The 72,089-nt window shown below is 33.6% G+C and overlaps 8 protein-coding genes across 10 annotated transcripts; 4 read left to right on the top strand and 4 right to left on the bottom strand.

Moving 5' to 3' along the window:
- The first annotated feature begins 7,014 nt into the window (after positions 1–7,014).
- LOC11423016 (uncharacterized) lies at positions 7,015–8,618 on the top strand. The gene has a single exon (XM_003598378.4). It carries the CDS (start codon positions 7,164–7,166, stop codon positions 8,346–8,348), a length of 1,185 nt encoding a protein of 394 aa, XP_003598426.1. The 5' UTR covers positions 7,015–7,163; the 3' UTR covers positions 8,349–8,618.
- Positions 8,619–23,148: 14,530 nt separating this feature from the next.
- Positions 23,149–24,550, top strand: LOC11433819 (cytosolic sulfotransferase 15). Its single transcript, XM_003598376.4, has one exon. The coding sequence runs from the start codon at positions 23,235–23,237 to the stop codon at positions 24,255–24,257; it is 1,023 nt and encodes a 340-aa protein (XP_003598424.2). The 5' UTR covers positions 23,149–23,234; the 3' UTR covers positions 24,258–24,550.
- A 10,146-nt stretch (positions 24,551–34,696) lies between these two features.
- LOC11413332 (uncharacterized) lies at positions 34,697–45,789 on the bottom strand. The gene is made up of 12 exons (XM_024777926.2): positions 45,645–45,789; positions 44,704–44,802; positions 44,066–44,209; positions 42,457–43,470; positions 41,862–41,949; positions 41,693–41,775; positions 39,963–41,136; positions 39,576–39,871; positions 38,595–38,701; positions 37,665–37,815; positions 35,497–35,649; positions 34,697–34,980 (listed from the first exon to the last, which is right to left on the bottom strand). The coding sequence occupies exons 1-12, from the start codon at positions 45,681–45,683 to the stop codon at positions 34,846–34,848; spliced, it is 3,483 nt and encodes a 1,160-aa protein (XP_024633694.1). The 5' UTR covers positions 45,684–45,789; the 3' UTR covers positions 34,697–34,845.
- Positions 45,790–47,032: 1,243 nt separating this feature from the next.
- Positions 47,033–52,788, top strand: LOC112419897 (nuclear intron maturase 4, mitochondrial). Of its 3 annotated transcripts, none has more exons than XM_024778012.1 (4): positions 47,033–47,208; positions 47,288–49,744; positions 50,144–50,278; positions 52,373–52,788. In XM_024778012.1, exons 1-2 carry the CDS (start codon positions 47,121–47,123, stop codon positions 49,591–49,593), a joined length of 2,394 nt encoding a protein of 797 aa, XP_024633780.1. In that variant the 5' UTR covers positions 47,033–47,120; the 3' UTR covers positions 49,594–49,744; positions 50,144–50,278; positions 52,373–52,788. The 3 variants fall into 3 exon arrangements, with proteins under 3 accessions (XP_024633780.1, XP_024633781.1, XP_024633779.1); XM_024778013.1 differs by having other exon boundaries at positions 47,288–49,752; positions 52,376–52,788; XM_024778011.1 differs by having other exon boundaries at positions 47,288–49,752.
- Positions 50,641–51,857, bottom strand: LOC11417419 (F-box/kelch-repeat protein At3g23880). The gene is given in 2 exon segments (XM_024778014.2): positions 50,641–51,462; positions 51,465–51,857. Coding segments are annotated over 2 exon segments (1,215 nt in total).
- A 609-nt stretch (positions 52,789–53,397) lies between the features above and the next one.
- Positions 53,398–56,043, bottom strand: LOC11417418 (protein MAINTENANCE OF PSII UNDER HIGH LIGHT 1). The gene is made up of 3 exons (XM_003598373.4): positions 55,686–56,043; positions 54,815–54,952; positions 53,398–54,143 (listed from the first exon to the last, which is right to left on the bottom strand). Exons 1-3 carry the CDS (start codon positions 55,851–55,853, stop codon positions 53,640–53,642), a joined length of 810 nt encoding a protein of 269 aa, XP_003598421.1. The 5' UTR covers positions 55,854–56,043; the 3' UTR covers positions 53,398–53,639.
- Positions 56,044–57,263: 1,220 nt separating this feature from the next.
- Positions 57,264–61,235, top strand: LOC11417851 (uncharacterized). The gene is made up of 3 exons (XM_024778168.2): positions 57,264–57,429; positions 60,541–60,738; positions 60,832–61,235. The coding sequence occupies exons 2-3, from the start codon at positions 60,559–60,561 to the stop codon at positions 60,925–60,927; spliced, it is 276 nt and encodes a 91-aa protein (XP_024633936.1). The 5' UTR covers positions 57,264–57,429; positions 60,541–60,558; the 3' UTR covers positions 60,928–61,235.
- A 3,835-nt stretch (positions 61,236–65,070) lies between these two features.
- Positions 65,071–66,777, bottom strand: LOC11418436 (transcription factor RADIALIS). Its single transcript, XM_003598370.3, has 2 exons — positions 66,153–66,777; positions 65,071–65,364 (listed from the first exon to the last, which is right to left on the bottom strand). The coding sequence occupies exons 1-2, from the start codon at positions 66,401–66,403 to the stop codon at positions 65,340–65,342; spliced, it is 276 nt and encodes a 91-aa protein (XP_003598418.1). The 5' UTR covers positions 66,404–66,777; the 3' UTR covers positions 65,071–65,339.
- Between the last annotated feature and the right edge of the window lie 5,312 nt (positions 66,778–72,089).

Here is a 72,089-nt window from a genome sequence, read left to right as displayed (position 1 = left end):
TTAGAAAAATGAGATGCTGGGGTGTGTGAGCAGTAAAGGAGGGTGCAGGAAATAAAATGAGGAGGATTGGGCCTTGGGGAACAAATCTCGGCCGTTGATTTGATCAACGGCCTTGATTGGATCTGTTGAAGAAGAGGGGTATAAATACCCATTCTTTCCTTTTTCTTCATTTTTTTCTTTCTTTCTCTCTCTCTTCTTCTCTCACTCTCACGTATTCTCTCTTCTCTCTCTTCCCTTTCTTCACCTTCTCCGGCCAGGTTGGGCCTTCCGGCGTGGCGGCCGGCGAGTCCTCGCGGCGGCGCCACCGCGCCGGAGTTAAAAACGTGTCCTTTTTTTTATTTTTTCGTCCTCTCTCCTTCTTTTCTCTCCTTCTTTCCGATTTTTAACTCAAAAATGCTCAAAACCAACGGTTTGACCTAGATCTAAAAGGAAAGAAATATTACTTTTTTGGTAGATCCGGTTTGAATTCGAAACCGGAAGTGGTATGGTTTGGATTTGATTGTTTGTTGTGCTAGAGTTATGTTTTATGACGGTTTGGTGATGGTTACTGAGTTTGATTTTGTTATTACGTGTTTGTGGGTTGATTGGTGTTGAGTTACGGCTGTTTTTGAGATTTGTTTGTGGCTTGTGTTGGTAACTGATGTTATAGCGCTGACAGTGTTTGGTATGGCGGTACGGTGTTGAACTATGGTTTTGGTGTTTGGAATTTTTGTGTTACTGGACTCTGTTGATTTCTTGCAGGTGAGAAATGTTGTGTCTGTGTGCTTAGCCGTGGAATGTTTCTCTTGTTGGGCCCCCTTTTTGTCTTGGCTGCATCTGTGTTTGTATATATAGAGCTTGAAATGAGCAAAATTTTTGTTGCTTGGAGAGGAGACATTACAGCCTGTTTTTAGTTGTTTGTGAGCTGTGTTTGGGACATTATCGGACCAAATTTTGATTTATTTTTGGACATTAAAAAAATGAAATTAAAGGACTAAGGATAAATAAAACAAAAATAAGATAAAATAAAGGTTAAAAAAAAAAATGAATTTAAAATTAATAAAAGATGGAAATTAAAATTAAATGAAAATTGAGAGAAGAGGGCCCGACTCGGAATCAACTATGAGGTATTTTAAAATACCTCCCTGCCGAATTTTTTGCTCGAAAGGCTGAGACCGGTCGGAGTTAAATGACACGTGTCAGTGCTGTCTTAGGTCAAAAATTGGGGTATGACATAGTCCCTTTAGCCGCCGTTCATAACTCGATAATACTCCAAATGGATGTGAAAGTTGCCTTCTTTATGGTGAACCAGAAGAAGAAGTCTATATTAAACAACCTGAAGGTTTTGTGATTCATGGACTAGAAAACAAGTTCTGTAAGTTAGATAATTCTTTGTGAGGTCTAAAATAAACTCTTAAGGAATGACATGAAAAAGTTGACATTCTAATGCTATCGAATGAGTATAAAGTGAATGAAAGTGACAAATAATATTTACACGATCATATGTCTCTATGAAGACAACTTGCTCATATTTGGTTTAAAAATTTATGTTATGAATTATATGAAATCATTGTTTATCAATAACATTGATAAGAAAGACCTAGACAAAGTTGAAGTAATTCTTGGTTTCAAGATTACTAGATCAGAAAAGAGAATTTTTCTGATGAATCTCACAAAGTTGAGAATATCTTAAGGAATGTAATTATTTGACTATAAACTTGCAAGTATAAAACCTTTCAAGAACACTTGAGATGGTACGCCATTGAATGTATTAGACTCGACGTTGGCCATGTCGTGAGATTTTTGTTCAAGTTTATTAGTAGACGGATAAGAAGCATTGACATGCTATTGAAAGAGTCATGAGGTGCCTTAAGAAGATTATGACTCTAGGATTACATTATGAGAAGTATCCTATTGTACTTAAATGGTACAAGATACAAATGAGAAGTATCATATTGTACATGAGTGGTACAAGATAAAAAATTGAACATCCTTCAGATGAGTCTCAAAGCGACCAGTGACTGCCCATTGAGCATCACTTGAGGAGTTATTTGTTGAAACAAATGATATTATGGAATGAATCTGAGATGAGAACACTAGAGAAAACTAGTGAAGAAGCAAGTTGATAAGATGCTTGCTAGCTAAGAACCCTCAGTAGGTGAAACCGTTGTCCGAAGTGTTAATTTATTGTGATAGTCTGCAACTATTACAAAATTGAGAATCGTTACCACAATGGTGAGAGACGATAATTAAGGCACGAACACAGAATGATTAGAGAGCTCTAAAAGGAACGGTTAAAGTATATCGTGCACGTATTGATAAAAGAATTAGTCAATCCTTTGACGAAAGGAATTACTAGAAAGAAAGTCCTAAACACATCCAACAGGATGGGACTAATGCCCAAAGGTCACAAGTGATGGTAACCCGACCTACATGATTGGAGATCCCAAGAAATAGGTTCAATGGGTAATAACAAGTCATGAGTGATAGAACATGCTATGAGAAAAGTAAGAAAGCATGATTCCTGCAGTGACAGAAGGATGAGATAATAGAAACTCTTAATGAGATCTATACTCTATGTGGAGTGGAGTACCTAGCTACAGGAGTACTCTTGATAGACTCACCTATACGAATGTGGAACTTAGGCCGATTCCTATGGTATTCGGGGCAAAATACCTAGAGCGTTCGTTAAAACCGGGATAGACGTGCAAGGCCATAAAACGCACGGGTTTTTAGAATACACCTTATGAAAAGGTTTGTGTGTGGGTTCTCTGTCTGAGATAGAGTTCAATGTTGTAAGCAACTCTTGTTAATCAGAATTTTACTCGCTATACAGAGGTTCAAGTTGTAGGCGACACCTTTGTTTACTAGCAAATCTTATGGAGACGTCTTTGACGTTATTTTTGAAACCATTTTTTAAATTCAAGTGGGTGATTGTTGGAACATGTGTGGAAATTGAGTTAAACAGACTAAACACAAATTCCCATGTTGGGTAGAACTAGTGTTGTGTGAATTGAAAAAGTGGAAGTCCCACATCGGATGGAACACACACATTAGTAGTGTTTATATAGTGGGGGTGTACCTCTAAGAGGTACATAGTTATGTGAACGAAGTAAGCACTGAGAAAAAAAAAATATACTGATATATATTTTATTATTTGGAAATGATAAATTAAATAATTAATTTAATCATTATTAGAAAGTGTTTTCTTAGTCCCCAAGTTTTGCTAAAATAATTTGGAACACAATCTGAAATATTTGGGAAGGCAATCTAATATATTTTAGTACATGATCTAAAATATATTTTGATACTCAGTAATATATTTATGTATTGAATAATATATTTTTTGTACTCAATATGATATATTTTGAGACTCAATTTGAGATATTTTTGTACTAGATCTAATATGAGAATTACTTGCTCCCAAAGTTTCTCACTTATTAGTTGTGAACTTTCTCTATAAATAGAGAGCTCACACAGTGCATTCCACACACTGAAATTCACAGTTGATGCTTCCTGTGTTTTTCCTCTCTTCTCCCTCCTTCGACTTGTGTTGACAAGTTCTTCTCCTTTTTCTACTCCTTCTTGTCCCTTCGGAATTAAGAGTGTTCTTAAGACCATAGTCCCTTTTCGGTTTAATGTCCCTTCGGAATTAAGAATGGTCTTAACAGCATAGTCCCTTTGATAATTCATTCTCTTCGGAATAAATAATGTTTTAAGATCATAGTCCCTTTTCGATATAATAAGAATGATCTTAAACATATATATTCTTCTTCAACTCATGGAGAAGTTAGATGTTAGAATGGTCGTAGCACCATATTTGAGTGGTTGAAATGCCTATTGATATTTGGAGAAGTTAAAAAATTAGAATGGTGGTAACACCATATTTGAGTGGTCTCAACATCATAATTGAGTGGTTACAATACCATATTGGTTTCAGTATTAAAAGATTGGTCTTAGTACCATATTGAAGGTGTAATTCTCGAACGGTTTTCTACAGTGCAGTAGTTAATCGAACAGTTGTAGCTGGGCTTGTTTTATCCTGGAGGCGGCGTGGTTGATAGTCTGCCTTGCACAATTTTGGGCAGTGCCATGAAACGTCTTAAAGAGAGCGACCTGGTCGTGACTCAACCTAGTAACAACTTCGGTAGATAATAGAATTTGGAAATCCAAATACAACAGTTTGGAAATCCAAAAACAACAAAACTAGAGTTACATAAAGCAAAATCATCATCATTCCAAAATGGCATGATTCAAGTGTGCACGCTAATTGAGAAAAATGCAACTTACAGACTTCAAATAAACTGTCTATATAATGGATATATGATTAGAACTCTACAATATATGCTTATTATTCATTAGTGAATTAGATTTTGAAGTTGAAACCTACCTTTTCTAATAAAAGCAACTCTCTCCATAAATATGAATTCAAACAAAAATATACTATATGCTAATAAATATGAATTCCAGGAACGTGTTAAGCTGCATAACTTTCAAACGGTAATGATAAAATTAAATAGAATAGATTGTGAACAAGGGGTTATTATTGAACATTTCCAACAATGTTATTTATATAATGTATTTGTATCTATTTGGAGCTAATTGCATTAAGCTACGACTAAATTAACTTAACTGTAATTGCAAGTATGGTGTGAAAAATCAGTATCAAAGGTTAGACAACATTTCCCATAAATTAAAAGGGACAAAATATTCATCAATGATGTTGTGGTACTGTCAAATTTCATTGATTGAAACTGTCATAAAAAAGTGATTTCAATGTGAATATAGTTACAGGAATATAGTATACATAAATTCCAAGAATGGGTTCTTGGCATGACAACTTGGTGTTGAAAGATATTACTGCATAAAGTGAATATAGTATACACACAAGTTTCTGCTAGCTTATTATCAGGAAAAATAGTTATTAGAAACACATTAATCTAAGAACTCTGCTAGCTTATTATCATTGATCAGCAAATGCTCTAGCAAATAATTCTAGTTATTACTAAACTACATATAACCCTTACTAAACTACTAAGGATCTAACTGATACTCCCTCCGTCCCAAATTGTATGTCACTTTAGAAAAAATATTTGTCCCAAATTGTATGTCACGTTACAATACCAATGAAACATTAATGTTACTTTTCCAATTATATCATTATGTATTTATTACTCTTTATTCCTTCAATTCTTTCATTTATATTTCCTATATCATTTAGTAAAGATAATTTTGTAAAACTACTTGTAATATCTCTTTCCCACACAATATTAATTACATTTCTTAATATGTGTGAAATGCCCAAAACATCATACAATTTTGGGACGGAGGGAGTATTAAGTATGCACAATTAGAGACCTAACTGATAGTAAGTAAGCACAATTAAGAACTTTAGTGAAATTTCGTGTTTACTGTTAGAGGTTTTAGATTCAATTTGGGGATATTGATTTTCGGTTCAGGGACCAAATTTTCTACTTTCACTTTAGTCCCCGTGACATGTCATACCCCTTGTCAGCATAAAACATGTGTCACATCATCACTTAACATAATTTTTTAACGGCAGGGATTAAAGTGATAACGGAAGTGGAGAGTCATAGACTTATTTGTATTTAATTCTGAGTCAGAGACCTTTGTGATAGAGAGGTGCAAAGTCAAGGATAAAGTGACTATATGCTCAAAATATAAAAAACAATAATCACCGGTTTGATTCATACTTCTATTTAAAAAAAATCAAATAGTTCAGCAAATAATCAATAAATTAAATAAATTATTTATTTATCAGTTTTTTTTTTAGAATTATCTATGTATCATTTAATTAAATTAATTTATTGTGGAATAATAATTTAATAATTGTACATTGTCTGTTATTTTCTTAAATATTAGATTGATAATTTAGACTAGATAATATTTAGGGTTAATTATGTTTAAGGTCCTTATAAATAGACGTGTTTCCAACATTGATCTCTACTTAAATTTTATTATATTTTTGGTCCTCAACGTTTTTGTCCGTTAGTGTATTTGGTCCCTACGGTTAGTTTTTGCTAACTGGGCTAACGGTGATGAATACTTAAACGCCACTTAGACTCATTCGAATGACATGGCATGCCACATGTGAATATTTTTTTTTTTATAAAAACTAATATTGTTTAATTTAAAAGATTAATATTTATTTTACTTGTTAATCAAAAATTAAAAAATGTTGTAAACACTACACCACCATGAATCTTCTTCTTCATCATCTCTTCAGCCAACATCATCATATCCTTATCTTTCTTCGATCTCCTCACTACGAACACCAGTCAAGTCGATAAACTAAAAACAAAAGAAAAAAAGACTCAATAACAACAACACTCAAATTTCAGCATGATGCATCAGTGTGAGTATTACGGACATGACTTGTAGAGCTTGATGTTGGTCTCAAGTTTTAGATCTCTTTCATTCAATTTTCACTTTAGCTTGCAAACGCAGAAATCAGGAAAAAATTTGAGAATCGACAGATATGGGTTTGATTCATGCGATCCGTTGCAAACCCGGACGGTGGAGAGAAAGGTTTGATGTTGATGAGTTTTATCGAGAGGGGGAAAAGGAGCATACAAGATTTTGTTTGGTTAAATATTGTGATTGGGGAGGATCAAAGAATCTGAGTTGAGTTTAATGAAAGAGGATTAGGTTTTTATTTATTAATTTTTAAAAGTTTCAATAAATATTACATTTTTAATTTAAATGTTAATGACATGTGGCATGCCATGTCATAAAATGTGTCCATACAACATCCAAGTGGCATGCTCCGTTTGCCTGGTCATCAATAATTTAACGGCTGCAAACGGCAAAAAACGTTAAGGACTAAAAATATAATAAAATTTAAGTAGGGATTCATAATGGAAGCACCCCTATTTACAGGGATCTTAAATATAATTAACCCTAATATTTATGACAGAAACCCTTTTGAAATCACATCGGAGCGTGTATGAGTAGCCGTTTCACATCCAACGGCCAGTAAGAGCGTAACTTTATTTCTTCCCTCTTCAATCTCCAACGGTCACATAATCTCTTCCAAATACAAATAATTCCCTCTTTCAACCTCACTCTTCATTTCTTCAACCCAAACCCAAAAAACTAATCAGATTCTTCTTAAATCTTGAAACCTTTCTCCCAAAAGCACTTAAATAAAAAAGCACTTAACCATGAATAACACAAACAACAACAACATTCTTCTTCATTCCACACAGGTTCAAGTGTGGAACAACGCAGCATTCGATGGTGAAGATTTCGCCATGAATTCATCTTCTGATTCCATCAAAGAGAATCTAAACCCATCCGCATTCAACATTGTTCCTTCTTCAAACAAAAGAACTATTGATGATGAAATTGCGGAAATTGAAAGTGAAATTAAGCGATTAACTTCGAAGCTGGAATTGCTTCGTGTTGAAAAAGCTGAAAGAAAAATCGCTTCTGAAAAGCGTGTTAGTGGAATTGGTACTGGAAGAATAGTAGCAGCGAAGTTTATGGAACCGAAGAAAAACGTTACACCGAAACGAAACGGTGTCGTTTTCAAGGAGGAGACACCGAAACGAAACGGTGTCGTTTCGGATACGCCGAAATCTAGGGTTAATTGGAGAAGAGGGATGAGTTTAGGTCCGATGGAGATTGCCGGGAAAGTGATGGCACCGCCGGCGATGACGATTACTCCGGCGACGGTGAATCGGAGGAAGTCTTGTTTCTGGAAACCGCAGGAAAGTTGTGAAGTAATGCCGTCGGGGATTACTCCGGCGACGGTGAATAGGAGGAAATCTTGTTTTTTGAAACCTCAAGAAAGTTGTGAAGAAAATCGAAGAAAAACGATTTGCAAACCGAATTTGAATTTGAATTCAAATTCAGTTAATTCTGCGGTTGGATCGATTAAGCGTGTGAAGAAGAAAGATGAAGAAATTGCTCAGGTTCAACCGAAGAAGCTGTTTGAAGGTGAAAAATCAGTGAAGAAATCGTTGAAACAAGGTAGAATTGTTGCAAGCCGGTATAATTCCGGTGGTGGTGGTGGTGATGCGAGGAAAAGATCGTTTTCGGAGAATAATAAGGGTTTAGGGAGTGAAATCAGGGCTAAGAAGAGATGGGAGATACCAATTGAAGAAGTGGATGTGAGTGGTTTTGTTATGTTACCGAAGATTTCGACAATGAGGTTTGTTGATGAGAGTCCTAGAGATTCTGGTGCTGTTAAAAGAGTTGCTGAATTGAATGGAAAAAGATCTTACTTTTGTGATGAAGATGAGGAGGAGAGAGTGATGGTGGAGGAAGAAGGTGGTTCTGTTTGTCAGGTTTTGAATTTTGCTGAAGATGATGATGATGATGATGATTATGGTGAACAAGGGTAATTGTGGAAATTGGAATTGATTTGTTTTTGTGGGGTTGTGTGGAACTGGCTATGTTCTGCTTGATTCTTTTGCATTTTGGTGTGAAACTAAAGATGAGGTGAAAAGTTTATGCTTGTTAAATTGGATTGGTTTATATGTTTTGAAATAATAACAACAAGCATGTGTCTTGCTTAATAATTGTATATTGTTTTGTTTGTTTTATAATGATATGGATTTAATTTGTATACACAATATAATATAGTATGCATTGAGAGAGTTTTTCGTTCAGTATTCATTCTGATTTTAGTGTTTATCTCATTCTAGAAGATTGTATTTTGTTGGTTTGGATATTTGCTGAATATGATGGTGGTGAACAATGGTAATCTTAGAATTGATGGTGTTTATTAGGTTGAAACTAAATGTTTATTAGGGTGAAACTAAATGAGGTGAAAAAACTTATGCTGGTTTAGATTTGGTTGTTTTTAGATGTTTTGAAATAATAGGATGAAGATGTATTTGTATATAGTTTTGTTTGTTCTATAACATTATATACATTGAGGATGAAGATGTCTCATTCTAGTCATTCTGATTCTTCTGTCTTAGAACATTGTGTTATGTTTTTTTTTTTGGCTATTTTGGATGTTTGCTGAAATTGATGGTGGTGAACAAGGGTAATTGATTAATCCAGGTTTTGAGAATTATTTTGGAATTGATGTTTTGGCTGTAGAACTTCCCAAGTTTTGCTTGATTATTTCTTATGGTGTGAAACTAAATGAGGTGAAAATATTTGGTGGTGGTTTAGATTTGCTTTTCTATGGAACAATGTTTTTTGATGATTAGGAATTGAACTTAGTACCCAAGAGTTTACAACATTTACACACTCTATGCACCAACCGTTTCTGCTAGACTCCATTGATTCTTATATGCAGTGAGACATTGCAGTCTATTCTATTATTCATCTTGTTTATCCTTTTTTAGAAGATTGTCTTTCAAAGCATCTGGGATTATGGTCTGTATTATCTACAGATGCTAACGGGTAAAGGCAACCCAATGCTTTTCTTGTTGTAGATGTTGTGATTGTGAGACTAGGCCAACATTGTAGCATCAATTATTGGTTGATGAAACATGGATAGGTTGTGTAAGTGTGAATCATAGTAAAATGGATAATTAGGAGTTCCTTAATTGGGGGTTCTGAGACGGTAAAAATAGATTATAAGGACGAACCGATAAAATTCAAGTCTCAGGTGTAGGAATTCTAATGATTTAGAATAGAATTCGGTACCAAAGAGAAATCATGTGAGAATAGTGTTGAATGAGAGTTTTAGGATTTTAGAGAGGAGAAGATAATTGTTGAAATATTGATTGATTCCCAAATGAGGTACAAGACAATGTTTAAATACAACCATAAAGGATAAAATGGTAAAATGACATAATGTAAAATAAGCTAATAACTACTAGTACTTAATTATTCCTGTGATAATACCCTCCCTTTCAAACATCCTTGTCCTCAAGGATGACAATCACAAGTGCCATGTTTAAAAGGCAAAGCTTTCCATTTGAGTAGAACTTTAGCATCTCGAACATTTCCCCTATTGATCATCTTCCTGTGAAAAATAGCTACAAAAGCAAACCAGTTAAGAACTAACCGAGATCACTTTGGTGATGAGTGGGCAGCAACATATAACAATGTTGTGAAAACTGAGTAAAGTCTATTTGATGTGGAGTGGGAAGTAGTAGAGTTTGGCTCTTGGCAATGTTTCAGGTTTAGTGTACCAGAAGTGAGCAAAGCAATGACCATACCTTTACCCTCTAGAATAAGAAGCCAATTTTGCTGGTAATCATCTCTTAGAGAAACCAAATAACCCAGTAAGGTAGTAATAGGCTGGACAGCCAGAAAAATAGACAAAATATCTCTGGTGACAAAAACACAGAATTTTAAGGTACTCCATTTCCTATGAACAGCAACATGAACACAAATAATATGGAGCCATGCAAGTAGCGCAGTAATCAAATGCAAACCCTTTCTTGACAAATCACCAATGATCTAAGCAGTGTAGATGGACATATTTTGAAGCACCTTTGCACTTACAATGAGCTATAAAATCCCTACCTTTTCCATTGTACATGTTAGCTTCATCATCAAGGACTGCTGAAGCGTATATATTTGACAATAGAACACAAACTAATGGCTTGGTATATGTCTTTTCCAAAAGAAGGTTAGCAGCTATACTTCCATGTATGAAATAACCATAAGTTGCATATGATATAGACTATGACCCACACTTTGGACTGTGTTCTTAGTCGTACACCATAAATTACTTGGTTTTCCTCAGAATAGGCAGCCTGGTCTGGTGTGATTCCAAGGGAGATTGGCAGTGCCATAAAACAGTTCAGAACCTTAAAACAGTGCAGTCTAAAATAAGCAAACAGTAGAGTCCTCCAATTATTTTGTTTAACCATCTGCTGAATCATTGTCAAAGACCAACAGAAATATCCATAATTTGCATACATTAACACGAGTGATATTTCCACAAAAACCTTTGAATTAGAAGGTTCTAAAGGCATCTGCACTAATGGATTTACTCATAAGCCTCTTGTTTGTATGGTGGCGTTGAATACAAACACATCCTCAAGTCCTCCTAACTAAACATTTCTTGAATTTTTCATACAAGAATGCAGAAATAGATGCTAGGATATGAGGACTCATGTTAAGAAAGGGAAATTGAATGTGTGTTTTTGGTCAAGAAAGGGAAATTGAATGTGTGTTTTTGGTCAAGAAAGGATACAATAACTACTTTAAGGCATGGCTCAATCCCAACCATCTGAGAATTTTTTCTTCAATGGGTTAATTATTGACTGTATCAAATTCCCTTTTCCCAACACCATAGGTACACACCAAAACACTGCCTCTCCACAATAAGTAGCTTCTACATCAATGAATCATCTCATGCTTAATGTTGCATGGGAGGATAAAGTTTGATCTTTCATCTTATCAAAATTTTCTCATGTGTTTTTCTCTCATTTTAAATGGTGTGATACCACTTTACTTTAAATATATTTAGTTTTATTTTTTATGAGATGATCCATCTTTTAGTTTTTTTTTAGTATAACTTGATCCTTTCAGACGGATGAAGTTTGGGTGAAATAAATATATTTTATTCTTGACACAATTTGTTGTCATTAATCTAAATCTAGTTTTGTTGCATGATTTGTGCTTCTCTTTACTTTACCATCATTTCATTTTCAATCACTTTCGTTGGATTTGTTTTTTGAACCATAGATTGTGCAAAATAATAATATTACTCACAAAATTTCCAGAGAATAAAATTGGTGGTAGCATAATAATAGTCTAAGAAACTAGTGGGAAAAGCATTCTTCATTTATATATAATTATAATGATCAAAATTAACAAAAAAGTAATATTTGATCAAAACACAATGTGAATTTTGGTATAAATCATAATTCATTTTCATCTCTATTTATGATATCAACAAAAATATCATTAAAAAACTCAACAAATTTTGTCTAATATTCACTAATTAAATCTCTTATCTCTCACTACCATCATCCATAAAAAAATGACATGTAAGCTCGATTTATCAAGATAGTAGTTCAAATTCTAATGTCATCTTGAATTGAATGATGTAAATCTCCATCAAATTCTCACAAGCTTGAATCATTTTTTTTTTTTTATGACCATCATCTTTCTAGGATACACATTTGTGTGTATCCCTGAAGAATTATCTAATAATCAAGTAAAATATTTTTAAAAAGAGAAGTGTTAACTAGTGTCTTCGGGGCACTAATTAAGAAAAATTAATACAGAAACTTTACATTGGGAAGTGGTGAAAAGTAGAATGTTCAACTTTATATGAAAGTCAAAAGTTGTCGCTTTTTATGAAAAATTTCTATTTTTACTTCCTTGACTAGTGCCTCGGGGGCACTAGTTATCGGTTAACAAGACCCTTTAAAAAAACAATTGTGATATTTTTAGGGCACCTATTTGCGGAGTATTAATATATGATACATATCTGCGTGCGAACTTCTATGCTGAGAATTTGCAAGGGTGGGTACATATGAACCTTTATCAGAAGCTTGGAAAGGATGGGGCATATAGTTGGGGTTGTGTGTAGGCAACCTAGTTGTCATTTTCTGTGGATGATGTAATAGAGAAGTGCATGGTGATGCTCGAGTTTGCCCCAACCATCCTTGGCGTGGTATTATGGGTTGGGTGCAACAATATAAGCAAGCGGATAATAATGTTGTGGGAGTTGATGTTATGTGGAAGAAACCAGAGGATGGTTGGATTCGGTTGAATACTAGTAAAGGATATATTTCAGCTCGTAGTGGAGGGATTTTTCGAAATGCTGAAGGGAAGTGGATTAGTGGCTTTTCCCGTAACTTAGGTAGAGGTAATGCGTATTAGTAGAGCTTTGGGGAGCCTTTGATGGTCTCCAAATTGATAGAGAGAGGTTTTGCGAGGGTTGAATTGCACGTTGATTGTGATGGTACGGACCCTGCAAACAACTAAAGATGGAAGTGTTGTTGGTTGGCGTCTCATTCAAGAAATTCGCCGATTGCTTGCTTTGGAGTGGGAAGTGAAAATTTGTCATTCTTTTCGTGAGGCAAATTTGTGTGCAGACGCTCTTGCAAACATGGATTGTGAGCATGCGCCTGATTTGTGTGTGTATGAGCAGTGTCCAGATATAGTTTAAGTTCTCTGATGTTAGTTGATGTTGTGGGGATAGCAACCCCTAAAATTATATCTGTTTAATTTTCTCTTTGCTTAGGCCCCTTTGTTTAAAAATAAATAAATCAAATATTACTTCAAAAGTAAATACATCAATATTTTTTGAAAATATCGGGAATCTAGATGGGGGACAACAAAATTATTTGACAAATAGTATACTAACATTAAAGAAGTAGGAACATCTGCTCCCAATATTCACTACTTACATCCGTCTCTAATGTGAGTATGTTCAAATATTGTGTCTAAACTTTTGTGATCATACATCAATTTTTCTTGATTCTTTAACTTTTTTTTTTTTTTTAAAAGAATAAAATGATATTTATTCAATTAAATTGATATAGTAGAATTCATCTCCCGAAAAACTATGTCCTCCGAGTTTGTCTTCTCCGCTCAAGGTGAACCAAGCTTCGAAAAACCACCCGACCCCCCCAAAGCCAAACTTTCTTTTCGAGATAAACTGTTAGGAACCCAAAATGCCATACCATCACGTGAAAAAGAGAACTTGATCGAAAAAAATCTTGTCCGCATTGAATTGGAAAACGGAAACCGTCTACTACCAAAGGTCTTCTTGGAACCGAAGACATTCCAGGAACTCTGCACCCCATGGAAGGATGCGTTGGTGGTCAAATTGCTAGGGAAGAGCCTCGGCTACAATACCATGAAGGAGCGGCTACAAAGAACTTGGAAGCTTCAAAGTGGTTTTGAAATCATGGATAATGACAATGGCTTTTATATGGTCAAATTCGATCAAGAAGCAGATAAGGAGAAAGTCATCACCGGAGGACCTTGGATGATTTTCGACCATTGTTTGGCTGTCACCCACTGGTCACCAGAATTTGCATCACCAGAAGCCAAAGTTGAACGGACAGTTGTTTGGGTACGTTTTCCTGGCCTAAATTTAGTCTATTATGATGAAAGCTTCTTACTGGCAATGGCCTCTGCTATTGGCCGCCCGATAAAGGTAGACACTAATACACTAAAAGTTGAAAGAGGAAAATTCGCCCGTGTATGTGTAGAAGTGGATCTTACAGTGCCAGTAGTGGGAAAAATTTGGATTAACGGACATTGGTATAAGATTCAGTATGAAGGATTACACTTAATCTGTACTAATTGTGGTTGCTACGGTCATCTGGGAAGAAGCTGCAGCGTCAAGCCAACCAAAACTGCCACATCCAACCCTCACCACCACCCAACCGCCGCCACTCAACAAGAAAACAGCCACCATTCTCAGCGTGAGCCAGCCACCATTTCCAACAATTCAATGTCGCAAAACAGTAACGGAAATGAAATAAATGCCATTAACGAGGTTGAACCAATTCTTAATGGAGGCGTTATTACTATTAATGAAGGGACACAAGAGCTACATGGGGATTGGCTCCTAGTTTCTAGGAGGAAAAAAACAGCCAACATCCAACAGTCAACCCATTCTAAAAACGCTAGCCAAAACAAAGCCAACAGATTCTCTGTCCTGACTAACACGGCCCACCAATCGAAACCGAACAGCTACCCCTCAAGGACTAGCCTCCAAGTGATTCCACAAAATACAAAAAACTCAACTGACCTAAAACGGCGCAGGCATAACAATGATAATGATGACTTAATCATTCAAAACCTAAATATCACTCCTAAAGCCATTCTTAAAAGCCTTCACAAAAGTCTTCATAAACCTGTCCTTGATAAGGTCATACCTGACGTCACTAACCCCACACAAGTAAACCATAAGAAAACAACTATGGACCCACCCCACTTGAGCCAACCAGACTCGGCTACCCCCCCACATAACAACAACCCCATAACTCCTACCCCTCAAATTAATACTCCTAGGCAGCATGCAAATTGCAGTGCCACTAATGAACTTGATGTGCAGGATTTGGAAGACGAAGCCATGGCTAGCCAAGACAATCTTCAATCTATGCAAGCTCACGAAACATCAGAAGGAAAACATGAGCCCTCCAGCGACACCAAGGAGGACATGATTACCTAATATCTCTTGAACCAGTGTCCTATCTTCCTTCATTATTTTTATGGAAGCTCTACTAGATGTTTCAATCCTCTCTTGGAATATCAGAGGGGCACAAAACAATAATGCTCGAAGACAGCTTAAAGATTTATTGAGAAAGTTCAATCCCACTTTCCTAGCTATTTATGAAACCCATACACTTTATGCTAACCTTGCATCCTTTTGGAACAATAATAACTACAGACCTGTCCACATTGTTGATGCAAATGGTCACTCCGGCGGAATATGGCTGATGACACACACCGCTACTAACTTTACCTCTACCGTCCTTGATTATAACCAATATTCTATCACTTTCAACATAAGCCGAGGCATCGCAACCACCACTTGCACTTGCGTTTATGCTAGTCCTAACGCTTCCATGCGCACTAATTTCTGGAACTACCTTTCATCCATCAGCAACACCATCACCAATCCTTGGATGCTCATTGGTGACTTCAATGAAACTCTTCTTCCGAGTGATCAAAGAGGGGGCATCTTCCACCATAATAGAGCAGCAATGTTCTCGAATCTTATGGATAATTGCAACCTGCTTGACATCACCACAACTGGAGCCCGCTATACTTGGCATCGAAATTTCAATGGGCTTAGAATTCTTTCCAAAAAACTTGATCGCGGTATGGCAAATGTAGATTGGCGCATGCACTTCCCTGAAGCTTTTGTCGAAGTTCTTTGTAGGCTTCACTCTGATCACAATCCACTTCTCCTCCGTTTTGGTGGCCTCCCACTGGTTAGAGGACCCAGACCGTTTCGCTTTGAAGCCGCTTGGATTGATCACAAAGACTATGAGAGCCTGGTAAGAGACTCTTGGAACTCTGCCAACCATGATACCATTTCAGCTTTAAATATTGTCAAAGACAATTCTATCATTTTTAACCATGAAATCTTTGGCAATATTTTTAAAAGAAAAAGACATGTGGAGAACAGGCTGAAAGGGGTTCAAAACTATCTTGAAAGAGTGGATTCTCTTAGACACACTCTTTTAGAAAAAGAACTTCAACAAGAATACAATCACATTCTTTATCAAGAAGAGATGCTTTGGTATCAAAAATCCAGAGATATGTGGGTTAAATTTGGTGATAAAAACACTTCCTTCTACCATACCCAAACCATTATCCGCAGAAAGAAAAACAAAATCCACACCCTCCAACTCCCAAATGGATTTTGGTCCACAGATTGTGACACCCTCCAAGATGAAGCACATAAATATTTCAAAGATTTTTTTACTAAAAGCCAACCTCATCATAACCGCACCTTTAACATTGGCACACATCCAACTGTCGATGAACTAGGCGCTTCTTCCCTCACCAAGCCCGTCACCAAGATTGAGGTTCTAGCCGCCCTCAATACAATGAAACCCTACAAAGCCCCTGGACCAGATGGCTTCCAATGCATATTTTTTAAGCAATATTGGCACATTATTGGAGATGACATTTTTCATATGGTCCAATCTGCTTTCCAAACTGGTACCTTTGATCCAAACATCTCTGATACCCTCATTTCCCTCATTCCCAAGACCGACCCCCCCAGCACTTTTAAAGACTTTAGACCCATTAGCCTCTGCAATATTGCTTACAAACTCATCACTAAAGTCTTGGTTCACCGCCTCAGACCAATTCTTAATGTTATCATTGGCCCCTATCAAAGTAGTTTTCTACCTGGTAGGGGCACCACTGACAATTCGATTGTTTTGCAGGAAATAGTACACTTCATGAGGAAAACCAAAAAGAAGAAAGGGTATGTGGCTTTCAAACTGGATCTTGAAAAAGCCTTTGATAATGTTAATTGGAAGTTTCTCCATAACTGTCTGCATGATTTCGGTTTCCCTGACATTACCATCAAGCTCATCATGCATTGTGTCTCATCCTCCACCTTCTCTGTTTTGTGGAATGGCAATAAGCTTCCTAATTTTAAGCCTACTCATGGTCTTCGTCAAGGTGATCCGCTCTCTCCCTACCTGTTCATCCTGTGTATGGAAAAACTCTCCATTGCCATAAATGATGCAGTCAACCAAAGGAGATGGGAGCCAATCCGTATTAACAACACCGGGCCGTTTTTATCTCATCTTTTATTTGCGGATGATGTGCTTCTATTCACCAAGGCAAAAAGCTCCCAATTTAAAGTGGTATCAGAATTGTTTGAAGAATTCAGCATCGCGTCTGGTTTAAAAATCAATTTAACAAAGTCTCGTGCTTTTTTCTCTAAGGGAGTCCCCCAAGCCAAGATCCACAAGCTCACTACTATCTCCGGAATCCGTAGCACCACATCTCTTGATAAATACCTAGGTTTTCCTATACTCAAGGGGCGTCCAAAGAGAAGTGATTTCGCTTTCATCATTGAAAAAATGCAAAATAGGTTGGCTTCTTGGAAAGGTAAGCTCCTCAACAAAGCAGGCAGATTGACCCTCGCTTCATCTATACTTTCTTCCATCCCAACTTATTATATGCAGATTAATTGGCTTCCACAAAACATTTGCGACAACATCGATCAAGTCACTCGTAATTTTATTTGGAAAGGCAACAATAACAAGGGCGTACACCTCGTTAATTGGAAAAAAATTGCCGCTCCAAAACAATTTGGGGGTCTAGGGATTCGAACAGCAAGGGAAGCAAATACCAGTCTTCTTGGTAAACTTGTTTGGAATTTGGTTCAAAAAAATGATAAACTTTGGGTGAATCTTCTTTCCAATATTTATTCTAGTGGTCCGGATTTCCTTTTCAATGCATCAGCTAAACATAACAGCTCTCCCAACTGGTTTTCCATAATCCGTGCTAAAAATGTACTCAAAAATGGATATGTCTGGAGAGCAGGATCAGGCAGCACCTCTTTTTGGTACAGTAATTGGAGCGCGCTTGGCACTCTTGGTTCTCATGTTCCGTATGTTGATATACATGATATTCAACTCACTGTTCAAGATGTTATCACCAATAATGGTAACCACACACAATCCATCTACACCATTTTCCCACCTAACCTAGCAGAAGTTATTAACAACATCCGTTTAAACTTCAACCCCTCAATTGAAGACGCTTTCATTTGGCCCCAAAACAAAAATGGAACCTATTCAACTAGCAGTGGTTATAGTTGGTTAATCTCACGCCAATCTGCGGAAGTTCAGAACAGTAAACCTTGGAGCTGGATTTGGAGGTTGAAAGTGCCGGAAAAATTCAAATTCTTGGTTTGGTTAGCATGTCACGAAGCTGTACCCACCTTACAATTGTTATATCACAGAAACATGGTTACTTCACCTTTGTGCACCAGATGCGGTGAAAATGATGAAACTTTGTTTCATTGCTTGCGGGACTGTCGCTTTTCTAAGGTTGTCTGGGAAAAAATCGGATTCTTCAACCATAATTTCTTCTCAACCAATGTGGTGCACATATGGTTACACGACGGTGCGTCTTCTTCTTGTTCAACCCTCTTTCTATCCGCCCTATGGTGGATTTGGAGACAACGCAATCTCATGTGTCTAGGTAATGAAACTCTACCATTACCCCAACTCTGCAGCAACATTGACAGTCTGAAGGTATCCATTAAAACTGCCTACAACAGCACACCTTCTGCACCTACGCTGGACTGGTTCATTCGATGGAATAACAACAACTTCCAATGCATAATCCTAAACGTAGATGGCAGCTGCAGTGGCGACCCTATCAGAACAGGTTACAGCGGTGTTATCCGGAACAACACTGGAGGCTTCATTTCGGCTTTCTCGGGTCATATTAATCACTCTCAGGACATTCTTTATGCAGAGCTTTCAGCACTCTATCACGGCATCACCTTAGCTATTGGCCTAAATTATGATGAAGTGGCTTGCTATTCGGATTCCCTTCTCACTGTCAATCTGGTCAAGGAAGAGTTAAATCAGTTCCATGTTTACGCTGTCCTTATTCAGAATATCAAAGATCTCCTCTATCCGAGAAACTACTCCCTTCACCACTCTTTACGCGAAGGAAATCAGTGCGCCGATTGCTTGGCCAAGCTTGGAGCTTCGAATAATGAGGCTTTTACAATTCACAACAGCCCTCTAGAGACCCTTCTCCCTTTTCTACAAGCGGATGAAGTAGGGACGCTTTTCCTAAGGCGCTAGTTCTGTTTTTTTCTGTCAGTTTTTCTGTTTCTTTTTGTTTTTGTTTAGCATTGTAACCAAAAAAAAATTGATATAGTACATTAGATATAATAATATGTTGTGTTTGGATTTTCAAACTGTTGTATTTGAATTTCTAAATTCTATTATCTACCGAAGTTGTTACTATGTTGAGTCACGATTAGATCGCTCTCTTTAAGACGTTTCGTGGCACTGTTCAAAATTGTGCAAGACAGACTATCAACCATGCCACCTCCAAGATAAAACAAGTCCAGCTACAACTGTTAGATTAACTACTGCACTGTAGAAAATCGTTCGAGAATTACACCCTTAAATATGGTACTAAGACCACTCTTTAATGCTGAAACCACTTTAATATGATATTGTTACCACTCTGTTACGGTGCTGAGACCAATCAAATATGATGTTACCACCATTCTAACTTTAATTTCTCCAAAATATCAATATGGCACTACGACCACTCAAATATGGATACCACCATTTCCACTTTTTAATTTCTCCTCAATTAGAAAAATATTCAAATAATATTTATATACCTTTAAGATCGTTCTTAATTCCGACGGGACATTATTATTCCAAAAAGGGATTATGATCTTAACAGTACTCTTTATTACGAAGGGACTTATATTATCGAAGGGACTATGTTAGACCATTCTGAATTTCGAAGGGACATTAAACCGAAAAAGGGACTATGGTCTTAAGAACACTCTTAATTCCGAAGGGACAAAAAAAGGAGATGAAGAGAAGAAAGACCCATCAACACAAGTCCAGAAAGGGAGAAGAGAGAAAGAGTTTCCGATAACTGAATGAAACTCTTTGGTCTATTTTTTGAACTAGGTGAGCTCTCCTTTTATAGGGAGAGTTTGTAACTAATTTGGTGAAACTTAAGAATTAAGCAACCCACAGATCAGCTCAAGTAACAAACTAATCGGATAAATTCAAAAAGAAACAAACCCACAAGATTAGCTGAAACAAACTAATGAAAAAAAGATAGGAAATTCAGTTGATTATCAATCTTATCACAACAAACATAACATAAAATTATGAGAAGTGATATCCATGAATAAAGAATAATAATAATAATTATTATTTTCATCATTATCAGGTATTTAAAATTAAATACCACTATTTAAACACTACTAATGTCCGTGTTCTATTTTATGTGGGACCCCTACATTCTATTTTTTCAATTCACACAACACTAAATCAAAGTTTAATTACTTGGTGTTTAATCTTCCAACCTTCCATTTTCTTTCCATCTTCACACCAATGTTCCAACATAATATATTCAACATCGTAAAAAACGTAAATGGCGACTATGCAAACAAACTCACAACACCCAAGTTTAAACATACAACATTAAAATACCTGTAAATAATATGATAAGATCTAAGTCACCGAAATACCTATGTTTCAGGATCAACAATCTTTACATCCAAATTATTGATTGAATTTGTAATCGACTTAAACCAATTTTTCAATAGCAACAAAACTAACACCGCAACGAGACATAAAATCAAACAATGTCACACACAACAACGAACAACACACCCACACTTAAACAACGAAATCACAAAAAAACATACAAAAGAAAACTTGATATATTTGAAACCATTTATTTATATTAAAAGAAATTAAAAGAAGAAGCACATGGATGGATGATACTATGTCAAAAAATAACCTAGAACCATCATTCTCAATGAATGAGGAGAAAAAAATAGTTTTGTTACTCTTATTTTATTTTCTTGTCGGTAAAGCTCTTCCGATCGCCGTTTTATTTTGTCCTTATCTTGTTGTCGACAAATTAATGGATAATAGGGAACCTGCATAGCTTATGAGTAGTAGCATCAACAATTTGCATGGAGCCGTCACTCATTTTCAGGCTATAGAATATCGATCGCCGTTTTTTGTTTGTTGCAGCATGTACGCTGTGTGTTTGACGGCAAATTATTGCAATGGATAAGTTTATCAACTTATGATGCTTTTCCTTCCTCATATTTTTTTTGATAAATAAAAAATGTAGAGTTTGAGATTTAGATCTTCGATCAAGATCCAAGAGTAGAGTTTGAGATTTAGATTGTTTGCTCAAGATCCAATTAGGAAAATTTTATGGTGAAGTCATAAAAATGACTTTTTTGATAAAGTTAACACTATAACATAAAAAATGTAATGAGTAACACCCCACCGTTTGTACAATGACATCAAAAGTTCAGTCCTCATAGTATCATCAATTCATCAGATTAACAAGAATACACTTAATCTAATTTTATCCTACCTTGTTAGAAGCGTAACACACCACAAAATGTAACACTTAAAACTATCACATGATATCATCAGCTCTGTTTGCATGTTAAAGATTCCATCGATAAAATAACACATATAAGTCCAAGATGTTGCAAGCATTACTAGATATGAATTACTATTGATTATTAATCAGTAATCAACAATTTAAAAATAAAATCAAACATTAAAATCAAAATTAACATTTTCAAAAAAATCAGTTTTCTCCGTAGAAGCTCCCTTAAATATATACCAACCATACGAATGCATCAAAATTGATAACTACAAGCAACCTGTAAGTTTGGACAGATACATATGAGATTGGATCACGTTGCCATGGCTTACTTGAATCAAGCAAAAAAAATCGTTCTATATTTGGAACAATTTTCGCATGGCTATTTTATTTTAATTTTTAGTTTTGACTTTTCTATTTTTAAATGGAGTCGTGATAATATAGGGTTGGGTTGTGAGATAAATAAATTAAATATGCTAATAATTATTTCAATCACTGTTTGAACTCAAGTCTTTTCAAACAAATTCTTATGTGTATATGTTACCTAAATATAAAATACAATAAATTAAAAATTGATTGAAATCCATGTCTATCTTCATACACGAGGTACTTCTATGTTCGAAATAGACAAAACAACAAGGACGTAACCTTTGCTTGAAGATTTACTCTTTGTAACGAATTTATGAAAAACAAAGAAAAAATGCCACTGCCACATGCTACTTTGTCTAGGTTGACTTGTCAACAAAAGTAATTGATATTTTAAGCCACATGCTTAAGAATTAGCTGACCTTGATTTCTTCGTGTGAGTGTAACTCAGTTGGTAAGAAAAATGGTAAAAACAATGTATAATATATGTACTGTTCAGGGTTCGAACCTCGGACACAAAAAAAAGTAGATTGTTAAAAAGAATTAAGGATGATAACATGAAATTGAATCAACTCTAAACGCAAGAGTGAATATTTAAGTTGGGCTCGAATCTCATATTAAAAAAGTTGTGCTTGAATCCCACCCAAAATGTTTAGACACTTTTGTGAATAAGATCCAAATGAATTTGTTATAAACATCATTAAATTTTATTGCACTATTCATTAATAATTCTCACATTTCTATTCGTGAATAAAGAAAGTACATAATATTTTTACCACATAAAAAAGATTATGAAACATGATGTTTGAACCTCTAATGCACGTCACTCGTGTAGCACACGGGTAGATAACGTAGTGCTTCAATGTGCATCATTTGTGCATTTTTTTCACGTGTACTAAGGATGGAATAGGTGAGCGGGTCAACGGGGCCTACGACCTAGCCTACAATAGGTCAGATCAGATCAAACTTTTTTTCTTAAATAGAGAATGTCTAGATTTTTTTTAAGTCTATTTAGTTTAATAGGTCATGCCACAAACCAATCAAAAAACTCCTTAAACCTATTAGGCCGATCTATTAGGCCAGACTTATGCTTTAAAAATGTTTGGCATGACAGATTTAGGCCTTGCAAAGCCTAGTTCGGTTTAGCCCATTCTCATCTGTATGTACAAGCTAGCTAGCCACGTATAATAAATAATTGATACTACAAGAAAAATCAATATTTTCTAGAAAACAAGTTGAAAAAATCCTCAAATTTTTGCTATATATACTTATGGGTCGTGGGCTAAAGTTTCATATGCCAATAACTTCTAGCTAGTTAGAGCTACAATATTATATCATAGCTATTGGTGTTAATATATCATCCTATTTCAATGTCTTCAACAAAATTTGCCAAAATCCACACAATGGATATAGATGAATCCATTGAAGAACAAGGTCAACTTAGCCAAGAAAACAAGAAACTAATTCTTTCTCTTCCAAGAGAGAAAGGTTGGAGAACACCTTATATTTATCTATTCCAAGGATTTTGGTGCCAACCAGCTGAAATCCAAGCCATAACCACTTTCCAAAAGCATTTCCAAGCTAAAGAAAGTGATGTTTTTGTTGCAACCGTACCAAAATCAGGCACAACTTGGTTAAAAGCTCTTACCTATGCCATTATGAATCGCCAAAACCATTTCATTTCATCCAAAAACCATCCTTTGCTTAGTTTCAATCCACATGATCTTGTTCCTTTCATTGAGTATACAGTTTATGGTAAGCATGACACAATTCCTGATTTGTCTAAAATTCATGAGCCTAGACTTTTTGGTACACATATTCCTTTTGACTCATTGTCCAATTCAATCAAAGGTTCCAATTGCAAAATAGTTTATATTTGTAGGAACCCTTTTGATACTTTCATCTCTTCTTGGACTTTTGCCAACAAAATTAAGCCACCTTCTTTGCCTACATTGAATTTAGAGGAAGCTTTTGAAATGTATTGTAATGGTTTAGTTGGGTTTGGCCCATTTTGGAATCACATGTTAGGTTATTGGAATGAGAGCAAAGAGAGACCAAAAAATGTTCTTTTTTTGAAGTATGAGGACATGAAAGAAGATTTAAAATTTCACTTGAAAAAAATGGCTGAGTTTTTGGATCGTCCTTTTACATTGGAGGAGGAAAGTGAGGGTGTGATTGAAAATATAATAAAGTTGTGTAGTTTTGAGAAAATGAAGGGGTTGGAGATAAATAATACAGGAACATTTGGAAGGAACTTTGAGAATAAGTTCTTGTTTAGAAAAGGTGAAGTTGGTGATTGGAGTAATTATCTTTCACCTTCAATGGTTGAAAAATTGTCCAAGGTCATTGAAGAGAAGTTAGGTGGATCTGATCTCAATTTTAGAGTGAAATAGGGTTGCTACAACTCCTATGTTTCTCTCCTAAACTATGAAGTCAACTTATCACTCTATGAAATAATGTTGATTAATAGTTAATCAAGAATCAAAATATATATACAATTGTGTTTGTGTTATGTGTAACTCAATGCTATACAACTAATTGTATAGTGGTGAGCCTCATTATATACTATGCTATGTTGCATTTAGCTATTTTATTTCTATGCATGAATTTCATAAATGGTGTTGCAAATGTTGTTATGGTATTTCCTTTTCATAATAAATAATAAAAAGGTTTTATTTGTACCCTACTACTCTTGGACCACATGTTTAGGTTAATATATACACCTCAATTCAATTATTTCCAGCAAGAATCAGCTGTGTTTCTATATGAAGTTTCTCTAAAATATAAGGTATGCTTTTTGTTTTGGCTAGAAGTGGCTAGCCATCTCTTGTTATGTGGTCCCATGATAATTTGCAAAAAAAAAAAAAAAAAACCATTAATGTTTTTGCGTTATTAATGTATACATGGGATCATACCAATAAAGATTTGGAGATTTGATTGCAGAAGTGGTTAGACTCCCACAATATAATAAATCAAAGTTTCTTTTTTATCTTTGTAGCACGAAGTTTCTTTTTTCAAAAGGTAACATAATATATAATAAAAAGACATAAGAGAAAACCATGGGAAAATAAACAATACAACAAACGTTAATCAGAACCGGTCAAAATAAAAGTAACTATTAAAATAAAATTTCAAATCTCCTATCTCGTATTAGGGAGGGGGAATCAAAGTTTAAATTCCGACTAAAAGAGGTGTCCACATTTTAGTATTCAACCATGACTTACATAGGATTAACTTGGATGGAAGGAACTTAAACAAATGAATACTAGTGGCCATTCAATTTTGGTTGTTGCTTAAATAAAATTGTTTATTTTTTCTTATACATCCTTGTTTAAGAAAAAATATAAAAAAAAAAATCCTTAAAAGTTTGATGCGGATATGATAGAATTAGTAGGTGAAATAGAGCTCATATGAAATTTAATTAGTCTTAAGAAAAATGTTTAACATTTCTTCTTTGTGGCATTGTTGTTTCTTCTAGAACCCCTAAACATATCAAAATCGATTGCCACTTTTCTGTTTTAAGATACACATGCAACTCTTTCACTTTATTTTCAATTACTATAATTAATTAGCTTCATGATATTCTTACCAACCCCATTGACGTTTTTGACATCCACTTGCGTGTTAGTTTTATTTCGGTTTCATTTCTAACTCACATTTGTTACACAACAATCTTAAAAAAAATCGACATAAAAAAAACAAAGGAACACAATCATAATGTAAGAATATAATGTAGAAATTCCAAAATCGTAGATAAAATCATAATCGTTGTCTAATGACAACCAGCAAAAAGTATATAACATTAAAACTACTCTCACAATATACCCACCCACATCATCAAAAGCAAATCCATAACTATATCTCACAACATTCTAAGACAAGAGTACAAGAGAAAAGAAGAAAGTCATATCCAAGCTTAAAGTGTTTTTGACTGGTGCATCTTGTAAAGAAGAACTAAAGTCTACATATATATAGTCTTAGTCTGCCTCTTCCTTTACAATTATAAGTAATGTGAGACATTTTCAACATGTATATTTTCAATCTCCACCTTGATAGAAAATGATACATTTGCTCAGTGGCGGAGCCAGAAAAAAAAAAGTTTGGATGTGCCGCTAAATTATGAAACTTTTTTTATAATACAAATGTTAATTGGAACAATTTTTAGTTGACAAACAATATGAGGGAGGTTTGAAACCCCCAGAAATTAGAAGGTTTGTAAACCTCCGCTAACCAGCCAAGCATAGACATGACAACAATCACATAAACCACTTTTGGAACCGCCGAAATCTAAAACTGTTGAAAAATCTCACAAAATAGACCTATACTTTTTACCTTTTTTTTTCTTTCTATGTGGGCCACACACCATTTTACGGGGATTTGGATGTGCCGAAAATAAAAATTGTCACAAAATTGTTTAAAATCTTACAAATTAGACCTATAATTATTAATTTATTAATTTTTTTGGATGGGCCACGCATGAAGGGCTCCGCCACTGCATTTGTTTTTGTTGTCGTCACTAACAATCATGTTTAAAAGAACACAAAAAAAATAGTATAATCACTTAAAGCTAAGAGATGACAAGAATTTATATAGGGTTTTTAGTCATCTTTTAGGGTTAATTTAGAGAAGAAGTAGCTAATTTTATTTCATTTTAGTTGAGAATTCAGAAGAAAGGTCATTAAATGCAAGGACACGAAAATATATTTGAAGAGTACAAAATCCAAGAGAAAAATGCAAAGATTCAGCATCGAACTACATCGTGACACTATGAAGAAATTACTAGGTTAAATCTCGCATTGAATTGCGTCGCAGGCCATCAAAGTCGCGTCGCAAATTTCGTATGGAAAAACGACAGAGTTAGCCTTGTGAAGGTTTACCTCGCGATGTGAGAAAATATCTCACGAGAAGATTCTTGTATGATTGAAGGTAAGATTGTTCATTATATCTAAAGAAGATTCGTATTTGTGGTTCTAAAGTTTTAATTTTTGGTGAGAATATTTGAATGGACATCGTAGGAACTGATGCGGTTTCTTGTATGATTGCGATGCGATCGTAGACGTGATTGAAAATCACACAACTATTGTGGTACAATATTTTTGTGGAGGCTACCACAACAACAATATATTGTGGCCACAACTATATATGATGTTGACTACAATTTGAGACCATGTTTAATTTATAGCCATCATAATAAATTGAACATGAAACCGATAATTGACTTGGTCAACTAACACACTCAAACTTATCATTGTCTGCAAAGTGTTTCGTCATTGGGTCAAGTGGTTAATAAGATCGAATTAAAAATGAATCGTTTGAAAAAACGCGAGTTTAAATTTTGGTTGTAATAATATTTGACCAAGCTTCATGTCAGTATGTTGTCCCTATAATATTAAAATCAAATCACAAACTTAAATATTAAAATCAAACCACAAACACAAATAATTTGAAACAATGATTCTTCTAATATGATCTCTCTTCATCAATGTCTCAACCTTCTTCATCTGGTTTTTGCATAGTTCAAACACGCGCGCACATGTTTTTTCATTTTCAATCTCCTTTATTGAAACCTTCTATCTCATTGTCAATCTCCTGTGATGAGCCTCATTCTTTGTTTGTTAATCTCTTTTCTGAAAATGTGTCAACGAGGATGAACTAGGATTCATTTTCTGTTTTAGATTTCTTCAACCTTGTTTGTTTTAGGGTTTCATTCATATCTCAATTGTGTATTTTAGGTTTTTTTGTTTGTTTAATTTCAGTAAATATTTTAGTTTCCCTTTTTTAATTTAGGTTTAGTTATTTTATTAGGTTTGTTAAATTTAAATGTCACATGAATTTCAAATATACAAAACATAATGACATAACCCAACTCAGTGAGTCACGGAAAAATATTCAATGGACGAAGTTTTTTTGATATTTAAGATAAGTGATATTTGAACAACCATTTTTGTTGACGATTTATGAGACAACCTAAATATACAAAGAAGTACATCCTCTGATCACTATTATAAGCAAAACTTTATATTTTACATTCATTCAATCAATGATGTATATAGTCTTTATTATAGACAATATACATCATTAATTGAATAAATCTAAAATGCAAAGTTTTTCTTATAATAGCAACTAAAGGGTGTATGAGTATTGACACAAAAATCAAAACAATAGAGATAAAGTAAAAATACAATGTGAATATGAGAGAGAAAATTGTCACAAAAGTTATCATAAAATGGTTGTTCAAATAATTATTTTCTATATTTAATGCTTCAAAAATATATATGGGGCCCTCACTTTTCGAAATTCTTGGATCCATCTCTACTTAAGAGCGTTGTTTAAAAAATCTACAAAAAAAAAAAAATACAAGACAAGACAAACACATATAAAAGTCATAATTACACAATTTCTAACATAAAAGTGATATTCTAAAGTTTCAATTATTTTGAGACAAAAAAAATATATTAAAGAGACAATTGTTTTACTCCTTTCGTCTCATATTAGATGACATGTTTAACAATTTGTATTTTTTACTTACTTTGACCATATTTTTATACTAATATACAAAGATAAACATCAAATAAGATATTGTTGGATTCGTCTCGATTAATATTTTCGAAATATTAAATATTCATATTTTTTTCAAATATATAATTAAAGATATTAAAGCTAAAAAAATATGTATTGGTATGTGTGTGAGAGTCAACTAGATCATCTAATATAGAACAATGGGTTAATTGGAAGAAGTACTTTTAAATGGTTAAAACATTTGTTACATTTTTCTTAATTTTATCGTCTTTTACATTGTGGTCGATAAGTGAGGCTGGTTCAGTGAACCTAGCTTATGCTTTTTGGAGTACGTTTAGTTATTCATTTTGACTCTTCGAGGCTTTCGATAGCCGTTTTTGTTTTTGTCGGCAAATTGGATAACGTGTACGTAGCTGCAGCCTGCATGCATGCTGTATGTTTGACGGCAAATTATTGCAATGCATTATTATCAACAACTTATGAAGTTTTTCCTTCCTAAGGTTAGTGACATGAAATTGTTATAATCAGTCCAAAATTGTTTTTTCGTTTCTGTATAGGTATGGTAAAACGGGGTCAGCATTCCCTACCATTAAGCAAAGTGGGGGCAAGGCATGCCAACTAGAATTGTAGGGTTTATCAAAATAAATTCACCAATTAATTTATTTAAGAAATCAAAAATAAAATGAAAGGAAAAAATACATTAAAGAAAACCGAACTAAGGAACTAATGATCTCACAAAAAAATATAAAAATTGTCATCCAATTATTTATGTTCTTTCATCATCCAAAAATCTAAAACTAATCAACCACTCAGCCAAACTAGATTTTTTGTTTTAGGGATAGAAAGTTAACAAGTCTATCGGTTGACAATAAGGATGAGAAAAGGGTCAATTAGAGATGTAGAGTTGAAAATATCACCCCGTTCCGTTTTATGATGAACCGGTGGGTTGACCCGTCAATGTTTTAATGGCATGTTGACATATCTTGTCTTTCTATCTTGACTAACAAATCTTTAATGGCATGTTGGCGAACCCATCCCACTATATTTTTTAGGTAGTGCGAACCAACAAGTGTTGTTGGGTTCAAACCTTCACCTTGCGCTCTATGTTTTTTTTTTTTACAAAGTGGCAAATGCATAAACCATAAAAAAAAATGTAAAATTAGGGAGAAAAATGATGTTGAGGGTGATTTTGGGTTACAAAAAGATACAAAACCACCCTTGGAAGGATGATGAACAATGAAGAGAAAAGTAGAAGAATGAGATAGCCTTAATATGTAAATGCGACCTCCACCCCTTTTTACAATAGTTTTAATATTCCCCCTCAAAACATAAAAGATATATTAAATCACTCCATATAATAAAAAGGAGTTGAAGACATGAAGAAGAAGCAACAAGACTCTACTATTCAACTGTGTTATTACGATGTAAAAATTAATAGCGCAAAAACACTTAGGATTTATTTCAAGTCAAATCTTAGAAATCCTAGGGAGTCTGTTCATTTGTTCAGTTTACACTTACTGGTTAGAAAAAGTGTAAGAACAAATTAACGTGTTTGCAATTGGACAAACACTTTAGAAAGTCTCTCGCCTGCGTGCTTGAGTATATAAGTCTTTAGGTAGAGTGTCATAGAGCAATCGAAGTCTCTTGCAGTTGTGCTTGAGCATAGGGAAGTCTCTTGGAAGTGTCCTTGAGCATTTTTAACTAGTTGTGATTATAGTGAAATTCCTTAGAGGTGCAAGGGACTATCCCTGAATTGTAGCAGGAACCCGTATAAAATTGTTGCGTGTCTGCTTTCTCTATCTCTGTCTCTTTATCTTTGTGCTTTGTAATTATCTGCTGCACTCAGACTCTGCATCAGAATCTATGTATCTCAAATTCTGATTGGGCAATAGTGGTAAAAATATCTTTTATATATTAAATCCTTATGTAAGAATATATTCAATATTAATTTCAATATTCAAAATAAATTGATAGTCTTCAAAAAAAAATCGATAGTATTAATAAAAGATCTTATCTTTAATATTCAATAGTTTTAATATTTCCCCCCAAAAAATAAAGGATATATTAAAAAAAAGGTAACAAATACATTTAAAAATTGATAACAAGATCTTTTCTTTATAGACCATATAACTTTTGTTGTAAAAGGTTTCCTAGTTAGTGACGGAGGTAATGACTGTTTAGAGTATTTTGTTGATACTTGATATTTAGTGGATCATTTAACTTTACCTAAAAAAGGAAAACTTGGTCATTCCTTGATTTCATGATTACCCTACCAAATATAGAAAGATATGATATCGCATGAACAGGACCCATACTGTCTTATACTCCTTCCGTCCCAAATTGTATGTCACTTTAGAAAAAATATTTGTCCTAAATTATATGTCGCTTTACAATATCAATGAAAAATTAATGTTACTTTTCCTATTATATCCTTAACTATTTATTACTCTCTCTTCTTTCAATTCCATCATTTATCTTTCTCATATCATTTATTGAGGACAATTTTGTAAAACAACCCATAATATCTCTTTCCCACACAATATTAATTACATTTCATAATATGTGTAAAATGCCCAAAACGTCATACAATTTAGGACGGAGGGAGTACTACCGTGATTTGTGGTCGTCAAAGTAACAACAAGCATACATAGATTTATTCATGTCTGTGGACTAGAAAAATTATCCAACGTGTGATCCTCTTCCATTTCATTAAATACAAAAAGTAAAGTACATGTGATTTCCCAATAATACGCGATAGTAGCAGTTTCTGTTTTTGTTTTTTCTTATCAATTTGGTATTCTTCGAGTGATATATTTTAAGATTAAGGCCCCGTTTGGTTTGGGCTTATTTTGAGCTTATGAAAAATAGCTTATGTAAATAAATAAGTTTATATTTTAATTTATAAGCTCTCACTAACGAAAATTGTATCTTCATGAACTGTTTTTTCATAAACTACCTTAAAAAATTATAAATAATACATAAAAACTTATTTATTTACATAAGCTGTTTTATATAAGCTCTAAAATAAGCTAATCCAAACGAGCCCTAATTGATAAATGCTTTCATAGGGGTGTTTTTATGCTAAGTACTTCTTCAAACTTGCGATTATCATCATGTTATGAGATCGTTTTCACCAATCACAATGAATAATAGAAGGTACAAAGTGTAGCTTTGTATTGAAAACACGTCTACGATAATTCCCAATGCAATAACAATCATGATATAAATAGATTAAACATTTGTCATTGTTTGGATGCTTTAAGTCATATTCACAATCACAATCAACTATTTGAAAGATTACTTTTAATTTAATATTTTTATCATTTTGCTTGTTCAAAAAATATTTTTATCATTAATATTTTATAAATCTCAATTGATGGCAACACAAAATAATATTAAATGAGGATTGCTAACTTACTCCAAACTAAAAAAAATATAGGAGTGAGTTAGCAAGTTGCAACTACTTGATTTTGGCTTAATTGCATTTTTCCCCCTTATTTTTTGTTAATTGTGCGATTTTGCACCCCATCTTTGTGTTTAATTGCACTTTTGCCCTCTATCCTCTTGCTAATTGTGCGATTTTGCACCCCGATTTTTTTTTATTTTTTTTTTGTGAGCGATTTTGCACCCTATCTTTTGCCCATTTTCCCCTCTTTTAATGATGATTTCGAACAAAACACAATTGGCAAAAGATGAGGTGCAAAATCGCTCATAAAAAAAAGGGTGCAAAATTACACAATTAGCAAAAGATAGAGAGAAAAAGTGCAATTAAACCCTTGATTTTTTAAAAAATAAAATAAAAATTATTTGTTTCTAACACCACTTTAGCTAATGGTAGGGTTGTAATTGTAATTGAATTATATTTTGTTTACAAAATATCACATAACCACTTTCTTAACTTCCATAAATATATAACGTGTGATCTATTTTTTTTTTCTTTCTAAAATATGAAAACCCTCAATATATATTTGCCTGATATGGTGGCATTTTAGGGTGAGAAAGCATAAAATTTTCCCACAATTAGCCATTTGATATTTTATCATTCAATTAGACATATGTCCACTATATCTTTCTCAGTTATCCACTACCACACATTAATTAAATGAGGGGGGTCAAAAGTGAAGAATATGATACAACAACGATATAATCTAAATTTTTCTTGATAAGAACTAAAATATGATTTTCGCAATATTACAAAAACCAAAAAATTATTAACCCTTTTTATAATAATCTTGTTGAACACACTTATCTTACATTTTCTAAAATTTGCAAGTTTTTGGAAATAAACTAAGAGTTTAATTATTATACTCTATCGTTGCATAAATATTTTGCACATACATTCCCTGATATGTAAAATATATATTTTTTTTACAAATTATATTAATTAAATTCATAAAGCATTGCAACTGAATTCGACTCTATTGTAAAATGTAAAACTTGAATTTTAAAGATAATTTATTATAAATATAAAGGTGGATTAGTAGCAAAGGATCCCACTTCGATGTCATTATGACGACAAAGTCATCAACCATTAATCAATCAAGACGTGCCATGTGGCACACTTGATTTATTTTTTTAAAAAAAATCTGAATAAATGAGAAAGGGAAACCACCACTGCACTTCCCTTCAACCACCACTCACCATCAAAAAGTGCCACCAGCGGCCGCCTCCCTCCGACGCTGACCTCCACTGCACCGTCGACCGTATGCCATAATTCTCAGTCTCTTTTGAATTTTGATATCTATTATGTTATCTCTTGTGGGATGTAGGTGGCGTTTGTTGATGAAATGTGTTACTCCCTCCGTTCCTTAAGGAAATTTTTTAGAAAATTTTAGAGAAAATAATTGTCACTTTCTAAAAGCTTTTTAATTGTCACTTTTAGAGAAATTTTTTTGTTCCTATTTAACTGTCACTTTCAAAGTTCAATGCAACTTAAATGTTGTTTTATCAATATTACCCTTAGATATTTATTGCGGAGAGAGAAACATATGAAATGAAATATTAAATTAATAAGGTCATTATAGTAAAAGTAAAAATAATTGTATCAAAAGTAGTAACATTTCTTGATTGTATTGATTTGTGTAAAATGTCAAAAAGTGACACTTAAAAAGGAATGGAGGTAGTATCTATTAGAGTTCAAAATGTCATTCATAGCAATGAAGTTCAAAGGATCATGCATAACAATGTCATGTTTTTTAGGTCCATGAATGTTGTGTTTGATGATTGATTTTGTCATCCGAAAAGGCCTAACGACGCAGCTTATTGCCCGCTTGCCTTCTATTATTGTGTAATTAATCCTTGATATGGGATTGGAATTGCGAAGTAGGTTGAATTAAATGGAATATGACTCAACAAAAGATTGTGATGCAGAATATGATTCCAGTTTCCTTGCTAGAAAATTGAACAATATTGTTAACAAAAGAAAAATTGCTAAAGAATCAGGTCAGGGAAAAAAAAAACAGAAAATTTCTTTGTCATCTCCCACACATTTGCATATAATATTCCTCACAATAGTTTGCTACAAAACGTTCTAAGCATAATTTGTCCAAGTCTTAGTAACATAACAAAGCTCGTTAAACAAATTACAAATTTTGAAATTACCAACTAGTATTGAATCAGAGATTTAAATAAACAAAGGGAAACAATTAGACATAGCCTTAAACCGTAGAAAATTGTTGAATCTTGCTACCTCACTATTTGAAAGAAAACACATGTTATAGAATTTAAGTTACTTGATCTTTTAGCTTATTTTGGACAGCACAATCATTTGTTTATCAATTGCAATATAGAAAAATGAGATTTTTAAGGTACAAATTTGCAGGTGCGTTATGTTTCTGTTTGGCATTATAACTGAGTATGAAACAAAAAATCTCAATTGGTCACAGTTATATGTTCAAAAACTCCAAACAAATGTCCATCTTGTTTGATTTTTTTTTTTGAAGGAATGTTGTTTGAAAATATAAATATACATCTAATAAATCACTGGATGGGGAATGTGTAATTATCTACTAACATGTGGATAACATGCTTCTTTTTTAGGCCAACTCTGGTGATTGGTGCATGAGCATAAGACAAGTCTTATATCACACATAAACTAGTTTTCATAATTAAATTAAATGATACTATATGATACGACTTATTGATCCAATGGTGAAACGGACTCTTGTGCATTCTAAATTTGACATAAAAGGCATTATCAAAACTGCCCTTTCTTGCCACATAACTCATTACACTACAATGATTGATCATTTTTTTTCTTCCTAGATTTGGTAGGAACTGAAAAGCACCGTAAACATTTTATCAAAGCATGATATGAACTTAATATCATTTTTTATACATTTTAAATAAAAATTTAATTAAATTATGCAGTTGAAAATGTGCATGTCTATATCTTGAGTGCAAATTATGCTGTTATGTGGACTAATGTTTACAGTATATAGTAATCATTGATGTTGAAAAAATTTATATTTCTTCGCTCATATCAACATCATTTCGAACTTCTGGGACTTGAACAGATCGGAGTGAAAGCGTACTGTTTTCTTCCGTCAAAGGAATTAAATTTCCAGAATATAAGCTTTTGATGATCCAGCTAGAAGTCTGCAAAACAAAAACCAATGCACTTCAGAAATAAACACAATCACTTAGAGAATAACATACAATCACTTGATAAACAGTACGTAAACAGGAAAATATCAAGAGGTCTGTTTTTGTACGAAATTGAAGGACTGAAGAGTAAATCTTGACCTTAACTATACATTTCTTTTTTACATGAAAGGTCAAAATTAAGTAGTTTGTTGACATATATCTTCTCTCAAGACATTTCTGATTTTACTACCTGCACTCTGACATTTCTAAAATCGGTTCTTTAAGTTCATGTCATTAATCTTCGATTTTTTACACTAATATAACAATTGAAATACTCATCATTTGCATGGATGGAATATAAATATTTAGGACTTAATTATATTTATGCCTCACTCTCATATGAGAGATTCATTATAAAGAGCAGAATTCTCAAGCATGCTAATGCACGACCAATAGCATTCTTCCTGGTACAAAAATTGAGCACTAAAAATCAAACTAAAATCTAAATTATATGTAAAAACTACTTACCATAATAGGAATATCCCGCTCCAAAGCACAGGACTTCAGGTGACGTGATATCGTGGCCTTTTCTTCAACTACAATAGCTCCCATCAAAGTCCTTTCTTCATCGGTGCTCCGAACTAACCATTGAAGAGTTTTGAACGCCCGTCCACCTCCATGCTGCACAACATGAAGAAAAAAAATTGAAAAGGGAGAGAGGAGTAAGTTCAGACTTCATACAATGTAACAGAGATATTACATTATAGTAAGATTAGTATAATCAGTTACTAATTACTAGTAAGGTTCATCTTATACGCTAAGGTGTGTTTGGGATTTTTAATGTCAGACAAATGAGGGATATGATTAATAATTTATTTATTAGTAAACTGAAGATATATTATCCTCCAAAACCCTCAAAAGTCCTGTCCTAATTCATTTTGAGTTCCACTGATTTTGGAGGATAGTTTTTCTCCATATTACTTCTAATTATTAGTCGTAAGTCCTCTCAACCCTTTCCCTTCCCTCCAAACTCCAAAGCAGGCATAGGCAACTTTGGATTGGACATGATAGCAATGATATTATGAATTGATTCCTGTATGTACGGAAATATCTCGGCCAATAGTCTCACATAAGAATTTCATATGGTTCCAAACATTGTTGTTAAGATTGCGAGTAGAATCCTAAAATCCTAGGGTTTTGCAAGTTTGCTCTGCCTTACCAATCTGAATCCTGAGTAGAATCCTAAATTATGCAAAATCCATGTGAAATTGCATGGAATCATGAAATCCTAGTAAAACTGTGAAATTCTTGTAGGTCTCTACTGATTCTGTGTAATTTTTTTTTGGGTGATTTTTGAAAATGAAAGTGTCGACATTATGGGGGATGGTCCATATAATGAGATTAATGAAGATGAAAGTCTTGACATTATGCGGGATGATCCATATAATTGGCGCATTCGTGATATGATTTAACATCTAGGCTTTAAGTATTTTGTGGACTTGGTTGTTTTATATTTAAGACTTGAAACTTGGTTGTTTTATGTTTGTTTTAAGATTTCAAACTTTGTCTAGTTTATGTACTTCATAATATATTTAATATTATGAGTTCGGTTTGAAACAAAATCTCGATTCTGACAACCTTGGTTCCAAAGGCATCAATTATATAACTAAATTTTAGAAACTTCACTTGTGGAATTTGAAATTTAGGCAACCGACCAAAGGAAACACATCTTTTAATCTTTTTAAGAACAATAAATTGACTTAATTAAGAATTTAGTTCCTCTAATTTGGCACACTCATGATTTCGACTCCCCTTTTTCTTAAGAATTTAGTTCCTCTAATTTGCCACACTCATGATTTTGACTCCCCTTTTTCTAACAGAGATATTACATTATAGTAAGATAAGATTAGTATAATCAGTTACTAATTACTAGTAAGGTTCATGTTATACACTAAGGTGTGTTTGGGATTTTTAATGTCAGACAAATGAGGGCTATGATTAATAATTTATTTATTAGTAAACTGAAGATGTATTTTACTCCAAAGATTAAAAAAGTATGAGATTTTGCCCACTTGTGAAATTGTGGCAGAATTCTGGTGATGTGACAAGTGAGATGCTTACGTGACACATAACTAGGATATATGATAGAATGTTACCCAAGCGCAATCCAGGTGAAGGGGATGTGTTAGTGGGCGTGAACTTTGCTAAGCCCAAGGTTTGGAGAGTTTATGAGAGAAAGAAAAGAGAGAATGAGCAAATAAGATGGAGTAGGAAGAATGAAGGAATTAAGCAATCATCTTGAATTCTAACCCTTACGGTTAGGCAGTTAGGGAATACCTTTCTCTGTTGAGGAGCTTCTAGCTCTGGAGCTACCTTGTATCTGTTTTCACTATTCCACATTAATCAAATAATTTGCTACACCATTTTTACATTGTTACCTCTGTTATATCAATGCGCAAGCGATATATTACAAATTTACATTCATGTTACCTTTTTCTTTTTATTTTTTAAAAGGTTTACTTTTCCTAAATTAAACTAATCAAAAACATAACTATTAAGCCTAATAAATTAAAAAAGTCAAACGCGAAAGTTAAAAAAATTTATAAGTGGAAAGTTAACAACATAATAAACACACATGAAGGGAAAATTCAAAGATAACTGCTGAAAAAGAGAGAGGACGAAGAAAAAGATCTTACCTTAATGATACATGCAAATTTGGTGCAGAAACTATGCTTCCCGTGAAGCATAATGCCTACTCTTTCAAAAATATGTTTTTGGTTTCTGCGATGAACTGCCTTCCCAGATCTGGTCCACTTCATGTCATTTCGATTTGGAAGAATCATGTATCTAAGAAAAAGAAACCAGAATCATGAAACAGTGGAAAGGGGGGTTTGAAGATATGTTATTGACATGGATCATTAAAATATGACAATGTAAATATTTCCATAGATTAAAGAAACAAGGTAAGAGAAAATCTGTGCATTACAAAAACCTTTCCTTTGCGTCAGCTAAGCCATAATAAAATAATATTAAAGGAGCTTGATTAGAATCAAAGTGATATAGACTATTTACTTAAGCACCAAATTCGTATGATTCGTGGAAAGCAAAGTACCAAAAATAAAGCCGGTCATTAACCAGATAAACTGGGTGAAGAGCGCAGCACTCACACTTTTTAAGTGATGTACCGCTTTCCCCACAAGTACATAGCCCATGTTATGCCCTGTTAACTTATAGTGAATCTGCTTTTATGTTCTACACATTTTCAATGTGGGGCTACTCTCACATTTGTTTGAAAGCTTAAACTAAGGGGTGCCGTTACAATTATTAACACTGAGTGTGGACTATACTTATCCTAATATTTTTTTACAGTACATATCCTAATATTGTTAGCTGTTGTGTTTATTTCTTTTTATTTTATAATTGTTAAATTGTTAATCGAATTAGTAACTAGTAATTCCTGCAAAAACAACATGTAAATCTTAGCATAAAATCATGAAAAGCATTCATGGACTACACTTTGTTTCACAATAAAAATAAACCACGTATTTACTTACTTTTAAAGAGCACAGTGCATAAATTTTATGAAAGAAAAAGTCAATTTGTTGAGAAGTGAGAACACAACTTACTTTTCAGGTAGTAAAATAGTTCCAGATGCAAGACAATCAGTAAGCCAGTCAACTCTTAGTATTGAGGCACCAACAGCACAACCATACAAGAATTTGGCGGTTTGCAGCTGAAGAAAACAACAGACACCATTATATTGGAGTTAAAAATGTAACCCATATATTACAGAAACATGATAACTAGTGTGCAAAATTTTCCTGCTAGAAGTGTTTCGTAGACATTGAATTTCAAAACATCACCACCAAGAAGTTATAATTATTAATTAATATACTTCAGTGCAGCTAGTGCTTACTACTTAACTTGATTGCAACAAAGTATGTACTTTGGGTACCTAACAACCAGGTTATCGTTTATGAAAAGAATCTAATCGCTTAAGTTATAAACATCGTTCTTGGATCTAGCTTAACACTACCAGCTTTAGCTTTTGGGTCAAATGTTCCTTTGACAATGTGACTACTGGGACTGTATCAAACACAAAATGGAAGTTGAACTAATAACTAACACATATGCTTCTTCAAGACACCAGTTAGCAGATGTATCACAAATTAACAGGCACTACCTGCAAAGTGCTCTGAGGATCTTGCTAGTAGGTTTGGAATAATCAATATCTATTCACTAGTATGAGAGGCAGTGTTGAGTATTATTTTAAATAGTATTGTTTTAGGGGGAATATTTTTATATTCCTTCACTTAGATAAATTTTCTCAACTATTCTCCTTAAATAGCATAAGCCCATGTGTAAAGCGTCTATTTACAGATTATTAAGTCCAACTACTTTGTGATTCATCAAATATTTTGAAATTGAGGAACTGCGTAAATCATACTTGTAGGGAATTGCAACTTAATTGTTTATATGAATCCTCAGTAGCATAAAGCGGGAAGCAAAGAAAAGGTAAAGGGATAGACACATACACAGTTATCAGAGGTTTTATGCATAACTATTAAGAAAAAGGACAAAAGATTATATTGATCGTGAGAACAAACCTTTTTGTTACATAGAATAATAGGAAGCTGCAAGCAAGATAAGGTTGAACTTCTTTTTCCCTTTGAATTTGGTGGAGAGGGAATATCATAAAGTATCACCCCACCAGAATTCCTTATAAGTGCTTCCAACTCCCTTTCCTTCTGACTAGATAATCCAGTGAGGAGGAACTCTCTACCTCGAAATATGAATTCATTCCTTGCACCTCTGCAATAATCTGTCAAAGAATGTTTCATATGAGGTGCAGAAGTGGTCAATGTCTTGGAAACCCGTTGCCTTTTTGCTCTAATAGATGAACCTACATTATTGCAGCGAAAAATAAGTAATTTCTACAAAAAGTAATTCCTAAAACTGAAAGATACATCAAACGAACAGAGCTAAATACATACATTTTTTATCTGAAGATTCCAACTTTGACAATTTCCTTTTTTGATGAAGCTCCTCCACTTTATCTGAGAAATGTACTTGCTTTCTGACTTTAACATGTCCATCAACGGATTTATTGCACTCAACTTGTACCTTAATAAGATTATTGTTCTGTTGATGCTGAACAACAGTTTCTGCTACTACATATTGGTTTATATTTTTCTCTATACTGATATCATTTACAGAAGTTTTAGGACCCAGTAAGCGGTGGCGTGTCCTATGGTTTAGATTAATAGGTGACCTCCTCTCATGTGTCAGTTCTGAGGCTTTTAACTCATCACTCTTGTCATCGGTTATTTGTATAATTGACTTTTGATCAATCAAATGTTGATGATTTACTTCATTTTTGTTTTCATTTGAATGCTCGAATGCAGAGGGAGACTCTGAAACCCTTGTTCCCAAAGATGCAGCAGCAATATCACTTTGGTTAGTTGAAAGTGGTGTCGAATTACAGTTTTGGTTAACATCTTGGTTTTGTAAGATCATGCTATAAGTCTTAAGACAAGTATGCTCAACCCTGGTTAACTTCTCAGACATTTGTTCGACAACCTCTGTTGAAGTAAGTAGAATATCTTTTCCATCTATTATAGATGTGATTTTCTCGTCTCTACAGTCGAATGTAGTATTCTTATCTGAGATCCTTTGACAATTGTCCACCTCAAAGTCAGAGACTAACGGGGCCAAATACTCTATATCGTTTTCTTTGTCAATATGAGTTTTGTAATTGTCATGTTCTGAAGCAAAGCTACATGGAACAACTGAACAAAGAGGATCGTTCAATGACAGACTAGAACATCCAACCATATCTTGAGAATGCAATACACCCTCATCGGGTTTGTTGTGTGAACCTTCACAGTGCATACTTAGCTGAGAACTAATGGCCCGCTTGGGGTCATGTTTCAGCACACATGAGCTCTCATCAGGAACAATATCTACAGATTCTGTAAGAAAGCTTGTCTCTCTGACACACTTGGGATCATGTTTCAGCAGACGTGAGTTCTCATCTGGAATAATGTCTGCAGATTCTGTAAGAAAGCTTGTCTCCCTGACAAGAAACTTTGGAATCCGTTTTTCATTGTTCAGGTTCAATGAAGGTGAAGCTTTTTTTGAATCGGGCAATGAAGGTGAATCTAATTCCTTCCAAGAGGGAGACAAAAATTAAAACCAAACAAGAATATGAGCAAAGTCTGAAAAGGATACTAAGTCTGAAAAGGGAATGCAAATATATAGAAAAGGGAATGAAGCTGAAATCCATGATAGTAGAACTTACAGATGCAAGACAAAGATAATAAGTCTGAAAAGGGAATGCAAATATATAGAAAATTGAACATAATCAAGTGACTCAAATGTAGGGACAATGTGCAGGAAGTAAAAGAGGAAAAATGGGCAGGCTCTTGGCAGGAAGAAAAAAAACAATTTGATGAAAATTCGCCACTAACCAATATAAACATTCATCTATCTTATATCACAAGTTAGAATTTCTGTACAAACAAATAAGCAATTGACAAAGGACCATAACATTTTTTAAACTGGCCAGTAACAGATGAAAATCAATAACAGGTTGAAAAACAGTTTAATTGTATTTGGAAAAAAGTATACCAAAAGAAAATGACAATTGGTATGGCTAAGAGAAAATGACAATTGGTATGGCTACGAGAAGTAAAAGATGAGTGGAAAAGAAGAAAATATCAACCTTAGATGTCCAACCCCCTAACCAGCGGCTTCTAAATCTTTCTGGAGCTAGGTAAGCTGCCCAGTTCTCATTTTTCACATCTTCTGTATAATTCAACATCATAAATTACATAAACTTTAATAACTAGGGAGAAGGCAATAACATAACTGGGAAAGTACTTAAAACTCACTGAAATTTTCAGAAGTCTGAAAAAGTGAAGAGTTGACACTATGTTGTGGCTTGATTGAAGTAAAATCAGCCATAGCCAAATCATCTTTCTGGAAAGTGGAAATCAATGTAGCATCAATTACTTTGAGACAAAAAAGAAAGACAAATGCAGTAATATTGGTGAGATGCTCATTGCTAACCAGAAAGAACTGAATATAACAGACCAAAAAAAAAGAACGAGAATGCTAATTTTTTTATTCGCCATTTTTTTTTTCAATTTGGTTTCACCTGAAAAGCCTATGTTAAAGAAATACAAGTATAAAAACCATTCATATATCTTTACCTAAAAGAATCAAAACCTACACTACACAATAGTACAGTATTCCATAACTGTGGATGTCAGTCATTGTTCTGACCAGAAGTTGAATGTCGACATCACACAGGTGAGCTTATGTATTTCACACTTTAATCCCAAATGTATAAAAGAATAAGACCATTCGTGTACCTTTACTTAACAGCCTAAGCTTTAAAGATAGTTGGTTTATGATAACAAGCTAAAATACAGATGTTTCTTAGACAGGCGGAATAGAAAGGGCAAGGTGAAGAAGGTAACTTACTTTGCTGAGGGGTAAATCATTGGTATTATTCTTCTCTTTGAACTGATTGGATGTAAGAAGATCATTCACAAAATGTATAGGAGTATTAGCAGCCAAATCAGGATGATCAGAATGCATCACCCTCTCGCCACATAAAGAATGTGGAGGTGAATCTGGAATTCGCTGCGCTTCCGCCTCCACGTTGACTTCACACTTCTTTTGTTCAGATTTATCATCAAATTTGGCGAGTTGAGATGTAAGCTCTCTATCATTATGTTTATTATTGCCTTCATTATAATTTTCATCACCAGACACACCTTTCGCATGAAATACATTTGAATTGGAAAGATTTTCTCCACAGGAAACACCAACAGGTAAGCCTATATCTGCATAGGCATCCTCCATAAGGAAATCATTTAAATCGGAAAGGGAATCACTACAGTCAGATTCCATACTTGATGAAAAGAAGCCATCTTCTAACCCCTCAAGACGTGCCTGCTTCACACGAAGTGCAATTTCAAGTACAGCTTCTGTACTCAATGTTTCTGATACTGACTCCATCTTTACTAAGTCATGTATGACCAGTGCCTCAGATGCTGCAATAGAAAGTTCAACTGCATCACTGATATCATTACTTTCAAAACATTCGTCCTTCGGTTTTTCTTTCTGTTGTTTAACAGAATCAAATGTATGGATCAGAGATTTTAAAGAATTTTTTTTCTTTGTTTCAGGAATGAATGTTGCCATCACATCTTGTTCACAGGCATGATTGCCCGTCATGGAATGCATATTCTCTCCAAAATCAACGGAAGTTTGAGCAGATTGCAATGACAAAGCTTCACTTGGTGCAACTGCATGAAGAGATTGATTGCCTGTCATGGAATGCATATTCTCTCCAAAATCAACGGAAGTTTGAGCAGGTTGCAATGACAAAGCTTTACTTGGTGCTACTGCATGATGAGATTGATTCAAATCTTGAGTTGAGCAAAAGAGTGAATCGACGTCCGAAGAAAGATGCAGACTAAACTGAAACACCTGCTTCAGCAAAATATAAGGAGATCAGGCAAACCCCTGGTCATAAAACTGTGTCAATGTACAAGTAATTTACATGATTCTGGGAGAAAAAAAAAACTATATAAACACAATTCACAAGAATAGACTTTGGCAGATATGCATGCTAGTGTAGGTCATTGGGCATAGAAACACCTAAAACTAAAATAGAGAAATTGAAAAACAACCACTGAATAATCTTCTAAATGTAGTTAATGTCAGCTTCTTCATAGTTTCAAGTTCATGCCCATTACAAGTGATCAGTCCATATACAACAATTCGCTAAGCAATCAGTCAGCTTCTGGAAAATATTTTAAAATTAAAATAATTTGTTTCGGTAAATAATACTATGGGAAGATAAACATATTCGAAAAGGAAAAAAAGGCTGCAGTAGATAAATTGTGTTAACCAATTATTAAAGATAAATTCAAAACCTTCCAGTGATATTATTTAGTGAATCTTATAACTGGTTCATACATTGACATTACAAGGTTGCACTTGAACTTTTTTATGTGATTGAAAAATGATTTTATTTAATATCAATATTTTAATCCGATAGTTGAAAGAAAATAAAACTTACATTTCCAGGAGATGGAGCAACACTGAGAGATGAACTATCACTTCCAGATAAGAATAAATGGCAACTCCTGTATCCACCTTCTTCCCTTGATAATACATCGACGTCTTTGACATCAATACCATATTTTGGAGAAGGTGCCAAATCCTTGTTCGTTTCAAAGAAGAGAAGGTGTCAGCAAAAAATGTAACTAATATAACAATCACAAGGGACTATCAGAATTGAATGATAAACTAAAATGTAACGGGTGAAAATCAAATTGAATTAAATACAAACAGAGAATGATTTTCAATATGAAGCAAAAATAAGTAGTACTGTACCATTTGCAAACCATTAGCATTATTGTACTATATCCATGTAAAAACAGATTACATTGACTAAAGACTAAATAGAATTTAAAAATGTGAGACTAATCATATTACCACTCATACAATAACAAAAAAAAAAGTTCTAAAACAAAAACATTTCAAACCAAACATGATAACCAAAAAAACAGGACAGTAGCTTTAGAATCAAACAAAACTCGAAAACAAACCAAAGGTTCATCCTTCATTGGGCAACCCTGTCTCACTTCCTTCTTCAACATAGTTATAGAAATAAAAATACTATAACAAATTAAACTTGGAAAGAGAAATTCCAACCTTCTCCGCTTGGTTGGAAGGAGCTTGAGAGTCCTTTACATATTCATTAAACCCGTCATTTCTAAGATTCTGAAGCCAACTTGGTACCCATGCTACATCCTGCAACCATATGTTCATGTGTCACATACATAGCCTTCAAAATGAAATATATAAAAATCTGAATCATAGTAACATTCTTTGATGCAACACTGAGGCACGGACACTCCTCGGACTAGGCGTGTCCTGGTGTCGGACATGTGTCGTGTCCGACACTGGCACATATAATTACACTGAATTATGTGAATTATAAGTGGTGTCGGCGTGTTATTGTCCGTGTCGTGTCAGGTGACCGTATCCGTGCTTCATAAATGCAACATCATTAAAAGCAAACTAAATCAGTGATTAGTTGTCATGTGAGTAATTCTTAACCCTCCAACATAAACGAACATTCAAGATTCAATTTAAGTAAAGACAATCACGATCATCCACATGCGATCAAGATTAAGAGGCAGTGTAGATGAACTTCTCACTAAGTTTTCAAACGATCTTAATCTTACAATAACTATATGTATTAAATAATAGCTTCTGATATAAGTCAATTTCCCAAAAACATCTAGCAGCTTATAATAACTTAATACGCACACCTAGCTTATGGACACACAAAAATAAAAACATTAAAAGGATATATACACAGCCACAAAGTTTCACACTGACATTGAATAAAATTTCTCATCACCCTACTTTTGCAGGTGAATTTTGAAATTGATGATATGACAAACAAAATTGAAGATTTCTGATTTGAATATCGGTGTAGGTGTAAAACAGTATATGCATATTAAACTCTACAAAATCGAAAAAAAGAAAAGAAAAAAAAAAAAAACTAAAATTTGGCACTAAAAAAAAAATAAAAAATCAACATCAACTTCGTGTAGATCGAAGGAAGAAAAGAGAAGAAGCGTAACCTCGGAGAAGTAAGGAGGACGAAGAGTTTGAGTGGCCATGAAAACGAATCGAAGAAACTTCTATAGATGAAGAACTTCCCTCTGCCGCATCAGTTCACTGTACAACGGGGACGGACTCGCGGAATTTGGCGCCAAATGATATCACAAGGCCTTGCGCCCAATTAGGTTTATGTATATTGTTTTTACACTAAATTTTAATTTTTTGTAATAAAGGGCAAAAAATTTGTCAAAAAATAAAATAAAGGGGAAATAAACATGTAATATATTTTTTGAAACTCTTTTCTTACATTAAAAATAAGAGTTTAATTACTAAATATGATAACTCATGTGTTTTTATATTCATTAGTTGACATTGCAATATATTATTGGGATTGGATACATGTGTAAAATAATTATAAATTGGTGTTTTTTTTATCAATGTATAATTATTTTTAAAATAAAACTTCTATAACCATGGAAAGTGTGGGTGCATAACTTTAAGAAAAAATAATTTAAAAAAGTTTATTTTAAATAATTAAATGTAAAAATAATGTAACATTAGGTGAATAAATGTTGAGTATCCTATGCAACAAAACTATAAGGTAGGAGAATGATAAAAAAAAAAAAAAAAAAAAAAAAAATCATGTTCTACACATAAATTTGGATTCCACGTATTAAATATACTACAAAGTAATTGATTTTGATTGTTTGAGTTTGAGTTAATGGTAGAGAATAGAGATTATTTTAAAATGATTTGTTAAATGTGTAATTTGAGTTGACTAATCTCATATGAATAGTCAGAATCAATAATGCGTGTAAATATGTACATTTTTTTTTTAACCAACAACAACTCATTCAATCTAATAAAAAACGTTGTGACGAGCATATAATTTTGACACCTTTGTTAATCTATATGTTATATAATTCGCTTGTCTCATAACAAAGCTTATCTTAAAATTTGAAAATTATTGTAATAAACACCTACATCCATATGATATTGCTAAACTCAGATTACGGCATGAACATTACATTTTATATAATCTATCTACTTCAAGTGGCAACTATTCGTGCACGACATACCTTTATCATGTGGTCGCATTTGTATAGGACGGACACCTCTCATCGCCCATTTTTTTCTTTTAAAAAAGAATGAAATATGTCTTTGGTTCTTATAAATATATCAACTTTTCGTTTTAATCTCTCAAATTTTTTTTGTTAGACTGTTAAGTCCTTAAAAGTGTTTCTTGCTTTTAACCTTAAAGTGACATTGTTCAAAAAAAAAATGGTCTCTAAATATTTTTTTTTTACAAAACATTAATTAAATATTAAGTTTTATGTTTTTGGTGTTAAAATTTGGTATTTATTGTCGCAATTTTTTTTTATTAATTTCATTCCTCTTTATCAAAGAAAATTGGCTCGTGTTACACACCGGAAAATTGGGTCTTGAAACTGAACAGAGCTGCGGCAAGAAGCAAGAACACATAATCTATTCCAACAATGGCCAAACTCACCACCACTTCAAATTTCCTCAAATCACTTCACTCTTTCTCCTTCCTCAGATTCACTTCTCCTTTCTCCTTTCCAGGTACACACTTTACTTAGCATTTCCCCTTATAAATCACAACACTAACAAAAACACTCAGCTATCATATTCTTTTTTTCAGGTAAACATCATTCTCAACACACGTTGGCAACAGAACTAGCTTCATTAATCGAAGAACCCTCTTCTTCACCCACCCCTAAACCCGAAACCCGTATGCAACTCAAACGGTTTCTTGAACTCCGAATCAAAAAACGGGTCAAATCTCAACTCAACAACAACGGCAAGTTCCATAACTTAGTCCAAACCGTCGTTTCAAATCCCCAAACCCTCACCGACACTTACAACATTATCAAAATCAACTCCAATATAACCGTTTCTGCTAAATGCGGAGAAGATAACGCTAAAGATAACGGAGACAGTTATTATTATTTCATCGATGACGTGGCAAAATGCCTTAACGAAGGTAGTTTTGATGTCAATACGAATACATATTCGATCTCAACGAGAAAGAAGAGAAAAAAATCGAATTCGAATGAGAAAGAGGAAATGTTGACGTTGGTGTTACCTAATTTGAAGCTGAGAGTTGTTCAGGAAGCTTTAAGGATTGTTTTAGAAGTGATTTTCAAGCCGAATTTCTCGAGGATATCGCATGGTTGTAGGAGTGGGAGAGGACGTGTGGCGGCGTTGAAGTATATATGTAAAGGTGTGGTGAGTCCTGATTGGTGGTTTACTTTGCTTGTAGAGAAGGAATTTGATGGTGCATTGATGGAGAAGTTGGTTTGTGTGATGGAGGATAAGATTGAAGATGAGTTTTTCTTTGATTTGATTAGGAGTATGTTTGATGCTAGGGTTTTGAATCTTGAGTTTGGTGGTTTTTGTAAAGGAGAGGGGTTGCCGCAAGAAGGGGTTTTGTCTCCGATTTTGATGAATATTTATCTTGATTTGTTTGATAGTGAGTTTCGTAGGTTGGAGATGAAATATGAAGGTGTGCACGGTGATGGAGAGGGTGTTGGTGGAGATAAGCCGAGCTCTGCATTGCGCGGTTGGTTTCGTAGACAATTAGATAGTAATGTTGTTGAAAGTTCCGGTGTTAAAGTTTACTGTATTAGGTTTATGGATGAGATTTTTTTTGCTATTTCTGGTTCCAGGGATTGTGCTGTTAGTTTTAAGTCTGAGATTGAGAGTTATTTGAAAGAGTATTTGATGTTGGATGTTGGTGATCGAACCGATGTGCTGCCTTGTGTAGGGACTGGTAGCGGTGTAAGGTTTTTAGGGACATTGGTAAAGAGGAATGTTGAAGAGAGTCATGCTGTGAAAGCGGTTCACAAGATGAAAGATAAAGTTGAGTTGTTTGCTTTGCAGAAGCTCGAGGCTTGGAATTATAGGACGGCTAGAATAGGGAAGAAATGGTTGGGTCATGGTTTGAAGAAGGTAAAGGAATCAGAGATCAAACATTTAGCTGATAGTAGCTCTCTCCTTAGTAAGGTTTCCCATTTCCGAAAACCTGGGATGGAAACCGATCATTGGTATAAGCATTTGTTGAAGATATGGATGCAGGATGTTGGAGTGAAAAATGCCAAAAGTGAAGAAAATGTCTTGTCTAAGTTCGTCGGAGAACCGGCTCTTCCGCAAGAGTTAACAGATTCCTTTTATGAGTTTATGAAACAAACTGAGAAGTATATATCTACTGAGGCAGATTCAATTCTCAAGCTTTTGCCAAATAATAACAGTTCAACAGAACAGGTTGTAGCTAAAACCGAAATTATTGCTCCTATCTATGCAATAAAAAAGCGTCTTGAGAGATATGGATTGACTACATCAGAAGGATTCGCGCGGTCTGCTAATTTGCTTGTCATGCATGATACAGGCGAAATTATTGATTGGTTTTCGGGGATTGCTTGCCGCTGGCTGAAATGGTACGAGAATTGTGCTAACTTTAATGAGATAAAGGTTTTGATATCGGATCAAATTAGGAAATCATGCATTCGTACTTTAGCAACAAAGTTTCGGATACATGAAACGGAGATAGAAAAGCGGTTTGATGAAGAACTTAGTAGGCTTCCACCAACACAGGACACGGAGAAGGAGGCAATGAATGAAGAATCGGCTGTTCAAGTTTTCGACAACGATGAGGCGTTAATGTATGGAATTACGTATAGCGGTTTGTGTTTGTTGTCTTTGGCAAGAATTGTGACTGAAGCAAGACCGTGTAATTGTTTTGTAATAGGCTGTTCAGCTCCAGCACCAAGAGTCTATACTCTTCATGTAATGGAAAGGCAAAAGTCTCCAAGCTGGAAAACTGGGTTTTCGACCTGCATTCATCCAAGCTTAAATAAACGGCGACTAGGGTTGTGTAAGCAACATTTGAAGGATTTGTATCTTGGTCATATATCACTTCAGTCCGTTGACTTTGGTGCATGGAAATGAGTGTCTTCAATTTTATTATCATAAACTTTTGGTTTAAACTTTGGTCATCATGTATTTCTCCACTTCATTGAAGATGAAGGTTCTATTGGAAATGAATTGCATTGCAGAGACAGGATTCAATACTTACTACTTGCTGGCAGATTTTATTAAGGTATAAAGGTGATTCTTCTCGGCCTTCAACTATGACTTTTTAAGTTTTGTTGAATAATTTGTCATTTTAGTACTTTTGAATACTACGAGAATAATTTTATAAGAATATCATATGTGTCCTGTTTTAGATAAACTAAAATCTACTATGTCCGTCTCTGATGGGAATCATATGCGTGCTTTGGTGAAATCTACAGATCAGATTACTTTGTGCGTTGTTATTTGTTGCTTGGTAATAGTAATAAGTATTATCCTTTGTATTGCAACTGATTGTGCTATTTTAACCTGTTGTAGAAGTCCTCAAAGAATGAAAACAACTATCTTAGAATTTTAGTGTCAGCTTTAAGGAGTTTTTATTGTGATCCCAGTTTAATTATTACTTATCTTAATCTTCTTTCGTAAGGGCAAAAGCAAGTTATCTTGGAAGATCTTGCTGAAGATTTCAAATTATGGTGGATCATCTGACTTGAGTAATAATTTGTCTGAGCTGAAGCAGTAGCCTATGGTTTAAAGTTAACACCTTATCATCCTACATCAGGTGAGCATCTTTTCACCATTTTTTTCAACATTTTACTATAGGTTTTACTGTGGAGTAATTTGTATGTACCCCTCAATTATCTATTCAAATATAAGAAAATTCAATTATCTTTTCAAGAAAATTAATTACACTTAAACAACTCTTAATAATTTTGAAGGTAGTTATTTTTGTTTACAACAAGACTAGAAGGAATGCCTTTTAAGAGAATCATCTTATAATAAATTCAGGTGACTGTCAAGTCACTAATAATAGCCAATAATAGATAGTCATTTAAAAAAATACAATTAACCTAAGCTATTACATAAATTCAAACAAGTTAGCCATGGAATAGGAACTTACTTTCAACAAATCGAAACTAAACTTTAAACATGACCCTTGGCCAAGTGCCAACATAAATAATTGTTAGTTCTGTTATCAATAATAGTTTTATGCACCGTAACTCCTGTTCGCACCACTCTATTATCTTTCCAATTATACAAAATTGCTTCCCTTTCTTTATTACTCTGTAATATCAATGTATCTCCTTCCTCATAAAGAAGCAAGGGTATGAATCGAAGATGATACTTCAGCGTATTCCAACTAAAGTCATAATCTAATTGAAGATTTTGATAACTAATTTTAAGAAATTGAGTCCAAGACTCTTCAACCCCAAATTTCTTCATTTGCCATATAATAAGATAGGTTACCTTGTAAGAATAAGAAAAACAAAGGCAGTCCCCCAACACACCAACATTTGGTTCTATAGGAGGCACCTTATCAAATCCACGAGGCAGCCAATAGTGATTGTATGTCTCAGTCCCCAAATCAAGTGAAACAATAACAAATTGCTCAACAGTAAAGTCCTTCACATCATACCCATTGTAGTTAAGACTGCCACTAAAAAACACACCATCATACCAAGAATGACCCAGTCCACGGTAGTCCAAATGAAGAGGAATTGTCCGGAAACTTTCAATATTTCTCCAAACATTATCACCAAAACTGAGAACTTTCACCTCGTTTGTTAATTGATCACGAATGTAACGGGACACCACCACTTTATAAGTGTCACTGGTATTACCACAACCAAACATGAAGCTCAAACATGACCCAAAATTACAAAAATACCCAAAATTTTGAGATGTCGTTCTCGTGGCTGGGTTCCATAAGCGGAGCCAGTACTCTTGAAACCCATTGGTGAAGAATCACCAGCCAAACATATCAATCCATTGCAGGAACCAACTATACGAGAGTATCCTTTGTCGTTCAAATGATGGTAATCATCCACAGAAAGGCTGAACGACGGGTTCTCAATTAAACAATGTCTGAAGCATGGAACGATACAGTAATCCAAATCCCATTCATCGTCACTGCCATAGGGGGACTTACCTAGGATTTCTGTGATGTGATGCGTGATTAGTGTGAAGAGTGGATTTCGTGATGCTGATCTCTTGAGGTGCAATTTCACGAAAGCGGGATCAGAGATGAGTGTTTTCCAAGATTTACTCACACACCTGAGTCACACAAGAAAGTTCACATTGAGAAAGGATAAGATCTTGCTGATGAGATCGTTTGGGAGGACCACTAGCGACAGAGTCATATATGTGGCTGATTGTATATTACAATATGAACAACTTCGTTGTGGTTCAAACCTAAATGATTGTAATTGTGTATATTAACCGTGCAAATATGTCGCGGTTTACATATATTTATATCTTATTAAACCACCATATAAAATTTCCCGCCAAAAGCTACTCCAGGTATTATGTTGCAATCTCATATGAGACCATGGCAATGCTTCCTTCCTTGCTTACATTTAATCTGTATCACGTATCATTAAATTGGATAGCATGCATTGCTATCATTGCATTAGTTGTAGGCTTTTCATTCACACAAAAAAATATACATTTTGCATGAAGTGGCAATTAATGTCACATCACACTATTCCAAGTTCCCTACTCTGTTCCTTTAGTTTCATTTGATGTTGGAAATGGTTAATAAGGTGTTATATGTTAAACTTATGAGGATGCACAAGTTTTTTAGCTTATATAACATTTGATAATGTAATTAAAATTAATACCGTGTCTTTACTATTCAATTTCCTTGTTATTGTAGTAGGTGTTATGATCAAATTATGTTCTCAGTGCGCTTAACTTGGCCTTCTACAATGGCATCAAGGTGAGTGAGGGACTGCATGATATGGAAAAAGGAAAAGGTTTGATAAGGTTGCAACAAATTGGATGCACTAAATTGAGGCAAGCATGCAGCAAGATACTGGTGTTATTAGCAACGCTAAATGCATATTAGAGAATTAGTGTTATTTTCTGTAAGTTTAATTATTCTGATTCTGTTCATGAAGTCAGTATCATAAAGGTACTTCTATTGGATTTTGAATCCAGCGAGAGTTAAGAATATATATCAAACATTCAAGCTGAGAATCTCTATTCAATAATATGTATGTAGAAACTCTCTTGATATTCAAGCTGAGAATCTCTATTCAATAATATGTATGTAGAAACTCTCTTGCTCTATCTTCTTCGATGCAGACTAGTTGGTATTTGATGTCCTCCAGATACAAAGTGATTAAAATCTCCCACCTTGCTCAATTGACATCCTATCACTATGTCGATATATAAAAATGTTGGTATTAGAACAGATGGAGAGTAGTTTTAGGTATAAACTATAAACTACTCTCCTTTTTATTGAAAGAGTACTTTAACAAGCATCATGCCTTGAGCATTAGTGAATAGATTAATCATCATTGTCAATAAGAATCTTTAAAATTTCCTTAACCCAATATTTTAAAAACCTAACCGAAGATTATATTGGTAAGAGTAAGACCCCCGAATCATAGTTCAATTGGTTCAACCACGGTTGAACCGGATGATAAATTAGTAAATGAAAAGTATTAGAAAAGTAAACAAAAGTTAATAAAAAGGTAAAAAAAATAAAAATGAAAACCAGCTGAACCAATCGTGGTTGACACATAGTTAACCTGGTTCAACTCTAGTTCAAACAAGTCATATTGTATACGGGATCAAACAAACCAACGAACGGGCAAATTTTTTATTCAACTGGCTGAACTAGCTTGTTCGGACTGGCTTTTGAAACATTACTTCAAACCTATGAAATCCATGACATAATATTTCAAATACGGTTTCACTATTTTGAGAATTATATATAAAAGTAAGATATGTAACGCTTAACCTTTAGTTGTGTTCACTAATATCATATCTCTTTCATTAGCAAAATATAAACACACTTAATTTGGTAGCAAAAACATTTCCATCCATTAACCTTGTATACATAAGCTCATATTATCAACATAGAATGAACTACTTTGGCATGCTTTTAAAGAAAAAGTGGTCACACAAGTGATCACTTAAGATACGATGTCCACACTTGAGGTCTCTGTCTGAATTTGAGATTCCACTTGAACTTGAGAAACTTCTGCAGGAGAGCTTTCAGGTGGAACAGATATGGATGCATCGGTCGCAACACTCTCTGTTTGAATAGATGATGATAGTTCTGTCTTAGCGGGCGCGATGCTCTCGGATTGAACAGATGATGATAGTTCTGTCTGAGTAGGCACATCACTCTCTGTTGGAACAGATGATGATAGCTCTGTCTCAGTAGACACAGAGGGCGCTTGAGTAATTTCTTGTGTTTTGAACTCGTTGATGTAGTAACTAAGTGATGGCCCAGAGTATTCGACTTTTTGGACCTGAGGAGGAGAATTCTTACCAACCTGTAGAAGTATTGATGATGCAGCGGCAATTGAGATCAGTGCAAGACCAGCAGCAATTGCTGCTGTGTTCTGAGCTCCATCGGAAGAAGTACCAGCTGTTCCTGAACTTATAGCACTCTCTGCCACGTAAACTGCTGGCTGGAAAAGGTCAGTAAGTGTTAGACAATCATTGAATTGAACGCCATAGAAAATTTAAGGACCTAGATTCTTAAGACATCATTTAATTATTGCGTCTTATCATTTATATAAAAATTGTTAGCATGACTTCGTGCCTGTTTGGATCGACTTATTTAAGCTTATCTACTAGTATAAGCACTTGTGAAATTGGTGTAGAGAGCTAATTGAATTAGCTTGTGTAATTTTCAGCTTATGAAATAGAAATAGTTTATTCATAAATAAGCACTTATATGACAACTGCTTCTTCTGTAAGCGCTTCATTAAGTTGTTTATCCAAACTGTGATTTTTATATTAAATTACATGTGATATTTAATGTAAGGATATTTTAGTCAAGGTATATAACATTTTATAAACTCGTCTCCTCTTCCATTCAAATTTTCCCCTTTCGATAGGAGCAAAAATTGAATCAGGAAGAGTTCTTCTACCCTGAGTCCCCTCCCTCCATTTTTCCTCAACCAGATACTGTAAAATTGATATGTAGAGATTAACAAGATAGATATGATTTGTACATAATACTCTCTTGTATCACTTGCATGTTTTGCTATACGTTTACATGCTCAACAAAATCAAAGGAACAACAAATTATGAAACAAGCACAACTTTAATTCCTTAATAAAAGAAAAATTCTAACCTCGACTGAATATATATTTGTTTGTCCAGCAGTATCCTTTTCAACATAGCCTGTCCAACCCTGCTTACGACGTGGTGGATATGTACCTACTACTTTTGTCTTCTCCTCTGCTAACCATTCCATACTCACCTTCCCAACCTACATCACCATCAACAGAGAATTAGCTTCTTTTGCTTTTTGTTCATCTTGATTAGAAATTCGGGTTGTATATAAAATGGTTCAATAATTGGGAACACGTTGAAACTTATGTGAATGTGAAAGTACTGGTATGAAGCAAATTCCATTTATACTACTGTGTTTTCAGCATTTCATATAGAAAGACATCGACAACAAATAGACTTTCTACATTTTTCTGTAATATCGTTGAATAGGTCTAATGCAAACTATCCTTCTAAGACTATATAATTCTACGTGTTAACGATAAATTATGCTAACATTTGTTCTCTTCCTAATTCAGTAATTTCTGAACTACTACTACACAGTCCATGGTTATAAACTGCAGTCCACAATCGCGAATGCAGTCACAATATAAAGGATTTTGACTGTGTTTTCACACAATATAAAGAAGTTTGTAGTCTACCCGCAACCGCAATTTAAAACCATGCTAGAGCTATATGAAAATATAACAAAAACAGTATTCAAATTGACCTATAATCAAATTAAACAAAGGTCCAAAACCAATATAAACAAACACCCTTTATAAGCAAAGCATGATAGCTACAATATGTTTTGCTTTGAACAAAGTTATAATATATACTATACCTAGTTTTCCATAATTTTCTCAACTACCAAACAAACATACAAAGTAAAACAAATAAAACAAAAGCACACAATTAACTAAAAAATGGTTTTGAGAATTGAATGAACTAACTTCCTTATCAGGGGCACATTCTTCATCATTACAATCAGACTCAGAAGAAGCTCTAACAATGAACATGCATGAACTTCTCTTGTTAATCTTTTGTTGCTTCAAGGAGAATTTCCTTGTTGAAAAGGCACATGTGTTGGTTGTTATGGTAGCTTGCAATGCACAAGCCATTATTGGTAACAAATGAATGAGTGTGTTTGTGTAGAGTTTGAAGTCTTAAGTAAAATGAATCTTAAAAGAAAAACACAGCACAGAAGAAAAAGATTCCAATTATAGGATTTTGGTTTGGTTTTTGATGGAGAAAGAAGGTTTATGGTTTGTGTGTGTGTGTTAAGATGGGTGGTTTGTGGTAGAGTTTGGAGACTTGTTTAGTGGGGTATATCTACTTTCTTTGTTTCTAGACCACACAAGTGGTATAATGAAATCGTGGACAATTTTAGGCTTTCCAACCATTTTTGCACAACAAATTATGCTGAAAAAAGAGGAAAATTATTTTAACATTGTATTTTTTATTTTGTTGTCATTTTATTAATAATTTTTTTCCTCTCTCTTCTAATCAAATTAGCATTTTTTTTCTTCATAATTTTATAAGGTTGTTCATTGTAAACTTTTGATTGATCAAATATCATTGCTTCTAAAAAAATATAGTATAGTCATTCGGAATTACATTCTCTATAAAGCTTAAGTAACCTTAGTGACCTCAGTCATACACAAAACGCACATTTAAATAGCACAAAAGCTTTTAATTTATTCAAAAGTATACCCGTATGGATAAATGGTTTCATAAACGCTTATTACGATAAATACTTATGTAAAGCTAATTCTATAATAAAAGATTGAAAAAAGTTAAATTATTTTCATAAAAACTACTCTCTTCGTTCCAAAATAACCGATTTAGTTGACCAATTGACATGGATTAAAAAAAAATCATATAAATTAAAAAGAGAGACCAGTACTTTCACAAAAGCTTTTCTTATCATGTGTTGGTTTATTCACATTTTCAAATGAGTTAATCAATTTTTTCATATGCTCTTCTCACGCGTCTTTATTTTTTTTTACCAAAGGCCCATGAGATTTTTGATCAATTTGAATTATAAAATTCATAAACTTAAGTGGTTTGGATTTTATAATCTGAACACTGTCTATAGAAGCACGCACATTCCTTGTTTTTTTTTTATTAAAAAATTTGAGCACCATACACTCTTTTTGTGCCAACAATTCAGAGGAAACATAATTTGAACAATATCAACAAAAAGACCGAGTGTAACAGGTTAACCATGCCAGATTACGAATCATTTTGACCATCCCACCCCATCCTTATGTTTATGTCATTGTTAGCAGTTTCCGTCGTCTCTGTGTTGAAAATCAGGTTCTAGATTCTTAAGTTATTTTCTGATTATTGCTATGCGAGATCATTTGAGAAAATGTGGTACGTGAGAATAAAATTTTTCTTTTTTAACGATAAAGATAATTTCATTAACAAAAATCTGACAATAAATCAAATGTCAAGATTGCCAAAATATAGGGTGGTATGTGAGAATAACATAGGTAGGAAAGAAAAAAAATAGTCAAAACTCAAAAGTGATTTTTGGAGTGTTGGAAAAGTTACTCGCTTGAAAACAGATTATAATCGAAAGTCCGACCCACTTTGAGGCCCATCTCATCATTCAGAAACAACTCTCGTCTCCCTCACCGGAAACTCTCAAATCACCGGAAAACTCGCCGGAGTTCGTCGTCGACGTTCCAGGTTTATTTTCGTTTTCCAATTTTACTTCCCTTCTTCTGTAACTAAAACCGAATTATTTCAATTCTCAGAAACCTTGGGTGTTTATTGTAATTCCGAAATATTTTTTCAATCGGAATTCATGAAATTCTTTAAATTGAGATTTATCTTGTTTAGTTTATTTATTGGTTTGATATGTATATGAATTTTAACTAATCGTTATCGTTATGCAATACGCGATTTAGTATAAAGTTTGGTTAAGGAGCAGCTATAGCCGTGCTATTGCGTTGTAGCAAGAAAGAGTTTTAACCTATGAAGGACGACGGACACGTGTTGTGTGTTGTGTCTGACACCGACACATAATTACGCTGAATTATGGAATTTTCTCAAATTATTAGCGGTGTCAGTGTCCGTATTGTGTCCGGTGTGTGTCCTTCCGTGCTTCATAGGTTTTAACAAACTACCATTTTTAGTGATGCTTGATTGACGACACTGGTTGAACATGCTGTTTACATTCATGAAACCAGACAATATTTTTTGCAAAAGTTTGGCTAATGCATTTCAGAATCATATGCACTATTTGTTTCTATGGAAAGATAATGCATGCACAAGGCTTAATCATAGAAACTGTAGATTGAAACTTGTTCTTATGAGTTCAAAACCAGTTTTCCATCAAACTATGATCTGTTCTTTCCAAAATAGCACGTCGTTCTTGTTCTAGTGGCAATTGTTTTCTTGACCATAAGTTGAGCTATACAACTTTCAAATCATGCTTTACTTGTTACTTCAGAAATCTAAATGCCATGCTTTTGATTAGAAAATCTCTGTTCAAATTTGTTCTTAGCTACTATCACCTTTCCTAAAACTACATTTTGTTTTCAGTTTCTGAAATATACAAGTTTTCTTCTCACAATATTTATCTTTTTACATGTTTTAGTTTTAGTCCCCAAAACTAAAAAATTCAAAACAGTTTCCAAAACTGTAATTTTAAAAATAGTTTAGCAAAAAAGTTTTTAATTTTCAAGTTTTTAAAAACTTAAAAAAGAGTTTTTGGGAAGTGTTTCAAACATGCATTCTCTGCATATTCGGCATGTGTTCTAGACTTCTGGCAGCTGTTGTTGCCATTGGTTGAGCCATACAAATAAAAAACATGCACCTTTTGTTTCTTTTGAAAGCTCGCATAAGGATTTTAACCATGAAAATTTTGGATTTTCCTTTAAATTTTGTATGAGTTGCTTTTGGAAATTAAGCTTTAGTTGTGCATATGTCTTTATCTGGCAGTGTGTGGTATTATAATTATTATTTGTCGCTCATTGAAGGGATTGCTCCAGGTGCTGTAATTAATCTTGCCATGTAAAATTTAATCTGTATTTTATGTTTCCTAATATATAGATTTCAGCGTTTCTAGAGAGGTGGTCTGAAAAATTCTTATGTGCTTTATTGTGTTGTGAATCCCCGAGCCTCCAAGGTCGGATCGAACCACACCAATACAAATAAGAATGATGTGTGGAGCGACGGAGAGTGGTAACCACCGAACAAAGTTTATTGTGCAAGCAAGAAACAACAAAACACCACCTAGATCTAATCTAGGAAACAAGTGTGAAACACAAAGCAACAATCACAAGATACAAGGAGAGGGAAGAAGAAAACAATAAACACAAAGAGATTGTTCACCCAGTTCGGTCCAAACTTGACCTACTCTGGAGGAGAGATTGTACTCTCCAATCCACTATCAAATGAGTTCTTTACAAAAGGGATACAAGAGGTTACAAGAAATTAGCTTGACAAGTTCACTATGAACAAACCCTAATTTCTACCCCTTTCCCAATCTCACCAAGACACTCAATGATTCTCTCTTTACAAGGTGTTTCCCATGTTTTCAACCCAAGAGATACTCTAATCAAAGAACCCTAAACCCTAGAGCTTCCCCTTTGATTTCCCAAGTCTCTCTCTTCCAACCTCTACTCTTCAAATCTGCACAAGAACACTTAAGTACTAGTCTTCCTCTGTTCCAATCGTGTCACGATTTTCCCAATCGTGTCACGATTTGCGTCCGTCCCAAGGAACGACCAGCCGTTATCAAGGATACTTAACGAGCAAGTTTCACGATCGTGTCACGATTTTCCCAAATCGTGACACGATTTGCACCCCTGCAACCCTAGCTCACGGCATCCGAAATCGTGTCACGATACCAAAATCGTGTCACGATTTCCCTGTTCTTCCAGACCACAAATTTGAAGACAATCTCAACATATTGCGTGCTTTATATTTTGTAATTGTTGTTAACAGATATTTCAAACTAATTCCGCGTAGTTTATTATTTATATAGAAATTGAGAAGCCTGCAACTATATTTTGAAGCATTATGGGGTTTTCAATTTCCAATGCACTTTAGGTGATATATAGTCCTACAACTCCTATAAAATTTTAATATTAACAAGCCAAACTTGTAAAATTTAGTAATTTAATCTTCGATCTTGTCTGAAATTGACTTTTCTAAAAGCTTCAGAACAGCTAAAGTTCATAAATGATTTTATATCTTATACTTACTCTCAAGCCAGAGATTTTTGTGCTTGTATTGTGGATAATGCACAAGCCTGCCCTATCTTTTGTCTGAAGTTGGTTATAACGGAGGCCACAAGGATTGAAGCCTCCGTTATATCTTTCTAAAATTTTGTTAAGCTTCAAACGATCTGTCTTTAAAAAAAATGTTGACCTTTGGCTTTTAAATATTCTAATTTCTGATATATATTCATTTTCTTCCTAGCTTCTAAATTTGCAGTTCAACTTATCAGAGTTAATACGACTGGTTTTTTATCTGGCTATTTTCTTTACCTGCAGGGCATGACTTGTGTTTGCTGTTAGTTCTAAATTGTTTATAGACAGTGTTCTTTTTAACTTTTGAGTATTACGTATGAATTTTCTTACCGATTACCATTCCAATGTCATATAGTTTTTCATGAGTTTAAGATCCTGCTCTCACTAGAACAACTTAAATATATATGATTATTGCATTTTGATATTTTAGTTAATAGAGACTGCAGAGTGTATTGTTTGATAACAATGACCGATATATATTAATGTTTAACTCAATTGTTTGATGATAATTGAGACTTATGGGCATAACCTGTTACAGCTATTGGAACCTCAGATCATGGACACTCAGAAAAACCAAGCTGAAAAGCCAACTTCATCAGCTGCTGTTGCCACTTCTTGTCGAAAGAAGAAGCATGAAGAAGCCTCATTCTTGGAGGATGTGAAGGATCACATTGACGAGTTTATTAATGCTTCTATGGATGAACACAAAACCTGCTTTCAGAAAACAATTAAGAAGGTTTGTACTTTGTATCAAAGCTATCCTGTTAAATTTATTTACACTACGTTATTTGCCATTTGCTGATATGGTGTGGTTTTGGATCAATTTCAGATGTTTGGTTTGTCCAAGGTAGTGGCTGAAGCGAATTCCAAGGCTACAAAAGAAGTTGAAAGTTCTTTGCCTCTTCAGACAGTTTTAAAAGAGTAAATTTGTTGTTTTTCTAACCTCTAGGTTTAACTGAATCATGCAGTAATAATCCACGCATATTTTGTTATATTTATGTTAGGATTTAAATAAACGGAGAGAAGCTGTTTTATTTTATAAAAATATTTGTTTATATAAACTCCATTCACGAGTTGTTGCTGTTTCAGTTTGTTTCTCCAAAGAAATGGAGAACCGAAACACTAATTTAAGATGTATAAAGGTATATGGACACATTACTGTAATTCCTGAGATACATTTTGTCTTAATACACCACAAACTATATGGTAATGCAGCTTTGCGTTTTTTGTCCATTTCTAGAGAGAAACAGAGACATCTTTATGCACCATATCTACTTTTATTGAGAAATTAAGATGATCTCTACTTGTCTTTTCCAATAAGTTTGTGCTTTATTTTTGTTGAATTTCATAGTTGATGTTCTTATCACTCCATCCGTATCACAGTAATTGTCAATGTGGGCTTTGGTGCAAAGTCTATAGTCCGAATGAAAGCTATGTCGCCCAATCATTTTGTCCTTCTACTTGATGATACACCAGAGGACCACCTTATGAGACTTAGAAAGATGTCATGGTGAGCTGACCTTTAGCTTGTTGATGATTCAGACCCCTTACTATCCACGCCTTCTTATGAATTGTCTCCACAATTTCACAATCTGGTGTTGTTTCAATGATTTGATTAAAAAATCCATCGGTGAATGACTTGATGGGTTTCCAGGTTGTTTTACTACTTTCTTGAATCCTAAGCTACATGCCATGGCTGAAGGAATTGGCCTGGCATGATGGGCACAAACTTAATATTTGTTAATCAGACTCAAATAGTCTCTTGATAAATTAATGACCAAGGACGATGTCCCACAGACTCAGCCTTATGCTCCAATTATTGGTCACATCAGATCCTTCTTAACTCAAGCTTAGAATTTGAGTTTTCAACACTTTTTGTGTGTAAGAAATTCTTATAGCCTGTTTGTGCGATGGGTCACCGCTGTCGTATGTATAGAACACACTTTATGCAGATGATCGTTTCTCTTTTGGTCTTCTTATTTGTTCTTTATTTTGAAAAACAAACTTCGAGAGTTATCTCCTGAAGTTTTTAAAAACACAGAAAAATGTCAATAGAGCAATCATCTATGCAGATTGGTTGGTGAAATTCATAACCATAATGAAATATGGTTATCCCCTCTTGCTTTTTTGTTGTTATTTATTTTCCATTCATAAAAAAAAAATAGAGGGAGTAATAAGTCCCAACACTCAATTCTCCTCACTTTCTTTACCACCTCGTCAATGAAGGATGTTGGCATTAGAAATATCTTGACAATGCACGAAAATTTGAAGATATTTTGTTTGGTCAGCACTGAATTATCTTGACATTGCATCAAAACTTGAGGCACCAATGCTAGCATTGAAGACGCAAACTTATTGTACTTGTTTCACATGGTTGAAACTTAGATTCCAAGAATGGAAAGAAAAACGATGCTTAAAATGATGTATGGCTTATTCAAAGTAGTGTTTATCACATGAATAAAATAGAGTAGAGTAATTTATTTTGTTAAGTTGATTTTAATTTTACACTTAGATAATAAAATAAAAAATGAATAAGTCCATGTGAGCTTAGCTCTGTTGGTAGGGACATTGCATAATTTATGCAGGGGCAGGGGTTCGAACCCCTGACACCCCACTTCTCCATATTTGTAATGTGTGATCTCCAGTCACTAGGCTACTTGACCAAAAAAAAGAAAGAATAAAAACGTACATATGTCTTGCACCGTATACAAGATTGTTTATACTATTGGATCAATAAATCTCACCGTTAAATTAAATAAAATATTATTAAATTTAATGATCCAATTATTCCAACTTACCTAGTTTTCAATAAAAAAAATAAAAAATGATATACTTGATAAGGATAGGTTATATATCTCACAATAACATGAGTTTGAATGTGAAGGTCAATGTCTTAAACTCTAGGAGTAGGACCCAATTGAGCTATAGTTTTCACTACCAAACCATGAAATAGTTCAAAACACAATGAAAGGTAGACATATTACTAAGAACAAAGTCCACAAAATTGAGTGAATTTAATAATCTGTAACAGCAATTTCAAAGAAGAGAAATAGTTATCAAGAATACCAAGGCACGTGCCTAATACATGGGTTGTTCAACAAACAAACCTAACAGAAATCTCAATGGAATCTAATTTGATTGCTTTCCTTTCCGGTGGCCATACCAAACAATTTCTATCCTTGTTTAGTACTTTTGTGGCTATGAGCTGTTTTTGTCTCCAATTGCTGCTAAACCTTAATCCCTCCAAAAAATAAAGTTTGTTTTTCTTTCTTAAAAAGCTAAATCTTTCTCTTTTTGGTCTTTTCTATTTCTATTTGAGTTAACTAAAAGAAGACGACTTTTTTTTCTTCGTAAAATAGGTTAACGACTAGAAATTCAACTTTATAAAGTGTATAAGTCGAGCATATGAGATTCGAACCCCGACCCTTAGATATACTATGTATTGTCCTTATCAACTGAGTTAAGTTCACGGAAACACCTTTTACAATCCGTTCAAAATTTAAATTTAAATTATTCTTTTTAATTGCGACATTTAGTACAAATGTCATGTTTTTAACAATTGTATCTTAATCTTGATGCAAAAACATCAAACAACACTCTTTTTTTTATTTTTTTGGTGGTAACAAACAACACTCATTTTAATATCCTTAGAAAAAACACTCATTTTAATATAATGGATTATAATTAAAGTCAGAGGTCGATCCAATAATTTTATAATAGTAAGTGAGACTTAAAAAATAAATTTTAGGTAAAATTACACAATTAGTCTTGTAACTTAACTTTAGGTAACACTTTCGTTCTTTATCTTTTTTTTAACAATTTAGTCCTTTATGTTATAAAATGAAACTATTTTATCATTTTTTTTATGAGATTTTTTCAATGAAATTTGATTTTCTAGGCTAGTATGATGAAGATTTGCGTTTGTCTATGAGTTTGATGAATTTTTTTTTGGAATTTTTGATTATTTTTTTTCATAAAAAGGATAACTATGTTGTTATTTTATAACATAAAGGACTAAATCGTTACAAAAAAAAAAATAAAGGACGAAAATGTTACCTAAAATTAAGTTAAGGGACTAATTGTGTAATTTTACCTAAATTTTAATATATGTGACGTTTTTTGTTTATAACCTTACCTTTGCAAAGATTTTAACAACCTTACTTTTGAATCGGCCCTGATTAAAGTAAACAAAGATAATGAAGTTTAGTTTAATTAGTGTTTATCTTTATCAAAGTTTAGTTTAATTAGTTTTATTTTATTTTTTTAACTTTTTCTTCACAATGTGCACTTGCATTTATTTATATGTGTGATAGGGTTTGATGGCATGGACTCCGGCCACAAGGTGCTCCTTTTTAACTATTTTTTTAATATATTTTTAGTGGTATTTACATTTTGTTTCATACACTGTTATATCTCTTGGTATTAAATTATCTTAGATTGTCCTTGTGAGCTTAGCTCAGTTGATATGGATAATGCATAATATATATAAGCTCCGGGGTTCAATCCCCAGCCACCACCAAAAAATTACCTTAGATTTGTACAACAAAAAAAATCACCTTAGATTACTAAGACTATCTTGATCAGAATGAACTTATGGGTTCCATAGAACAATTTTAGTGCTAATCACTTAATTAACTGTTTAATTTAAGCAATGAATAGAGAAGGCTTTTTATATTCAATCTAACTGAAATAAACAAAAAGGATAGTTGCTCTATAAGTGCAGCGGGTTTGCAAAGAGATAACTTTCGATCACCCAAAAATTACAGAAAATATGATTCTATCGACTTTTTTTTTTGTTTTTTTGCATCGAAAACTATCTTCCTATCAGTTTATTTCAAATGTTGAACAATCCATGAAGCAATTGTCAACAACAAAACTGTATTTTTTAAATATTTATATAACCCATCAACACTCTAAAATAAGCCTTACTAGACTCATAATATTTCAGGAATATCCATACATAAAATTGTCACATAAAACACATTATCTAATATATTTTTAGGTACAACATTATCTATTTTTTTAATATATGTAAAAATGATGAAAAGAGATTAAAATAAGGTACACATGTGGTAATAAATGGAGCTCATAAAGCTATAATTTTATTAAGGTTGTGAACAAAAACAGAACCGTTGATATTCCAAAGACAAGAAAGTGGGACATGGAATCATGGGATATATGATTCTTATGACAAATAGTTTCACTAATGCTACATCACTGGCACTACATGTTATGTAACATCATAGTTACCTAATCCAATGATTCTAAAAATAAAAATAAAAATAAAAATTACTTGAAAATGAGAATCAGAAATTATTTGTTGTTGACACCATTTGGTTACTGGAGCTTTAGGTTTCTCAACCTGCAAGTGAAAGCAAGAGGCAACATAGAATGTTAAACTCAAGAAGATCATGTCAAATAAATAGTTGCTTCACATTATTTTAATAATTTTTTGATATTGTAAAACAATTTATAATTTGAGACATTTTTGATAGGATTCTTGAAGAATTTGATAGGATAGGTACTCTAGATAAATTCTGGTATGTTCAGTTTACATCATTTTTCATTATCACCTTATTATAAAGTTGTCACATTGTTTTCAATAATTTTTTTAATTTTTAATTTTTATTGATTGTATATAAATAAGTGAAATAACTTGTATTATTACACTTATTTTATATAGAAATCTTTGAAAACACAAATCAAACAATGCAAATGTGGTATATAATTTTAAAATTTAAAGTAAACACATTTTCTTATATACAGATACTTGAGGTTTTGATTTATTTACATGAAGATATTATACAAACCTACTTAGAACTAATAAAGTTAAAACAATTTGTAGTTCAGTCAATCGATGATATGAGTTGAGACGCTGAATAAGTATTAAGAAGGAGGTTGAGAGTTCGATTTCTCCTCCTAACAAAATTAACTAACTACTAATATTAAGCACAGACACTACTCAGATTAGGCGTGTCCGTGTCCGACACCGATACGACAACGACACTTGTAATTACACTGAGTTATGTTATTTTTTTAAATTATTAACTGTGTTGGCGTGTCAGTGTCTGTGTCGTGTCCGGTGTTCGTGGATGTATTCGTGCTTCATAATATATGTTTATAAGAAAAAATTGAAACAATGTATAATACCTTTTTTCCTCATCATAGCCTCCAATGTTCTTGTAATTTGGGAATGCAACTTGACCTGATTCAATGTGCCTAACATCCCTTAGGAGGTGTTCATAGTGTCTCTTAACATCCTCAGGAGTCTTCCCACCACCAACAGCTTGAGCAACATTGGACCAACGGTCAGGTGTGTCTTTATCAAAAACAGCTAGTGCCCTTTCAAATGCTTTATTGTCCTTAGCACTCCATGAACCAGATGCTGACATTGATGCCATTTCTTCAAACCAAGGTTCAAAACAAAGTCCAAACAAATTTCTTGTTTTTGTTATGCTGAACACCAAATGAGCCCTTAAGATTTTGAAGGTTGTGGAAGTTAACAAAATTTGTAGTGGTTTAGATATGCAAAAGGGTATTCAAAATGTTGAAGGTTTTGTTTAAAGAATAAGGCTTAAGGAAGAGATGATTTTGAAGAGAGGAAGCAAGGTTTGGTCCTTTTTATAAGAAGAATTAGAGGGCGTGTGGAAGGTGTGGGGTAGAGCAAGTTGGAATGAAAATCTTTGGTAAAATGAAGTGGAAATTGTATGATTTGTATCCTCAAGAACCACAGAATAGAGGAGGACCAAAATGTTGAAAATGAGGAGCAATATTGGAGAATCAAGATTTTCAACTAGTTATAAAAAAGGAAAATGAGCAAAATAAGTGACTATAAAAAAAAGGAAAATGAGCAAAATAAGTGACTAGTTTCTTGATTTACAAATCATATATCAAAGTTAAAATTCTAGTTTCTTATGTTTCAAGCTTGTTGATTTAAGAGCCATAAATTTGATAAGATGTTAAGAGTTTAATAATCTCGAGTTAAAATATTCATCACAAAAATGTCATCCTTCTTGATCTATGAAGCATTGACGTAGTCACCAAACACAACGTTGAAACTTAACCTTTAAATATAATTTGAGAAATGAAAGTGATTAAAAATGTATTTAACTAGATGTATTTAACTTCATATTTAACATGTTAATGCTACATAGATTTTAATAAAACTTTGATGCCCATGTTGGTACCCCGCCGGCTCCAACCCAATCTAACTTTTTATTCGGGCTAATTAGGTTCCAATTGTTGTTAGGTTTGCATTTTTATTGCTCAGCCCATGTTAAAATGTAGACCAATTAGATTGACCTATTTTAGCAACTCTATATGATCCTATCTAATTTAAGCCGACCTCATTTAGTGAGATAAAACTTAGTTGTTATTGTTATAGTTGTGCACACGATACATAAACAAAAAAATATGTAAAACACTTTTTTTGTCCTAGAAAAGTTGTGATATAAAACAGTAAAAATAGTTGTGGTTGAGATCCCAAGAACATATATACATACATGAGATGATGAATGAAGTAGGTCAGCAAAGTGCCTAACTTTAATTTATTCTCTTGCTTTTGCATGAAGGAGGGTCTTTCAGTGGGTCCAAATATCTTAGTCCAGTGAATCCCATTTCAGGATATCAAAGCCTAATTGACGTATGCATCACACAGCTACAATATCTTGTCCATTTCCATACAATATCTCAGTCCAGTGTTTTCACCATTGCAGGTGACGTTTGTCACTGTAATTTGTTTGTTTGTTTGTTTGTACTGAACAATATTCCAATAACCTAGCTGGCTTTCTGTGTCCGTACAACAATGATCACTGTTGGTTATAAGGAAGTGTCATATAGGCTAATTATTTTACAGATTTAAAAAAAAAAAAAAAACTATGTTTATGCTTTGCGAACATGGGTTGTGAGCATACGTCTTGGTTGCATGTGTATGAACAATGTCTAATTAGGCTAAGTTCTTTGGTTAGCTGATGTTATGAGGATATCGACCTCTAGAGTCATATCTGTCTAGTTTTCTCTTTTCTCAGGCTTAATTAGGCCCCTTTTTTTTTTTTTAAAAAAAAAAAACTATGTTTCAATAATAGTTGCGATCGCATCCAAATCTTTGATATTATAAAAAATTGCATTCAAATGTGTGATCTACATTGCACTCATGCTGCGATTTTAATACGATAAAAAAAATATTATAGAAATATTTATTTAAAACTCTAACGACTTTACTTCTTCTTTTTAATGTATGTGTTTACTTCAGCGTTTGACCCCTTCTCTCTCCACGTTTAGAGCACTTTTATGTGCAAATATGACTTTATGCCTTGCTTTTGCCAAGATGTGGAAATTGTACCGCTCCACCAAACAGGCTAAATGACTATTGGGTTTATGATGAAATTTGTGTTTGAAAATGATGAAGGTTGCTTTATAGGCCTTTGAGGTTGCTTTACCTAGAAAAAAGTTCGACCGAAAGATAGCTTTCAATGAAAAAAAAAATCAACAGAAAGGTATCTTTTAATAGGTTTCTACCATTGAAAAGTATGTTCAAATAAATTGAATAATATTTGAGAAAATATGAAGGATTTATATATATAGAGCAATTTATGAAAATCTCTGTGAGCTTAGCTCAGTAAACAATGCATAATATATGCAAGATCTGAGGTTTAATTTATCAATGATGTGTTTGCTCTGTCTTTTGCTGTAACCTTACCTTGGGCCAATACCTTGAAGAATATAGACTTTAGGATATGCTTAGTAATCATTCACTACTAATTATAGTATAGAGGACATTACCATTAGCTGCATAGTTTGGTCACACCTTATGCAAACAGGACACATTTATGGAGTTTTTCCATTTCTTGCTAAACTCATGGGTTCAGTCTAGCTGGCTTATTCATCTGTTTGGCCTTTATACCTGTAAATAATAAGCAACATAATTTAAGTCATATTAGTTTGTTCCATGCAAGTAAAAGGAAACAAAGTAACAAATGTTTTTATTCACCTTTGTTTCCAAAAGTAGTTATGAATGATTAACTTAATCAATTCGTAGGAGTTTGAACCTTGACCTTAAAACTTTAAGAAATTGAGTTTCAATCTCATCGAACACAGTTATAAAATGATTCATAGTGTCACTTTAATTAATAATGATATTTTTATTCTTCAATTGTTTTTTATTTAAAGAAAAAGTTAACACGAAATTTTGCTTATGGAAAGACTAATCGGTATGTTGTGATGGAGGAAAATGAATTATTACAAGTCTTACGACAAGCATCTCCAATGCTAAAACAAAATTAGGTTCTTATAAGAATTGTCTCAAATTTTTGCTCCAATGGTAAATCGTTTTGAGAACTCAAATGGAACATTTCATATTTTTTTTAGGCAACCATTTCATATTTCTTTTACAAACTTTTGTTGGAAGAACCAATGCTAAAAATGTTATGAGAATTTTTAGAAATTAAGGACAAACAAGTAAGGACATGACATTGGAGATGCCCTAGTGAGAGAAAACCAAGCATCTATAGAATACCTTTTGGCATATGAGATGCAAATGGAATTATAGGATAATGGGAATTACAAGAAGAATAATACTATTAAACTTGGGAACACTTGTAGGCAAGCCTGTTTCTTTTTCTTTGAATGTTTCAATTTTTTGTTTTTTTTTTACAAAAACAAAACTAATAGAATTGACATATTCAACATCACTGAAAACGTGAAAGTTGAATTTGCGAACAAACTTATAACATTTAAGTAAATAGCATACAATGACTAAATGTCTACGAGTAAAATGATATATCCAAATGACCCGAAGGATCAACAACGTTGATGACAAAATCATTGTTTGAATATGTAATTGTCCAAAGTCGATCTTTCAATAGATACCAAACGAACACCACAACAAGACGGGATATCATACAACGCCACACAAGACGACGAACAACACAATGCCGCACTCAGACGACGAAGTCCCGGGAAACACATACATTTATGTTAAAATCACTTATTTAGATTAAAATAGGGAGAAAGAGAAGAAGATTAGTGATTTCAGATAAAAAATTGACACAAATGCACCCTCTCAATGAAGAAAATGGAAGAGGAAACCTAAAGATAGTAACTAGAGCCGACTTATTGGAGAGGGAGAACCTAAAATCAAGTGTCTCCTTGTAGCGTTCAATTTGGTTTTCATATAGGATAATTGGACAATTTTTTATCTCTTGTAATAACCTTCGGGCAAATGACTATGCATGTTTCCTATCCTTTATCTGAACAATAATTAGACACTATAGAAGTCAGTTTCCTGACTGTGACTGCACCGTAGAAGCTCTCTTTTTCTATTTATGTTATTAATTGTCCTCAATTTCAGGCTTCACAATTTCTTTGTTTTTTCCTTTTAAAAATCTTAATTGTCTTTCTTTTCTCTTGATTCTAGTTCATCATCTTGAAGCTGACATGTAAAAAATTACTGCATCTCATGTAAAAAATTGTCGTGCACTTAGGTATTTCCCATCTTGAAATAGGTTTTAATTTAAGTCTTTGACTTTAAGAACATGAGCATTCAAATCCATAAGCTGTTTGTGCCATGCATGCAATGGATCGATGTGTACTTAAAAACAAATTTCTTCTGAGATTTAAAGAGAAAATTAATAGAAAAATATACTTCACAGAATTAGTATGGTTGAATTCAAAAGAAAGACTAGATATGTATTCCAATTTTGGAATATGGCTAAAGCATACACAAAAGCAGCATATTTCTGAGGTGGGTGCGGTGATACCATGGCTAAGTAGCAACTTGGTTTAGATTGCCACCACCCTATGGAACAATTTTCTTCAACTAATATCGGTTATTTTTGTCAAACATTCTTTAGGATATGTATGGAAGGAGGATTTATCAGTTATCTTTGTCAAACATTCTTTCACAAAGATTTGGCTTTTCTTGTGTTTTGTCGTGTAAATGTGACGATGTTGCGTTGTTCGTCTTCTTGGTTCGATAATTTGATTTCTCGTTTTATTGCGGTATTCAATAAGGTCATTGGCGGATTTTCTTCATTTGATGTCTATTAAAAATTCAAAGAATGATTTTTGCGTCTTCAACGTCAGATCCATCCATATGCTGGATATTCCAGCACCTGTATTTTGTCACAATTGTATGCATTATGCTTATTTTGCTGTAAACTTGAATGCTATGAGTTTATTCACAATTTCATCTTTTTTGTTTTTGTTTTGGCGATTTTGAAATTTGTATTTTTCTCGATCGATGTAATTTTTAAAATTTGAATAAATGAATATTATTTTTCGTAAAAAAAAAAGGTGAACTAACTCTAAAGTAATATTGTTTATTAGATACATTCACTAATTCTTTCCATAGGCAGAGTTCCATATTATATTAAACTCATTTGAATTGGTTTGGTGGAAGTGATTTGAGACTTTGAAGTGTGTGCTCCTTTGAAGATATCAGGTTTCATTCTCTCTAATATCGATTTCGGTGGACTAGTTTGTCTTCTTAAAAAAACAATTATAAATGTTTTAGTCCAAAAATTCCATAGACACATATGGTATGATCTTCCCCTCAATGTGACTTGAGTTTAAACTCGAAGATCTCTAATCTACCATAATCTAAATTTTAGTTTCTTAAAACATAACAATGATGAAGGTGCTTTTATTCCAGCAAGTTCAAATCATTTTCAATTGAATCTTGTATCATTGTCAGTTGAACAAGTCTGATCACTGGATCCAATATATGTGGTAATGGGATTAGCTGCTATCATTGGTTGAAAATGACACCAAATTCAATGGAATATTTAGGAGAAAAAGAGATGGTTGATGATCTGCCTCATCACCAGTATATAAACTAGAATCCTTATCATCCAATCCATCTAAAATATAAAGTCTCATATACCATGGTCCTTTCTTACTAGTTGAGAAGTTGGACTCACTCGTTGTGTTTGAAGGGGCTTATTTAACTTATTAGATTGTCTTGTGATAAATTACATGTTTATCATATTTATAAGAAGATGTCTTTGTTTCAAAGATTAAATTTACGATTATGTCGATATTATTTCTTGAAACTTTATTCTTAGAAATCTCTTATTTCCGTTGAAGTTA

Source organism: Medicago truncatula, chromosome 3, assembly GCF_003473485.1.
Source record: "Medicago truncatula cultivar Jemalong A17 chromosome 3, MtrunA17r5.0-ANR, whole genome shotgun sequence".
Taxonomy (NCBI): Eukaryota; Viridiplantae; Streptophyta; class Magnoliopsida; order Fabales; family Fabaceae; genus Medicago; species Medicago truncatula.
This window is presented reverse-complemented; position numbering and strand designations above follow the sequence as displayed.

Coding starts and splice junctions, on each gene's coding strand:
- LOC11418436 (XM_003598370.3), bottom strand. CDS start 66,403: ATGGCATCAATGTCAGCATCTGGTTCATGGAGTGCTAAGGACAATAAA. Junction 65,365..66,152: donor GGCTATGATGAGGAAAAAAG/GTATTATACATT, acceptor TTTCACTTGCAG/GTTGAGAAACCTAAAGCTCC.
- LOC112419897 (XM_024778012.1), top strand. CDS start 47,121: ATGGCCAAACTCACCACCACTTCAAATTTCCTCAAATCACTTCACTCT. Junction 47,209..47,287: donor TTCTCCTTTCTCCTTTCCAG/GTACACACTTTA, acceptor TCTTTTTTTCAG/GTAAACATCATTCTCAACAC.
- LOC11423016 (XM_003598378.4), top strand. CDS start 7,164: ATGAATAACACAAACAACAACAACATTCTTCTTCATTCCACACAGGTT.
- LOC11417418 (XM_003598373.4), bottom strand. CDS start 55,853: ATGGCTTGTGCATTGCAAGCTACCATAACAACCAACACATGTGCCTTT. Junction 54,953..55,685: donor AATGTGCCCCTGATAAGGAA/GTTAGTTCATTC, acceptor ATGGTGATGTAG/GTTGGGAAGGTGAGTATGGA. Junction 54,144..54,814: donor CAAATATATATTCAGTCGAG/GTTAGAATTTTT, acceptor GACCTTTTCCAG/CCAGCAGTTTACGTGGCAGA.
- LOC11413332 (XM_024777926.2), bottom strand. CDS start 45,683: ATGGCCACTCAAACTCTTCGTCCTCCTTACTTCTCCGAG. Junction 41,950..42,456: donor ATGATTTACCCCTCAGCAAA/GTAAGTTACCTT, acceptor TCCACTTTCCAG/AAAGATGATTTGGCTATGGC. Junction 41,137..41,692: donor TAGGGGGTTGGACATCTAAG/GTTGATATTTTC, acceptor CCCTCTTGGAAG/GAATTAGATTCACCTTCATT.
- LOC11417851 (XM_024778168.2), top strand. CDS start 60,559: ATGGACACTCAGAAAAACCAAGCTGAAAAGCCAACTTCATCAGCTGCT. Junction 60,739..60,831: donor TTCAGAAAACAATTAAGAAG/GTTTGTACTTTG, acceptor GATCAATTTCAG/ATGTTTGGTTTGTCCAAGGT.
- LOC11433819 (XM_003598376.4), top strand. CDS start 23,235: ATGTCTTCAACAAAATTTGCCAAAATCCACACAATGGATATAGATGAA.